Genomic DNA, 72,089 nt, shown 5'->3' with positions numbered 1-72,089 from the left:
TTTGGGTTCCAAACAGTGAGTTATAACATAACTGTTTCCTGACAGATTCTGACTCATCGCAGAAGTTTCTGAATCATCTTAACCGGTTCTATTGTCGTGAGTATCGGATCCGTACCAAATATTTGATTGTCTCCTGTAGCAGCCAGCATAAAGGGCCTGCATGATAATATCTGTAGACTTGACTAACGGTGGTTATGACGGAAATTTTTTGTTCACGACAGGCTATCCATGATGATTCATATAAGTGAGGACTCAGGCTTCCAGACTGTTATTCCTCATGCCGATTACTCATGCTGTAGGCATATCCATGTGGATCAATACTGACTTAGACTGTCCGGGGGATTTGCACCATGGGGGTCGTGTACAATTTTCATACCTGCATCACTGGTCTTGCTCCTTCACTATTGTTTTCTTGGTGTGGATCTTTGGCTGAAAGAGCTGGGCCATATTGCTTCTTCGTATGACCATAGGTACTCTCGGTGCAATTTTTCGGCAATTGTAGTTTATCCTCATTTTTCTGACAGGGTAATCCATTAAACGGCAGGTTCAACACCTCTCAAGTTCTGATCGTTGGAAAATGATCATCCGAAACCCTTGCAAGAAATCGACAAATAAATTAGTAGCCACCAGAATGGTCTTTACCACTCAGATCTGGGACATTACTGAAATAACTCAACCACGGCTCAGGACGGCCGAAAAGCAGCTCAGAGCATGAGACCGAGTCGATAAGAAGAAGGTGGCAACTCCTTAAAATAGCCAAAAAGCAGCTATAGGGCCATTGTCACAAAAAGAAACTCAACAACTGTACGAGACGACCGAAAAGCAGCTTCGACTCGTGACAGTCGTTGAAGAGAGAAACAAAAATCGGCATCCACCCCGGATAGCTAGAAACAGCTCAGATCACAGGCGTGGTGCCGTCATTGGAGAAAAAAAGGGACAAGGGCTCATCAGGATCATTTTCCAGGTTCACGGGTACTTGTACTGAGCTCATCGATGTCGTCAGTCCTTATAATCCTTTGTCACACTGTGATGTATACTGGCTTTCTTCTCTTAATCATCCTCACGTGGTTATTAGATCCTCATCCGAGTGACTTGGGAGATCTTGGTGGCATGCTCACCGCATATATATGAGGGCCTGATTCCGCAGACGTGTATTCTGACTGATTCTTGATTCTGACCAAAATGTTGCGGATCTGATTCTTGGGATTCACTGCCATATGCTGTCAATTCACAGCGTACTACCTTGTACCAATGTCTTACTGAGGAATATTTGCTGGCTTGTGCTCGAAACTTTCATCGGATAGCTTGCTGAAGAAGACTGGGTATTGTGCTTCAGAAGCTTACCCCCCTTAAAGACTTTGCTGGGGAAAGACTCAGTTCCTTATGCTGGAAGCTTTTGCGGTTGCTTACTAAAGAAGACAGGGTACCTTGCACGGGGAATCATCCATGTATCGTACTGAGGAAGATAGATGAATCTTGCCTTGGAAGCTTCTCGGGTATCTTGCGAGGGAAGATTGGGTTGCTTACACCAGAAGCTTCTTATTGTGATATGCGGAACGATTTCCACATATATATACCATCTTAATATTTCTGATGTTGATTTCTTGTATGAAACAGGGTTTTACTAGACTATCCTTGTAACGCCCCGAGACCGACGCTCCAGAAGACTTCCAGCTATTCCGAGTTTCGTCGTGTGATTTGTTTTATTTGTTGCATTCATCCTTGCATCATTTGCATTGCATCATGTCATCATCCAACCCTTTTTAAAAACTCATCTAATAAACCGTATGGATCTTCGGTCCATTTAAATCGAGGGATATTCACATGGTGATTTCTCTTTAAAAACATATTCAAAGTCTCCTACTATTGTTAGGGAGCTATATTAAATATTCCACTAATTCGGAATCACCCATAAACACACTTGCAAAATAATTTCGTTCCTTTTCTGCTTCAAGTTTGGTCTCCAAACCTTGCCCATATATTCTTTCTTGTTTTTCCGGAGCTTCCCCAAAAATCACAACATTTTTGGACCTTCCTTTTACCTAGTCCTAGTTCAAACCTATTGAATTAAATTCAAATGATTTTGAATCTAATCTTGCAATCCTGCTCATTGCCTACACCCTCTCTGTCATTTATCGGCTCATATAAATTTGATTTGGTTGGGTTCAAAAATTGCTCAAGTTCGAATTCAATTCAAACTTGAATTATTTTTCTTCCTCTTAAAATTGCCAAACCAATTTATTCAAATTGGGCATATTCCATGGACCCCAGCCATATTTTTTATCTCTCCCTAACTCCTCCCCTAGCTCTCTGTGCTTTTCTTGTTTTATTTTCTGTTCGAAGAAAAGAAAAGAAAAGCAGCAGTGGGCAGCCCAGCGCAGCTGCAGCGCAGCCCAACATCACCCGCAGCCCGGCTGGGCCTCCCCTCCTCTAGGCCTGACCTAGCCGGCCCGTGAGGCCTGCCCGATCTCCTCTTACCCCCAGCCGCGCCCTCGTCCCTCCCCTCTTCCTCCTCGCAGCGCCGCCATCTCTCCCTCCTGCTGCTTCGACCCGATCCCTTCGTCCTTCTCCTCCGTCGCGAGCCCCCTTGACCTGTTCCTCCTGATCCCGCGCAACCCCCCTTGTCGGCCAACCCCGGTGGCCCTCCCGTCGCCCTGCCTCGACGCCTGCACCTCCGCCGGCCTCGGCCTCCTGCGGCTGCCTCTGCCGAGCTCTCCGCCTCGCGCCTCCACCTCCACACCGGGGCTCCCTCCGCCGTCGAGCAGCCCAGCAGATGGGCCCCGCGCCATCCTTCCCCGCGGCCTCAAGCCCCTCGTCGGAGCTGCACCCAAGCCGCGCCGCCGGCCAAGCCCCATCGTCCCGCTGCTGCGCCGTCTCCTTCACCTCCTGCCCGCGTCCCTCTGCTGCCTTGTCGCCGTCGAGCTGCGCCGCAGCGCCGACCTCGCCCGCGCCACCACTTCTCCACCTCTCCTGGACCTCCGCCCGCCGGCCACAGGAGCCGCTGCTGGCTGCCGTCCCGAGCTCCTCGCTCCCCTTGCCAGCCAGGAGCTCGTCCCCGTGCTCGGACAACTCCGGCGGCCCCGGCGCCCGCGCCAAGCTTGCCGCCTCGCCATCTGGTTCCGCCTCAGCCATCCCCGAGCGCCACCGTCCGGCTCCCGTCGCCCCTTTGCAGGAGCAGCCCCATGCCCCGCCTCTGCCTTGTTCGAGCAGGGAGGAGGATGCACCTCCGCTCGCCCTCATCGACCAGGAACGCCAAGACCAAGACCAGCCCCGGGCAGGACCTCGTGTTCATCTACATCGCCAAAACCCTAGGCCTTTTGGTGTTGCTCTGTTTTGGAACGCCAAGTACCTCGACGCCGAAGACCCGTGTACAACTACTGTTTCCTGCCTAGAATGACTACCGTCGACGTGCATTTCGCCAAGTACCACTACCGACGAGCCCCGAAGGACTTGGTTGCGACAAGTTCCTCTCCAAACGTGAACGTCTACTTCCACGACTGCTGCAAGAACAACTACTTCCACGATGTCCGTGAACCACTACCGACGCCGTGTACGACTACATCCGAGGTGGATTTCGTCAAGTACCCCTTCAGATGCGCCGAGATCGACTACATGGTCCGCCAAGTACCTCTCCGAAAAACGTGTACCTCTACCGACGACCCTGGACATCTACGAAACGAACGTGTACAACTACCGTTGCCGTGTACAACGACTTCCACTACGACGTGTACGACTACTTCCACTACCGTCGCCACGTGAACAACTACTTCCGACGACGTCCCGTGAACGCCTACTTCCTCTACACCGCTCCGAATGCGAACCGTCTCGTTTGAACGCTTCGAAGGTATAACCACCGAAACGACCGCCGTGGACCGAATGCTTTGTTGTATGAGATGCTCGAGTTTTGCACCGTGATTGAATCGTCCTTGCGATGCCCCACTTTTGCCGTGCCACCGTCCCGTGGGAACCCGGAAGTCGGGATCACCCCACCATCTCTAGCATGTTGCGCACATCCGCACGCCTCCTTTTGCACCGGTATCTCCATGAGTTACCGGGACCGGTATGTTGCCGTGGCACCATTTTTGTTTCATCGCCGTGGCACCTTTTTTTTGTTCCGCCATGGTGACCAAATGCTTCTTATCATGCTCATGTCAACATTTTCATAAAATTGCATAAAACTTGTATATGTCATCCGCATCATGATAACAACATTTAAAATGTTTAAACTTGTTGTTGCATTAAATTGCTAAATGCATATGGGGATTTACCGGATTTGTTGTTTTTATATCCGGCCCCATTTAAATTGTTTAGATGGTATAGTTTATATTATGCTTCCCCTCTTGCCATGCTTAAACAACATTTAATATTGTTGAGTACCTAACGGGAGATAACTAAATAATTGATGTGGTGTTCCGTCAACATGCACCTCGTTGCATATTGAGCTCCACTTAACTTGTAGTATTGTTTGTTGCACTTTGCCATGCCATGCCTCATTAAACCGGACATGCATCATACTTGTTTGCGCATCATGCCATGTTTATGTGATGTTTGTTTACTATGTTGTTTGTTTCTTTCCGGGTTGCTTCTCTCGTTAGCTTCGGTTTCGTTCCGGAGTTGTGAGGATTCGTTCGTCTACGACCGTTTGTCTTCTTCATGGACTCGTTCTTCTTCCTTGCGGGATTTCAGGCAAGATGATCATACCCTCGAAATCACTACTATCTTTGCTATGCTAGTTTGCTCGCTCTTTTGCTATGCCAATGCTACGATGCCTACCATTTGCTTGTCAGCCTCCCAAATTGCCATGTCAAACCTCTAACCCACCATGTCCTAGCAAACCGTTGATTGGCTATGTTACCGCTTTGCTCAGCCCCTCTTATAGCATTGTTAGTTGCAGGTGAAGATTGAAGTTTGTTCCTTGTTGGAACATGGAGATGTTGTTCCTTGTTGGAACATGTTTACTTGTTGGGATATCACAATATATCTTACTTAATTAATGCATCTATATACTTGGTAAAGGGTGGAAGGCTCGGCCTTATGCCTGGTGTTTTGTTCCACTCTTGCCGCCCTAGTTTCCGTCATATCGGTGTTATGTTCCCGGATTTTGCGTCCCTTACGCGGTTGGGCTATTATGGGAACCCCTTGACAGTTCGTCTTAAGTAAAGCTCTTCCAGCAATGCCCAACATTGGTTTTACCATTTGCCACCTAGCCTTTTCTTTCCCTTGGGTTCTGCAGACTCAAGGGTCATCATTATTTTACCCCCCCGGGCCAGTGCTCCTCTGAGTGTTGGTCCGAACTAGAGCCCTGTGCAGCGCCCCCTCGGGGAAACTCGAGGTTTGGTTTTAGTTGTACGGATTGCTCATCTGAGTGTGCCCTGAGAAAGAGATATGTGCAGCTCCTATCGGGATTTGTCGGCACATTCGGGCGGTGTTGCTGGTTTAGTTTTACCCTGTCGAAATGTCTTGTTGTACCGGGATACCGAGTCTGATCGGAACGTCTCGGGTGGAGGTCTATTCCTTCGTTGACCGTGAGAGCTTATCATGGGCTAAGTTGGGACACCCCTGCAGGGTATTATCTTTCGAAAGCCGTGCCCGCGGTTATGTGGCAGATGGGAATTTGTTAACGTCCGGTTGTAGAAAACCCGAAGTTGACCTTAATTAAAATACATCAACCGTGTGTGTAACCGTGATGGTCTCTTTCCGGCGGAGTCCGGGAAGTGAACACGGTGTTGGAGTTATGCTTGACGTAGGTTGCTATAGGATCACTTCTTGATCATACTTTTATCGACCGTGCTTTGCCCTCTCTTCTCGCTCTCTTTTGCGATTGTAGCCACCATATATGCTAGTCGCTTGCTGCAGCTCCACCTCATTACTCCATCCTTCCTATAAGCTTAAATAGTCTTGATCTCGCGGGTGCGAGATTGCTGAGTCCCCGTGGCTCACAGATACTTCCAAAACCAGTTTGCAGGTGCCTATGTTACCGTGCAGATGACGCAACCAAGCTCAAGGAGGAGCTCGATGAAGATCTTGCCCTTTGTGTTGTTTCGTTCTAGTTGATCAGTAGTGGAGCCCAGTTGGGGTCGATCAGGGACCTTTGTCGCATTTGGGGTTCTTCTTTTATTTTGGTTCCGTAGTCGGACCTTGATTGTATCTGGATGATGTAATGCTTATTCATGTAATTGTGTGAAGTGGCGATTGTAAGCCAACTATGTATCTCTTTCCCTTATGTATTACATGGGTTGTGTGAAGATTACCTCACTTGCGACATTGCTTTCAATGCGGTTATGCCTCTAAGTCGTGCTTCGACACGTGGGAGATATAGCCGCATCGAGGGCGTTACAAGTTGGTAATCAGAGCCTTCCCCGACCTTAGGAGCCCCACTGCTTGATCGTTTTTAGCGGCCGAGTTGTGTCTAGAAAAATGTTTTGAGTCATTTAGGAATTATATATCGGAGAGTTTAGGAATTCTTTTTACTTCCCAGTCTCTTCATCGCTCTGGTAAGGCATCCTGACGTAGAGTTTTGACTCTTCTCTTCTCAAATTTCACTAAATTTTTTTTAGGATCACGCGGGTATCTTGGAATCGTTCCGATGGTTTTATGATGAGAACATTGTCTTGGTGCCTCCTGTCAGGGGTTTAGTGGAAGTGTCCCGGGGAGTTGAGCTCTGAGGTGTTGTCGTCATAATTTTATCGTTGCAGTTCTGGAATACCTGAGTTTAGTACGCCGACATCGAAAATCTCTTTTATGCAGTTGTTGGTGAGATAACCCCGATAACCCAGTACTGAGGTGAGTACGGGAGTATCGCCATAACTTGTATAACGGATGCTTTTCGAAGGTTGAGGTAGATGATTTCCGAAGGTTTCTTGGTTATGTGTTGAAGGATGGATACAGCTGGATGTAGGATTTGTTAGTTTGGGTGAGATATTATGCTTCCCCTGTATCCCCAACACCTGATTGCATAACCGGAAAATTTCGGGAGTTTCATAGGTGGGAATTCAAGTAGCTCTTAGGATATCTTTCCGACGGATGTATGATATGAATTTGGGGTTCAACGTTTAGTGGTCCGCCTATTCACGGTCGATTTTACAGTAGTCTCGTTGTGTCTTAAAGAGTCCTTGGCTATGCCGACTCGGGGACGCTTCGTATGTCATGTGCACTGCCTTGTACATGATGGTGCTGTACGATCGAGCCCGTGTAGGCCCCACCACGAAAACTTCGGACGAAATCTCTATCATATGTTTGTTCTGGCTTATTTTGCAAGCCAATCCTTTGTTTTGTTTTGAGTTGTGGTATTCGAGTTGCTTCGAAGTCAAATGTTGATTCCATACCTTTTCCAAATGGTGTTCTCATATTCCTATGTGAATACTAATCCTTCTTGATCATCGAGTCTGTCTTGTCAATCCTTTTTTTTAACCGGTGTGTCTCTCCTCAAGTGGATCCGTTCACGTCAACATTTGCAAGATCATTTATCACTTCTTCTCAACGGTGTTTGTTTCATCCGTCTCCAAGTTGTCTTTGTTTTTCCCACCCTCCCTCCCTTTTGTTTTCTTCAAGGACTAAGATTTCTTCTTCAAGTATCCATTTTATTGATGGGAAGTTTCTCCATTCTTTTCCGTCAATGTTCTTATCCGGTGATTCTCATGAAGATTCTAATGGAGCTTCAAGTTCGTCATTCCTCGTTCTTTTCTTCTCCGGTGGATTTAATTCAAGCTTTGGTATTAAGCATACTCCTTTTCTTTTTTTTCCAATGCTTTTCTTATGCCGGTGCACCTCTTAATCATCCATCTCTCGCTATTAAATTGTTCCGGAGTGCTCAAGATATCTCGAAGATTCGTGTTTCCACTCTGCATTCGTTCAAGCTCTTTCGAGATTGGTATCTCATTCAAGTCATTTAATTCAACCGGTGCAACATCTCTTTTAAATCTTTTCAACGGTGTTCTTTTGAGTGGGCCCTAACCACAGGTCTTTTCCCAGGATCTTACCTGACTCTTCTATTTTCCCAGAGCTATCCTAAATTCTTCTCCAAGTTTGACGTAAGAATGAGTTATCATTAGTCAAATGCTTTTCTCCAAGATCTTTCAAATTCTTTTCATAGTTGGCTCAACCTCTTCGCTTTTGATTCTTCCGGTGTGCCTCAATAATTCTTGGTGGTGTTTCTTGTTGTCATTCTCATCATTTGAAGACCGAAGAAGAGTTTCTCTTTAATCTTGCTCTATTCTCTTCAAGATTCATGGTGCTAGCTTGTTGCCATCCTCTCATAATTGTTTTCGATTGTGAGAATCTTTTTCACCCATCAGGAGATATTCAAGAGTCTTCTCAGTTTGTCATCCGGAGTCCATCAATTCAGGTTTATTCATTCTCAGCCGCCAGTTATCATTCTCCTATCTTGCCGGTGCATCTATCGAATATCCTCTAATCAGTTCTTGATCTCTTTGTTCTCATGTATCTAGTTTGTCTCAAGCACCTTCATTCATTTGCTAATTCTTACCGGTGATGCACCCCTACTTCGATCATTTTCAATTCTTACGGTGGTTCTTTCAAGATCTCTCTTCCTTGTTCATCATATCAATTCATTTGTTGTCCCAATCCTACCGGTGGTTCGTTGAAGACCTTCTCAAGTTTACGCTATATCTCTTTTAATCCTTTCTACGAGAATAAGTAGTATGCCAAATCCGTTGATTGTCGTCAATTTAATTGGTGAAGGATAAGCATAACATAATTCTTATTCTTGTTCATCCAAGTGATTAATTCTTTATTCCGGAGGCCCTTAAAATTCTCGGTTTCATTTGTTTCATCTTCTCTTTTTCCCGGAGTTCCAAGCTCTAATTATCACAGAGATCCATCTAAATCATTGCAAGGATTCACCTTGTGTTTTCAATTTCTCTTTCTTTTCATTCCTTTTGTTTACCGGAGTTCTTCATGGAGGTTCTACATGACGATTCATCAAGGATTTAATTCCTTCTCAAAGTTTTCATCAAGATTCATTGCTAGGGAGCTCAAGCTTTCTTCATATTGTAATCCGGAGTGCAATTCTTTCTACCATATTTTGGAGGTGGTATTATGTCATTCTTGATAATTTGAGTTCATGTTCCATGATTCACATGTTGTCAAGAATGAGTTATTTTTAAATCCATCAACCTCGTTGTTGGAGTTATCTTGTGTCATATTTCACCTAAAAGCCTTCCATTGGGAATGTTGCTATTTGTGGTGCTTGCCAATGATCCAAGTTATCTCTTTATCATCTTGGTGGAAGAAGTTTTCATCTCTCCGTTGATCTCAAGCAAGCAATTGTTTTCGTTAGTGGCCGGTTGTCACCTCATAATTTTGAGATGTTTTCCATAAGCCCACTACAAGCTTGTGCTTTTCGTTGTTAATTTTCCAACAACTCCGTTCAATTCTTCCTTGCAAGGATGCTTTCCAAACTCATTTGTGGCAGAAGTTGGCATTTTCTTCTCCATTCTATTATTCCAATGATATATCTTCTATTATTTCTTTCGGAGGCATTGTGACGTTGCTCTTTTCACTCACCATCTCGATTCGTGAGGATCGTGTTCTTTTCTTGCTTATCCATTTAACCGGAGTGTCGTGTTTTCATTCGAGTTCACTAATCTTATCAAGTTTTCCCTCCTTCCTCAACTGGAGAGCTGTCTGGAATCCTTCTTACCCATTGTGTCATTCTTTCAATAGTTCCGGAGGCAGTGTGTTGTTGATTTCATCAAGTAACATCCCATCTTCTCAAGTTCATGTTCTATTCCTTCCATGTTCAACCGGAGTACTGCCCGAATTCTTCCCCTCTCATCTTGTTTTAACCGGAGTGGTTTCGAATTCTATCTTGTCCATTAAACTCTTGATTCATGTCTTTGCAACCTTCAAGTTCTCGTAATGTTCCTTGTTCCTCTTTCTAACGGATTGTTTGCAATCTCGTTCATCTCCTTTGTATTCTTTCTTTCAATTTGTTCAACCTCTCAAGGTTCTTTGGTTTCACTCATTGGTCAAAGAAGCAACTTAGTTTTACCTCTTCTCTTCCTCTTCCGTTTCTCTCCGGTGCCATTCTAGATCTCGGGACGAGATCCTCTCATAGTGGTGGAGTATTGTAACGCCCCGAGACCGACGCTCAAGAAGACTTCCAGCTATTCCGAGTTTCGTCGTGTGATTTGTTTTATTTGTTGCATTCATCCTTGCATCATTTGCATTGCATCATGTCATCATCCAACCCTTTTTAAAAACTCATCTAATAAACCGTATGGATCTTCGGTCCATTTAAATCGAGGGATATTCACATGGTGATTTCTCTTTAAAAACATATTCAAAGTCTCCTACTATTGTTAGGGAGCTATATTAAATATTCCACTAATTCGGAATCACCCATAAACACACTTGCAAAATAATTTCGTTCCTTTTCTGCTTCAAGTTTGGTCTCCAAACCTTGCCCATATATTCTTTCTTGTTTTTCCGGAGCTTCCCCAAAAATCACAACATTTTTGGACCTTCCTTTTACCTAGTCCTAGTTCAAACCTATTGAATTAAATTCAAATGATTTTGAATCTAATCTTGCAATCCTGCTCATTGCCTACACCCTCTCTGTCATTTATCGGCTCATATAAATTTGATTTGGTTGGGTTCAAAAATTGCTCAAGTTCGAATTCAATTCAAACTTGAATTATTTTTCTTCCTCTTAAAATTGCCAAACCAATTTATTCAAATTGGGCATATTCCATGGACCCCAGCCATATTTTTTATCTCTCCCTAACTCCTCCCCTAGCTCTCTGTGCTTTTCTTGTTTTATTTTCTGTTCGAAGAAAAGAAAAGAAAAGCAGCAGTGGGCAGCCCAGCGCAGCTGCAGCGCAGCCCAACATCACCCGCAGCCCGACTAGGCCTCCCCTCCTCTAGGCCTGACCTAGCCGGCCCGTGAGGCCTGCCCGATCTCCTCTTACCCCCAGCCGCGCCCTCGTCCCGTCCCCTCTTCCTCCTCGCAGCGCCGCCATCTCTCCCTCCTGCTGCTTCGACCCGATCCCTTCGTCCTTCTCCTCCGTCGCGAGCCCCCTTGACCTGTTCCTCCTGATCCCGCGCAACCCCCCTTGTCGGCCAACCCCGGTGGCCCTCCCGTCGCCCTGCCTCGACGCCTGCACCTCCGCCGGCCTCGGCCTCCTGCGGCTGCCTCTGCCGAGCTCTCCGCCTCGCGCCTCCACCTCCACACCGGGGCTCCCTCCGCCGTCGAGCAGCCCAGCAGAAGGGCCCCGTGCCATCCTTCCCCGCGGCCTCAAGCCCCTCGTCGGAGCTGCACCCAAGCCGCGCCGCCGGCCAAGCCCCATCGTCCCGCTGCTGCGCCGTCTCCTTCACCTCCTGCCCGCGTCCCTCTGCTGCCTTGTCGCCGTCGAGCTGCGCCGCAGCGCCGACCTCGCCCGCGCCACCACTTCTCCACCTCTCCTGGACCTCCGCCCGCCGGCCACAGGAGCCGCTGCTGGCTGCCGTCCCGAGCTCCTCGCTCCCCTTGCCAGCCAGGAGCTCGTCCCCGTGCTCGGACAACTCCGGCGGCCCCGGCGCCCGCGCCAAGCTTGCCGCCTCGCCATCTGGTTCCGCCTCAGCCATCCCCGAGCGCCACCGTCCGGCTCCTGTCGCCCCTTTGCAGGAGCAGCCCCATGCCCCGCCTCTGCCTTGTTCCAGCAGGGAGGAGGATGCGCCTCTGCTCGCCCTCATCGACCAGGAACGCCAAGACCAAGACCAGCCCTGGGCAGGACCTCGTGTTCATCTACATCGCCAAAACCCTAGGCCTTTTGGTGTTGCTCTGTTTTGGAACGCCAAGTACCTCGACGCCGAAGACCCGTGTACAACTACTGTTTCCTGCCTAGAACGACTACCGTCGACGTGCATTTCGCCAAGTACCACTACCGACGAGCCCCGAAGGACTTGGTTGCGACAAGTTCCTCTCCAAACGTGAACGTCTACTTCCACGACTGCTGCAAGAACAACTACTTCCACGACGTCCGTGAACCACTACCGACGCCGTGTACGACTACATCCGAGGTGGATTTCGTCAAGTACCCCTTCAGATGCGCCGAGATCGACTACATGGTCCGCCAAGTACCTCTCCGAAAAACGTGTACCTCTACCGACGACCCTGGACATCTACGAAACGAACGTGTACAACTACCGTTGCCGTGTACAACGACTTCCACTACGACGTGTACGACTACTTCCACTACCGTCGCCACGTGAACAACTACTTCCGACGACGTCCCGTGAACGCCTACTTCCTCTACACCGCTCCGAATGCGAACCGTCTCGTTTGAACGCTTCGAAGGTATAACCACCGAAACGACCGCCGTGGACCGAATGCTTTGTTGTATGAGATGCTCGAGTTTTGCACCGTGATCGAATCGTCCTTGCGATGCCCCACTTTTGCCGTGCCACCGTCCCGTGGGAACCCGGAAGTCGGGATCACCCCACCATCTCTAGCATGTTGCGCACATCCGCACGCCTCCTTTTGCACCGGTATCTCCATGAGTTACCGGGACCGGTATGTTGCCGTGGCACCATTTTTGTTTCATCGCCGTGGCACCTTTTTTTTGTTCCGCCATGGTGACCAAATGCTTCTTATCATGCTCATGTCAACATTTTCATAAAATTGCATAAAACTTGTATATGTCATCCGCATCATGATAACAACATTTAAAATGTTTAAACTTGTTGTTGCATTAAATTGCTAAATGCATATGGGGATTTACCGGATTTGTTGTTTTTATATCCGGCCCCATTTAAATTGTTTAGATGGTATAGTTTATATTATGCTTCCCCTCTTGCCATGCTTAAACAACATTTAATATTGTTGAGTACCTAACGAGAGATAACTAAATAATTGATGTGGTGTTCCGTCAACATGCACCTCGTTGCATATTGAGCTCCACTTAACTTGTAGTATTGTTTGTTGCACTTTGCCATGCCATGCCTCATTAAACCGGACATGCATCATACTTGTTTGCGCATCATGCCATGTTTATGTGATGTTTGTTTACTATGTTGTTTGTTTCTTTCCGGGTTGCTTCTCTCGTTAGCTTCGGTTTCGTTCCGGAGTTGTGAGGATTCGTTCGTCTACGACCGTTTGTCTTCTTCATGGACTCGTTCTTCTTCCTTGCGGGATTTCAGGCAAGATGATCATACCCTCGAAATCACTACTATCTTTGCTATGCTAGTTTGCTCGCTCTTTTGCTATGCCAATGCTATGATGCCTACCATTTGCTTGTCAGCCTCCCAAATTTCCATGTCAAACCTCTAACCCACCATGTCCTAGCAAACCGTTGATTGGCTATGTTACCGCTTTGCTCAGCCCCTCTTATAGCATTGTTAGTTGCAGGTGAAGATTGAAGTTTGTTCCTTGTTGGAACATGGAGATGTTGTTCCTTGTTGGAACATGTTTACTTGTTGGGATATCACAATATATCTTACTTAATTAATGCATCTATATACTTGGTAAAGGGTGGAAGGCTCGGCCTTATGCCTGGTGTTTTGTTCCACTCTTGCCGCCCTAGTTTCCGTCATATCGGTGTTATGTTCCCGGATTTTGCGTCCCTTACGCGGTTGGGCTATTATGGGAACCCCTTGACAGTTCGTCTTAAGTAAAGCTCTTCCAGCAATGCCCAACATTGGTTTTACCATTTGCCACCTAGCCTTTTCTTTCCCTTGGGTTCTGCAGACTCAAGGGTCATCATTATTTTACCCCCCCGGGCCAGTGCTCCTCTGAGTGTTGGTCCGAACTAGAGCCCTGTGCAGCGCCCCCTCGGGGAAACTCGAGGTTTGGTTTTAGTTGTACGGATTGCTCATCTGAGTGTGCCCTGAGAAAGAGATATGTGCAGCTCCTATCGGGATTTGTCGGCACATTCGGGCGGTGTTGCTGGTTTAGTTTTACCCTGTCGAAATGTCTTGTTGTACCGGGATACCGAGTCTGATCGGAACGTCTCGGGTGGAGGTCTATTCCTTCGTTGACCGTGAGAGCTTATCATGGGCTAAGTTGGGACACCCCTGCAGGGTATTATCTTTCGAAAGCCGTGCCCGCGGTTATGTGGCAGATGGGAATTTGTTAACGTCCGGTTGTAGAAAACCCGAAGTTGACCTTAATTAAAATACATCAACCGTGTGTGTAACCGTGATGGTCTCTTTCCGGCGGAGTCCGGGAAGTGAACACGGTGTTGGAGTTATGCTTGACGTAGGTTGCTATAGGATCACTTCTTGATCATACTTTTATCGACCGTGCTTTGCCCTCTCTTCTCGCTCTCTTTTGCGATTGTAGCCACCATATATGCTAGTCGCTTGCTGCAGCTCCACCTCATTACTCCATCCTTCCTATAAGCTTAAATAGTCTTGATCTCGCGGGTGCGAGATTGCTGAGTCCCCGTGGCTCACAGATACTTCCAAAACCAGTTTGCAGGTGCCTATGTTACCGTGCAGATGACGCAACCAAGCTCAAGGAGGAGCTCGATGAAGATCTTGCCCTTTGTGTTGTTTCGTTCTAGTTGATCAGTAGTGGAGCCCAGTTGGGGTCGATCAGGGACCTTTGTCGCATTTGGGGTTCTTCTTTTATTTTGGTTCCGTAGTCGGACCTTGATTGTATCTGGATGATGTAATGCTTATTCATGTAATTGTGTGAAGTGGCGATTGTAAGCCAACTATGTATCTCTTTCCCTTATGTATTACATGGGTTGTGTGAAGATTACCTCACTTGCGACATTGCTTTCAATGCGGTTATGCCTCTAAGTCGTGCTTTGACACGTGGGAGATATAGCCGCATCGAGGGCGTTACAATCCTCCTTTCTGAGTATATGCCATATTTTTGCTTGCTTCCAGGTACATCGAGTTCCAAAATCATCCTCAACGAAAAATTAAACTTGTATCTGAGCCATACCTTTGATAATATTCTATCAACCTTGCACACAATTTATCTTCTTGTTGATTTAATCATTTTGTTGTGATGAGTGCATGCTAATGCAAACTTGATACTGACGGTCCATCCATGATTTCTTTTGCATCCAGACAAGATATTCCCACTTCCACTGCGGTCAGCTGGTAATTCCATTCTGTTTAGCTGAGTTTCCAAATATTTGCATTTCTTGCTGACTCTTCGGGTCCGGTGTCGGTTGACGAGCAACTTTAATAGGGGAAAAATTTGTAACACCGAAGGCCCAAAGAAAGGAACAACAGAAACGACTAAAACAAAAGCACACAAGCATTCTACTAATATAGTAAATCAAGCAATCATCACATATTACTGCTACTCACACAATAATATGCATGCACACCTAAGCACACAAATCTCGCGGAAACTCCGATATTGCGGTCTAATATGCTGTGACGATGTGCATGAGGACAGATAAATGTGTGGAAGAATTGGTGTAAAGAGCGCTACACCAAGTGCTAGCTTAGCCAGGTGGCAACCTGAACTAGCTCGGAGGTAAGGACGTACTCGGTAATCATGCAGTAGGACACGAAGGTCGCAACCACATCATTATCAAGCGGACGGAAAAAAAATCCGTACTCGTCCAAGGAATAGGATAGCGGGGAAAAGCTGAGGCTGCTGAAATTGCCCTTCCTTGATAACTAAGATCATTAAGGGTTGCCAACACGACAAAATAAAAGAACGATCTGGGATAGAAGCATGTCCATCACTGGAACGATAGACGGGACTGAAAGAAAGACATTGTCGCGATGCCTGAGCACCATTTTTGCAAACAGTGCCGGGATCACTTGGCATCACTCTGCTGGGACAGAAATGACACCAAACACCGAAAGAAAAGGAACTGGAGAAATGCAATGGTTGAGCTGTAGTGGATCCAAACCGATGTCAGCTACACTCACCAGATAAATCGTTATCACAACTAAAGCTATATGCATGCTATGCGACAAACAAATGCAATAAACAAGCCAGACTCTATACTAGCGATTTCTAACGTTCGCGCGGTCTAGGGCGCCCTACAGCCAGACCTGCTCTGATACCAAGCCTGTGGCACCCCGGCTCAGAGAAAACCGGAACGCCCCGTATTCCAGCCCAGAGATCGAGATGAAGTCTTCTGGAATACGACACTGCTTAGCATAGAAGAAACCATCCTTCTATTATTACACGAATATGAATACAAGGTCTCCGATATTACAATGAATAACATTGATACGGCGACACTATGCCATCCTCAGTTTCTCTATGCAAGCAGCAGAACAACTCGAACCAGCGGAATAACTCTAGCAGCAGAACAACTATGATGGTGGTGAACTCCACTCCACAGGGACTCTAGCTGGAACGCTTATCCTAGCTCGCACGAACGGAAACCACGACAAGCAAGCAATCAAATCCGGCATGACCTGCAAACTGGCATGACATGCCAGGTCAGTACATTGAATGTACTTGCAAGCTCACAATAACCAGAAGCATTCAAGACAGACAACATCATGGCAATTACAGGTGAAACGGGAATTATCATGAGACTATCAAAATAACATGGCATGACCAACATAAACATGATACAGCTATCACAACATGAACATATTAATCCGACAATACTAGCATGCAACAAGATAACACTATATGCACCACTTGTTCTGCTCGGGTTACATCATAACCAACACATGCATCACTTACCAACCTCGGACATCACACGATCATCTCAGGATAAAATCAAGCTTGGTATAAACAATACCGTAGCGATCAGCAAATGACCACAAGGAGCTTAATCTTTACCCACGACTCTCGCACAACATCACGAATATACACAACTCGGTATCCTCGATACCACGGTGATCCTTACGGCGATCACAACCACAACCAACACTTGGTCCCAAACCGTGATCCTTACGGCAATCACAACCACGACCAACACTTGGTCTCAAACCGTGATCCTTACAGCGATCACAACCAACTTATCTCATTGTTATTAAGCACATTATTTTTATTACTGTTGACTCATGGTGTACCCTACATTCGAACTGGGCCCTTATCCGTGGGTGCGGCTATCGATAGATTTAATATACACTCTGTAGAGGTTAGTACACCGTACCCACACTACGGAACCCATGGCCTCGCACTCCCATTCGGGTGGACCAATAGTGTTCCGACAAAACCGATCTACTGCCATGACACTCTCACGGCCACTCCGACTCACTCTCCTCTAGGCTAAGTCATGGGTGGCCCTGTGTCTACCTCAAGACACCTCAAACCACAGTCGTGGCCCAAAACAATAAACTGTCCCAAACAGGGGCATGTGCACATAACAACAACAATGGGCACACAAGGCTTATTTCCGCCTACCTAATCAGGGTAGTGCGCGCCCATAACCTTCCCTTGTTGGAGGCACCGGCGAGAGGCACAACAGTAGACCCAGTTAGGACCGTCCCATACGGTAAGCGTGGTTGCACTGGTCAGCATCATTTCAGGGGCATCATGACTTAGCCAACAGTTGTTCAAGTTCAATAATCTGGTTAACTTGAATGCAAATATGCTGAGCCATGATAAAATGCATGAACATGATATCAACATAATCATGAGGGTATCACATAACTATCCACCATATCAACAATAAATCATATCCACTGAGCATGGCATACTGACTAGCATGACCATCACCAACATCAACATGTACTACTAGCAAGAAAAAACATATGAAAGGAAATACTAGCAGGTAGAACATGATAACAGAGTACAAAACAACATAGCACTAAGGTGAACATGCAAATCTAAACATCACCGGAACAACGATAACTATCTTTTCAACAAGCAAACATTTAATAAAGATTCAAGTTGAAAACCATGGCTATTGCATGACTATCATGCAAGTTGGTATTGTGGCTTGCCTGGTGTGGAAGAAGGCACCAGGGAGAAGTGCGGTGAAGTCGCGGAAAGATTTGCCGGAAACAGTTCTCTCTTGGAGGGGCTGTTTACGCGCAAGGGAAAAAAGGTCATTTTCACAGTGTCAAACCATAGTGAAAATGAAACCAATAGAACGGGCTTGACGAAACGAAGAAGTAGGCTTTGGAATCACCTCATTTGGAGGTACGGTTGAAAAGTTATGGAGGGTTGAAGTTCAGGGACTTTTTTGTAAAAATTTCATCACAAACAAGTGCATGAGGGGATAAGGCAGAAATGGGTTTTTCAGAAATACGCTTTCGGAAAGCAAAGACGTAATTAGTGGATTACGCCTCCACTTATCTACGTCAGCGTACCTGGGTCAACGCGGGGCCAACGGCTGGGAGGCTGACGGGCGGGTCCCACGGGCTGTGGGGCTAGTCACTTATCCACGTGGGCAGCCCGGGTCAACGCCCGCTCGCCGATGGTGGGGCTGCATGGATATGGGGCCCGCCTGGCCCGAGGTCGTCGTCCACCTCGCGCCTGCCCGTGAGGCAGAGGAGGACCGGCGTGCTCCGGCGACGAGCTCCGGCGCCACAGACCGCCTCCGGCGAGGCTACGAGCACCGGAGATCGGGGAGAGGCGCTGCATCCATCCCGCCTGGGCACGGACGCCGAGGAGGACCGGAGCGACGAGGGAGCGGACTCCGGCGGAGATGGCTTAGGGTGGGATTTGGCTGCGGCTTCGGGTGGGGGCAGAATGGAGGGGAAGGGCTCGGCTTGCCTGAATCGAAGAGGCGCAGAGGCGGCGGCCATGGCGGCAAGGGAGGGCTCAGGACCTCTTGGAGCTCGAGCGAGTGGACGAGGAGGGAGCTGGGAGAGAGGCGAGGCCAGAGGTGAGCTCGGGAGGCTCGGGGGATGGCTATTTATAGCCGCGGGGCGAGGTGGCCGAGCTGGCACCGCCGTGGACGCGTGGACAGCGCCACGGACGCGTGTGCTTGCGCATAGGCTCGGGGGAAGGCGACGGTGACGCACAGGGAGGAGCTCATGGGGTAGAAGAGGTCAAGGGATGCAGGGAGGAAGACGATGGCGACAAACCGAGCCAAAACGCCACTGTGCTCTCGTGGGCGTTCGGTGGCGAGCGTCGGTGAGGAAGAGGACGGAGGGGGAGAGGGGTCCAGGGAACGACGATGACGAGAGGAAGACAATGTACATCTTCACAAGCGCGAAGCCGACGAGAGGGGGAGGGGCCCGGGCAAGAAGATGCTCTGGGCACGGCCATTGCACGCCAAAGCGGTGGTCACCGCGTGCACTGGTGCACACAGTGCCACAAGTGATGCCAAACCATGTCTGTGGGTTAGTCCTTCCTGGGTAGGTTGTAACTATGGTGGTAACTTGGTGAAAACGGCTACGGTTAAAAGGTTAGTGAGCTCTGAAGTTTACTGCAGTAAACTTTATCAGCTCAATGTGATCAACAGGGAATTGCTTGAAGCCAGATAAGTTGTCTGGGGTGTTTAGGCTAGGAAGGACTACATTCCTGGGGAGTTTGAGGAGAAATGGACCAAGATAAATCATAGTTGCTTCACAACTGCTTATTTGGTCCAGAAATGAAGATCAACAAGGTACACTCTCATGGAGTGTCAACTTGAGCTCAAATTGGGCAAGGCAGAGTCATTTGGACATATTAAGATGTTGTAAAAAGCTCATGCCAAATGGACAAGCCAAAATGGCACTTGCTTCACAAACATCATTTTTGTCTAGAAACTTGGAATAATTATGGTGATCAAATGGATTAATGATATGATGCCAAATTGGGTGGATAGATGTTTTATGGGTAGAATAATGATCTGGTAATTTATCAGGATTTTTGAAGCAATATAAAATACACTTGCTTCACAACCTGAAAATATTGCCAGAATCTAAGATTTGTTCCTGTGCTCACATAGATAATTGGATGGGGCTGCAAATGGGTGGAAGGGGTTAATATGAGCACATTAAGGAATGTGCAAAAGTTCATCTTGTTTGGATACTCCTAGCTAGTACTTCCTTCACAAAGTCTTATGTCTGACAGAAACTTTGAAAATTCACCGAGGAAGATTTGCTAGGCAAATACAGTTGAAATTGTGCATGAGGCAATTGTTTGGACATATAAACATACCCAAAAAGGTTGGGAGCCACTAGGAAAAATAGAAATAACACTTCCTTCACAAAGTGCCATTCAGGGCAGAATAGAAAAAGGAATATTGGGGAATTATTTTTGAACCCGGCAATGAAACGTTTTGCCATATTTGATCAAGATATGACCCAAACAATTTATGAGAATTATTTGGGAATTTTAGGAGTGAGAGAAATATAGGTTGCTTCACAACCTAGGGCAATTTGAGTTATTCCTTTAATCGAAAAGGAATATTCCCAATAAAAAGAATATTGGGGTTTGGGCTAGGATGGAAATGACAGGGTCTAGGGAAAGATTTGGGAATGACAAGCCACTCTGGAAGCTAAGAAGAGGGCATCTTCTTCAGTTCCCAGACCACAAAGCCACGAAAAAGAAAAACTCAGGCAAAAACCTCAGAAAAACAAAAGAAAAAGAGAGGGCCAAAAATCAGGCTATCACACACCAGATAAGAATGGCTGAGGAGGATATCCCTAAAACTGCATTTGCTACTCACATGGGATTGTTTGAATTCCTAGTAATGTCCTTTGGACTTACTAATGGATCTCCTACATTCCAAGCTTTGATGATTTTTCTCTTTGGTCTCCTTAAGTTTGTGGTGGTCTTCTTTGATGACATTTTAGTCTTCAATTTTTCCATGGAGGATCATCTGGATCATCTCAAACAGGTGTTTGATATTCTACAAGCAAATAAACTATATGGTAAGCTGGAAAAATGTTCTTTTGGCCAGAAGGAAATTGAATATTTGGGTCATGTCATTAATTCTGAGGGAGTTTCTACTGACCCTTCCAAGATTGAAGCGATTAAAGCATGGCCTGCTCCCACTACTGTCACAGAGTTGAGAAGCTTTCTTGGACTCAGTGGATATTACTGAAGATTCATCCAAGGGTATGGAGTAATTTGTAGGCCTCTCTTTGACTGTTTAAAGAAAGATGCTTTTGCTTGGACACAGGACCAACAACAAGCATTTGAAACATTAAAGCAAAAACTCACTCATACCCCTGTGTTGGCCCTGCTTGATTTCACTAAACCATTCGTTTTGGAAGCTGATGCTTGTGGCTATGGTTTGGGAGCGGTGTGAATGCTAGAGGGCAGACACTTGCTTATTTCAGCAAGAGTATTGGCCCTAAGGCAGATGCAATGAGCACATATGACAAGGAGGCCCTTGTCAGTGTCAAAACCGACGGATCTCGGGTAGGGGGTCCCAATCTGTGCGTCAAGGCTGATGGTAACAAGAAGTAAGGGACACAGGTGTTTACCCAGGTTCGGGCCCTCTCGATGGAGGTAAAACCCTACTCCCTGCTTGATTAATATTGATGATATGGGTAGTACAAGAGTACATCTACCACAAGATCGTAGAGGCTAAATCCTAGGAGCTAGCCTATGATGGTATGAATGTAATTGTGATCGGCCTTCTAAGGACCAACCTCTCTGGTTTATATAGACACCGGAGGGGGCTAGGGTTTACATGGAGTCGGTTACAAGGAAGGAAATATAATATCCGGATCGCCAAGCTTGCCTTCCACGCCAAGGAAAGTCCCATCCGGACACGGGCCAAAGTCTCGAGTCTTGTATCTTCACGCTTCAATAGTCCGGATGTTGTACACAGTCCGGCTGTCCGGATACCCCCTTATCCAGGACTCCCTCAGTAGCCCCTGAACCAGGCTTCAATGACGATGAGTCCAGCGCGCAGTATTGTCTTCGGCATTGCAAGGCGGGTTCGTCCTCCGAATACTCCAAAGCGGTTATCGAATACGTAGACCGTGTCCGGATCCGCAAGATGATCTTCGTATGGTATAGATCTGATTTTGGCAATCTTCGTGCGTCATGCCCTTGTGTCGTGGCTCAGTCCAATGTGAACTGACGTTTCCTACCCCACAACGACTCGCGTTACGAGGCAATTTTATTGGCACGTCCCGTCGAGGCAGAGATCGTGTCCCTCTTATTACGGGATTTTCCATCAATATGAGCGTGTGTGACCCCACGATGGCCGTTGGTATTACGCCGTGTGTTTTTATATAAGCCTCAAACGGTCACACCGGGGACTCTTGATATTCACCCTCTTTATAAAGGGGTCGAGGCTTACGCCTCTTTCTTCACCTTCATCGCGCCTTCCCGCACCTCGAGTTCGAGCACCCAAAACCTAAGCTCCACCCCTCCGGAATCTGCCAGTATGTCCGGATCTGATCCTCAAGGCCGGTGGGTCGCCTCCTCAATCGAGGAGAAGGACATTGCGAATCTTAGGGAGGTCGGATACCTAACCGTAGATATCCAGCACAGGCTTCCCGCCCCGGGGCAAGTTATCCCCACGGCGGAGCCCCATGAGTGTGTTGTTTTTGTCCCACACTTCCTCCGTGGTTTGGGTTTCGCCCTCCATCCTTTCGTGAGGGGGCTCATGTTCTATTATGGGCTGGATTTTCATGATGTGGCTCGAGATGCCATCCTCCATATCTCGTCATTCATTATTGTGTGCGAGGCTTTTCTCCATGTCATGCCACACTTCGGCTTATGGCTCAAGACCTTCAATGTGAAGCCGAAGATGATCGAGGGGTGACACGTGGAGTGTGGAGGTGCCGTAATAAGCAGAAACACCGATGCCCCATGGCCAGAGGGTTCTTTCTCGGAAGTATCTGACGTCTGGCAGTGGAGGTGGTTTTATGCCAAGGCCCCAAGGGGCACAAACTGGGTAGCTGTCCCTGAGTTCCGCTCGGGCCCTCCGTCACAGTTGGCGTCCTGGACAAACATAGGATGTAATTGGGGGCCCGCAGGCGACGTACCAATACTGCAGAACCGTATCCGGGAGCTTCTCAAGAGGAATATCAACCTTGTCAGCGTAATGCAAGTGATGTTAATCCGGCGGATGTTGCCGTGCCAGCGCCGGCCTCTTCGGATGTGGGAATTCAATCCGGAGGGTCCGCGGACTGTGAAGCACTTCTTCGGTTTAAAGCTCGAAGAGATGTGCAAATTATTCTTCGGACGGAAGGTAACGTGTCCGGATACCACCGAGGATGCGGGCCTAAGCTGCAACCGCCGAGATACTCAAGTAAGTGGCCTTGATACTTGACACCCTATTTTGTATTTGTCATACTTGTTTATTCTGAACATCATCCGCGTCCAGGAGTGGCTCAGCAAGGCGGAGAGAATCGGGTGTCCGGCACCACTTCCCGAAGGCTCGCCCGCCCCAACCGTGGCCAAGATGCTCGACCGGGTACTCAGCCGAATGCCCTCGGGGAAGGACGAGAAATCCGAACCCCACATACTACGCATCCGAACCGGGGATAGTCGGGGAGGAGAGGTCGAGGCCGCCTCCCCACGTGGGAAAAAGAGGGTCGCCTCCGAAGATTTGGAGGCAGAGATGCCCAAATTAGGGAAAAAGGGATCCCTAGGGGTCCTTGCCCCGACAGGCACCCTCACCGCGTCATGCCCTCGAACGGGCCAACCCTCCAACGAGTCGTAAGTCAATCATTAACTTAAAGGTACTGTATTTCTCCTGGATCAATGACCAGGACTCAAATTTTTGCAGTCCGGAAGCAGCTCTACTCAACAGGGATCGTCTTTGGGCGACCTTCCTCCGGAGATGATGGAGAGCGAGACCCCACCGGCCTCTCCGGTTCTTGACGTGGGCGACACCGAGGTGTCTTCACGGAGGAGCCCGGATCCGCCAGGGCCGGAAGCCAACGCGTCAGCCGCCCTAAGTCTGGACATACTGACGGGCTTACTGGAGCGAGCTGCGCTCTCGGAGGAGCACCGCTCATTAATGAGCGCGGTGCTCAAGAAGATTTCATCCGCTACAAGCGGTTTGAATGAAGCATTGACAAGCCTGCTCAGAGGCTTCGAGGTATGTAGTGGAAAACTCACTATTTATTTGGTTGTAAGGCACACGCTAGGTGTGCTCCATATAGATAGCAGCCCCTGAGACTCTGGTTGCCCGCCCTAGGCGGCAAACAGGGGATCATAAACTAATGATAGCGCTGTAAACGTGTGCAGGTACCTGTGGGTTCGGTCGCCGGCCCGTCCGTTGAAGTTGCCGAACTATCGAGGCAAATTGGGTCGATTGATGCCGATATTACTCTGATGAATGAGCGGCTGGATACCTCACAAGGTATGTGCCCTATCTCCCATTTCATAGGAAAACATTAAGGTGGTATGTATTAATATGTTTTGTTCGGACTGTAGATGGTGCTGCTGCCGTGGAGGCCCTGAGGGCTGAACTTGCTCTAACCAAGGAACAAGCTCGGGTGAGCAATGTGGCTGCCCTAAGGGCGGGCGAGGAATTGAGAGCCAAACAGGCTGCTCATCGCCGAAGCGAGGAAAAGATAGCCGAAATTTCTATTGAGTTAAAACATGCCGCTGACCGGTATGAGCTCCTGAAGAAGGAGCATGAAGATAAATCGACTGACCTGAGCAAGGCACTGAATGCCACCAAGGAAATACGGACCGAGCTCAGGGGTGCGCGGTAGGAGCTTCGAGAGGCCGGTGAAATCACGACTGGGGGATCCTATTTACTGCGGAGAAAATTTTTCGATCCGAAGTACGCTCCCCTGGATGGACACTGGAGTCCGGTGGACGCATATGCGAATTTGGCGAAGAGTATGGCTGATGCTGCCGACTTCTTCAAAGGTCAAGGTGACAAGGAAGTGGAGAAGCTTTTTTGGTCGCAATTCCATGCCCCCCCTCGCCCGCTGCCGCTGAGTGACAAGATGGCTGCTGTAGCGGAGCTTCACAGGCTGTCCAGGCTTGCAATGCGGTGTGTAACAGACCATCTTTGGCTGAAGGAGCCCAAGCCGGACAACTACTTTGGTTTAGTGCAACAGTTACTTGGGGCCATGCCCCGGATCGATGCCATGAGGAGGTCAACATGCATAGAGGGTGCGCGGATGGCCCTTGCACGCGTTAAAGCGTATTGTACGGATATGGATGCCACTATGATAGCGTCTCAGGATCCGGTAGGGGGTCAACATCCGGCCGGGCACTACTTGGCGCAGGTCACGGAGGGTGCCCGTCTGATAGAGGCGCAGTGCCCGAAGGATCTCCTCTTCGAGTGATGATTCGAATTATTGTAAAAACATTTTGATTAGAAGGTTATATGTATAATTTGTGTCTGAAAATATGAATGTGTCCCCTGTGCTGCCATATATATATATATATATATATATATATATTATATATATATATATATATATATGTGTGTGTGTGTGTGTGTGTGTGTGTGTGTGTGTGTGTGTGTAATACGAAAGATAGCAGTCATTGGCTTCAGCCCCCACGCATACAATGCGGGGGTGTTCGCGAAAAAATGTGCCTGATCACTCTTTATCCAACGTCTTGGTCCGGCAAGGAGGTGATCGCACGTCGAACTAGGCAACCAGACTATATAGCTATAACACTTTCGCTTAGCCACGGGATTCTAATATTGGGGCTACTATGTAGCCCCTGGTATCATCGCATGCATCCGAATACGGGCGCGTATGTACCTGGCCGGGAAATGGGCCTTTGTTAAGGCGGAGGAATCCTAGAGATTCCGGTGAGTTGTCGAGTGGTTGATCAGTCTCTCGCTGTATCATGACGACCAGTTTTCGGCTTTCTCTACTGAGGTGCTCATCTAGAATAACTAGGGCACAATCGCAGTAGTTCTCCTTTGGCCACCTTAGCAGATTATAAGGGAACGTAAGGCGGCAAACCCAGGAGCCGGGCAATCCCAACATTTGACCAAAGACATGATTCGGAGCTGATGCATATAAGGCCAAACTCGTGACGCCAAACACTCCCGAAGGTATTAGGACTTTCTAACAGATGATGGGCTCAAGAATGCCCATTCATTATAAACCCTGTATGTCCAGGTGCGTGCATTAATCTGTCGTGGCGTAATGCCAAAAAACGACAGTATCCTCTGTGGGTATGGAACCCGTGGGATGATGAAACACCAAGAGGCAATAGAAAAGGTTTACACAGGGGCTTAATCTAAAAAGTAACCCATCGGACGGGGCCCTGCTCCACGTCTGCGCCTTTGTCTCGTTGTGCCGCATCCTGGAAGGGTATCGCGCAAACGTTGTCTGCCGAAAAAGGGGATCTCATAGAAGAGTGCAACATAAGTGTGCCATGGATAGTAGAAAATGTAAAATGCTGGCCTGCCAATGAGGTTGAGCCGAGAGTGTGGGGCTATATTATTAGCCCCTGGTGTCCGCTATAGGATCACATATACAATTGCCCTGGTTTAATGTGGGCCGCCGGACTCGTCTAACCATGTCCGTGGTCTTAACGACCTGGTATAATTTTGTTTAGAGGCCGCTTATAGTACGACCGCTAGGGCCGCCGCGTACTCCTCTGTGCGTGAAAAGCGCTCCGTTGTTCCTCTAACGGTGATGACGCCGCGTGGACCGGGCATCTTGAGTGTAAGGTAGCCATAGTGCGGCAATGCGTTGAAGCGGGTGAAGGCTGTTCTTCCAAGCAATGCTTGATAGCTGCTTTGGAAGGGTGCGATGATGAAGACTAGATCTTCGCTTCTGGAGTTGCCTGGAGAACCGAATGTTACCTCCAGTATAATGGAGCCCTTGTTGTAGGCTTCAACGCCTGGTATCACCCCTTCAAAGGCGGTATGAATTTTGCTAATTCTGGATGAGTCTATCCCCATCCCGCGGACAGTGTCTTCATATATTAAATTGAGACTGCTGCCACCGTCCATGAGGACATGAGTGAGATGGTATCCGTCGATTGTTGGGTCAAGCACCAAGGCATTTGATCCTTCATGCCGAATGCTAGTTCAGCCGTCTAGGTGATCGAAGGTGACCGAACGAGACATCCAGGGTGTGGGTACGATAGGCTCTATATCACGTGCGTCCTTATGGGCGCGTTCGTGCCTTCCCAAGGATGTACGAGTCACGTGGATCATGTTCACTGTTTTAACCTCTGGCAGGAATGTTTTCTGTCCCCCAGTGTTCGTTGGCGCGGTTCATCCTCGTCTTCACTTGGTGTTTCCCTTCCCTTGTGTTCAACGTTTAGTTTGCCGGCCTGCTTGAACACCCAGTACTCTCTGTGTGTGTGGTTCACAGGTTTGTCGGGGGTGCCATGAATTTGGCATAGTCTGTCCAGAACTCTGTTCAGACCGGACGGTCCCTCTTTACTGCCTTTAGGTTGCTTATTTTGCTGGTTAGGTCGAGAGCCTTGGAATCTGGCATTAACCATTATGTTGTCGGGGCTCTCTTCCTTATTTTGGCGTTTGGTTTTATTACGCCGTGGTTTCCCGTTGCCATCCCTAATTTCGGATGTGCTGGGGTCGCTGGTGCCTTTACGGGCGAGCCAGCTATCTTCTCCTGCACAAAAGCGGGTCATGAGACTTGTTAGGGCTGCCATTGTCCTTGGCTTTTCTTGGCCGAGGTGTCTGGCGAGCCACTCGTCCCGGATGCTGTGCTTGAATGCTGCTAAGGCTTCGGCATCCGGACAGTCAACGATTTGATTCTTCTTAGTGAGGAATCTGTTCCAAAGCTTGCGGGCAGACTCTCCGGGTTGTTGGATTATGTGACTTAAATCGTCAGCATCCGGAGGCCGGACATAAGTCCCTTGAAAATTGGCCCTGAAAGCGTCCTCTAGTTCTTCCCATCTCCCAATTGAATTTTCGGGAAGGCTTTTCAGCCAGTGCCAGGCCGGTCCCTTTAGTTTGAGGGGAAGGTATTTGATGGCATGGAGGTCATCTCCACGAGCCATATGTATGTGGAGGATAAAGTCCTCGATCTAGACCCCTGGGTCTGTTGTTCCGTCGTATGCCTCTATGTTTATAGGTTTAAAGCCCTGTGGGAATTCATGGTCCAGTACTTCATCAGTAAAGCACAGGGGTGAGCAGCCCCTCTGTATGTGGACGTGCTGTGGCATGCCATCGGCTGTTGTTGTGTTCGGTGTTTGTTCCGAACTGGCGTTTGGTTGTCATAATTGTTTTGACGACCATAGTCCTTCGCCGGGGTGTCTCTTTTAGATCCGTAGATGGACCTAGCTGCGCCAGCTTTCTTCTCCAGGTGCTCACACAAATCATGGGCGTCTTTGGCAGCTGATTTGTTGCGATTATGAAGTGGGTGGTGGGTGGGCAACGAATGTCTTCGTCGCCTACTTCCCACTCGAGCCGGATATAATTCGGCCCGAGATCCTCTGTCAAAGAGAGGGTTTTGAAAGATGTCCGCCGCGGTGAACTCCATCACCGGAGCCCAACCAAGATAGGCGGGCCCGGGGATGCACAGACTGCAGCCTACAACCGGACAGGAGTCCAGGGGCCCGGGGTCACAGGCTTACTCAAAAGTGAAGCCTGTGTTTGGCTCCATCGCCAAAGAGGGTACGGCCTGTGTGGCAAGGTCCAGCCCTCCGTCTTTAGGCAACGCAACCTGTCCTGGATTTAGGTCCAGGGCTTCTGTCGGGATGATATCCCAAGCAATGTCTGACAGCAGGTCCAAACCGTGCTCATCGTGGCTGTTCGGTGCTTCTGGAGCTGGACCGAATCCTCCAAAGATCAAGTCTCCTCGGGTATCTGCCGGGTGGTTCAGGTTTCCGAACCCGATTTGAGGGCTAGGGGCATAGCTATCGATCTGCTCCAAGTGGCCAAGCGAATTGGCCCGCAGCGCGAAACTGCCGAACACGAAGATCTGTCCCGGGAGGAAAGTCTCACCCTGGGCAGCGTTGTCAATGACGATCGAAAGAGCCATCAAGCCTGGCGGTGACGTCACAGAGGAACTCTCAATGAAAGCACCAATGTCGGTGTCAAAACCGGCGGATCTCGGGTAGGGGGTCCCGATCTGTGCGTCAAGGCTGATGGTAATAAGAAGTAAGGGACACAGGTGTTTACCCTGGTTCGGGCCCTCTCGATGGAGGTAAAACCCTACTTCATTCTTGATTATTATTGATGATATGGGTAGTACAAGAGTAGATACCACGAGATCGTAGAGGCTAAACCCTAGGAGCTAGCCTATGATGGTATGAATGTAATTGTGATCGGCCTTCTAAGGACCAACCTCTCCGGTTTATATGGACACCAGAGGGGGCTAGGGTTTACATGGAGTCGGTTACAAGGAAGGAAATATAATATCCGGATCGCCAAGCTTGCCTTCCACGCCAAGGAAAGTCCCATCCGGACACGGGCCGAAGTCTCGAGTCTTGTATCTTCACGCTTCAATAGTCCGGACATTGTACACAGTCCGACTGTCTGGATACCCCCTTATCCAGGACTCCCTTAGCCCTAGCTATCATTGAAGCTATGCAAAAGTGGAGACATTACCTCTCTGCCACTTCTTTGATTATCAGAATAGATCAAGAAAGTTTAAAGTACATTCAAGAGCAGAAGATCACTGAGGGCATACAACACAAGTTGTTGTTAAAATTGCTGGGCTACAACTTTACAACTGAGTGAAAAAGGGCAAGGAAAATAGGGTTGTTCGTGCATTGTCCAAAGTGAAACATGCAGTACTGGCACTTACTACGACTTCTGCTTCTCCTACTTGGGTCAAAGAGGTGATCAATAGTTATCATCAAGATGAAAAAGTCAAGGAACTGGTTGCTGAATGTTTTATGGATAAGACCAGCAATAATGCTTACTCCTTCAAAAATGGCATACTAAGATTTCACAACAAGATTGTAGTGGGAAAAAGTACTAATCTGAGACAAGAAATCCTTTCAACATTTCACAATTCTAAGCTAGGAGGGCACTCTGGAGAAAGAGCCACTTATCATAGAGTGAAGTTAGTATTCCATTGGCAAGGCATGAAACAAGATGTGATCTCATTTGTGAAAAATTGTCCAGCGTGCCAACTGAACAAAGCTGAACATACACCTTATCCTGGTCTGTTAGTGCCACCTCCTATGCCTGATTTTGCATGGTCTCATATCAACATGGATTTTGTGGAAGGATTTCCTACTTCAGAAAAGAAGAACTTGATCCTAATAGTAGTTGACAAATTCACTAAATACTCTCACTTCATTGCCATGAAACATCCCATAACAATGCAATCTGTAGGAAGAGCCTTCTCTGACAATGTGTTCAAATTGCATGGAATGCCACTAGTAATTGTCACTGACAGAGATAAAATTTTCACCAACAATCTCTGGCAAAAGTTGTTCAAAACATTGAAAATCAAACTGCACATGAGCACTAGTTACCACCCACAGTCAGATGGGCAAATTGAAAGAGTAAAGCAGTGTTTGGAAAATTATTTGAGATGCATGTGCTTTCAGCAACCAAGAAAATGGCATGGATGGCTAGCTCTAGGTGAGTGGTGATATAACACCTCATTCCATACATCACTGCAAATGACTCCTTTCCAAGCTCTTTATGGATTTCCTCCTCCTATGATAGCTGAATCAGGTCTGCCAGACACTATCTATTAAGATAATGAAGATTTTTTGCAAAACAGGGAGTTAGCAGTGGAAGTGATAAAGCAAAACCTCTTAAAAGCCCAAGCTAGAATGAAATTCTTTGCTGACAGAAATAGGAAGGAAAGAGAATTCGTGGTGGGATACATGTTTTATCTAAAAATATAGCCTCACAGGCATACATCTCTCAGCTTACACATGCACATGAAACTTCACTCCAAGTTTCATGGACCATTTAGAGTTATGGATAAGATTGGGAATCATGCCTACAAATTGCTCCTGCCTGAAAACTGCCAGTTACATGACACCTTCCATGTCAGCCAGCTCAAGAAGCATATTGGCCCAAAGGTGGTGCCCTCCTCAACACTTCCTCCGGTAGGAACTGATGGCACAATCAGAATGGAGCTTGAGGCAATTTTGGAAAGAAAGCTCATTCCGAGGAAGCAAGGTAATATCATTATTCCAGCGGTCAGATGGTTGGTGAAATGGGTTAATCTACCTCAAGAAGAAGCAACATGGGAAGATTCAACTTTCATTCAGAAAGTTTTTCTAGCATTTAGAGCTTGAGGACAAGCTCCAGCTCAATTGGGGGGGGGGTATTGTCAAGCCCAAGTCTGAACCTCCCCTGTTCCTGCGTGCCTGGTGATCCTACAACTGTCCATCTCGAATCGTGTGGTCATTAGTACAAGATAACGGTTCACTGATGATCAGCTGCTCTCATCCCTTGATGGATCATCCAACGGCTCTGGTCGTGCCTGATGAGCTATTCATCGTCCGATAAGACCATGTGCTCTGCTTTTCTTCTTTTCACTTTCTAGCTACTGTAATGGCTATATAAGCCAGCTCTCTCTCTCTCTCTCTCATTTTGGGCATGTAAAATATTATTGGGTGTAAACCCTAGCCGTCGGTGGCGTGCTAAACTACATTTCCCCTCTCGTGCAAGAGAAACCCTAGTTCACTTCCTTCAAAATTCGTCTGAATTCAACTCTGTTCTTGGTTAAAACCTGTTGATTGGGGACTCTGGTCCCGACACACTTAGCCCGCGGGTGACTGCGCTCCAGCTCGCAGGTGCTGCACATCGATCATGGCGGCTGGCCCTGCAACGGTGAATGATGGTTCTCTCTGTACGGCCTTCACATTCACTGCCTCCGCTTCAGCTGCCATCGCCGACCTTGTCGCCCTCACTCTTAACTCCGGCGAAGTGGATGAACGCTAGCGTGACACACAAATAAGAAGGGGGGGGTGACGGGAAAAAATTTAAACCAAAAGCAAAATGTCCGTGAAAACTGGTCTGACTCATAGAAAATTACATGTCATCGGATATATGTTGCTCCTTGCACTCTGGCAGTTTGGATCATTTGCGATCATTGGCTGGTCACTTTGGCGGTGACGCGAGGCAAAACAAGATTTTTCGTGTGCAGATGCAGCTGCTGGCACGGCGAACGGGAAAACAGAATTGGGAATTTGGAGGATGATCTATAATAGGAAAAAGAACCGATCTAGAGTAAAGCTTCATATACGAGGAGCTACAGGTACAAATATCAACCAAGATACTTTTTGTTTAGAAAAATCAATCAAGCTGTTTGTTTAACATGATACACACGCAAACATTTATATATACGAGCATACACTCATTCATATGAACGCACACACGCACACCCTATCCCTATGAGCACCTCCGAGAGACTGAACCGGCATATCAACTTCAATCTGCTTTGGGTAGCTAGCTTTGCACGTATAATATCCTCCCGATAAATCGATTTGGTTCTCTAAACTCAAATACTTCATTGATGGAATGTACCAAAATGCTTAATATACGTAGTCAAAAATTATTTGCACTTTTGGAAGGAGGGCCACGACCCCCTTGGTCTCCAAGAGGCCCCGCCAATGCACAAGAGGAAGATAGAGATTTTGCGTAGTGTAAATGTGATTTTGCCTTTTTTGTTTGTTTCTTTATATTTTTATTCTAAAGGAAACACAAACGTGTCCTGATGCTTGCTCCATCTATTGAATCGTGCCATCCCACGACAGAGAGCACGCTGCACGGCGAGCCTACAATTGCGCCATGGATCACACAGACCGCGTCCTATGATGAGCTCCAATAAGAAACCTGGGAAAACTCTACCAGGCAGACACACTGCCATGGCGGCGGTTTTGGGCCTAAAACTGTTGCCATGGCATGAAAACAGGAATTGCGCCTAATGTGCTTTTTAATTACTTGTCATGGCTAGATTATTCCAACAAACTCACAGGAAGTACCACTTATTTGACTTCAACCATACCGATGCGCGATGGATGCCCTTGCGGCTTTTAGTGCAAACGTGGTCATCGAACCCCGCGCCATATGGCTGGGGGGAGTTCCTACCTTTATTCGAGACTTGGTTACCGGAGATCTTGTTCGACACGTGGAGCTAAATGAAAAGTATGTTCTATATAAAAAACATACCGATGTGTACACGCAGCTCCTAGAACCTTGTGCGCCTGTGGTATTTGGTGATGATGTTCACGATCGCCGGTGTAGATGTAGCCGACGTTGATCTTCCCACCTTTGATGCATTCCTGGATGAAGTGGAACCACACTTCAGTGTGATTGCTCCGATCATGAAACATCGAAATTTCGATGAGGATGGTGGCGGCGCTGGTGTCCTCCTCGAGCATGTTGCTGAGAAGACTGCTCGGCCACAATGCCTGACACATCGCTTTGGTTGCAGCGAAGTACTCGGCCTTCCAGGAGGACAAAGCCACAATCTGCTACTTCTGGTATTGCCAAGTGATCAGGCTGCCATCAAGGACAAACAGGCTACTTGGACATGCTCTTCCGGTCATCTATATCTCATACCATGTCCGAGTCACCGTGCCAAACAAGCTTTCATGGATATAAATGTTGGGAAATGTTGCATGGAAAACAAAACAAAAATTCTATGCACACGCAAGATCTGTTCACGGAGATGCCTAGCAACGAGAGGGAAGAGTGTGTCTATGTACCCTCGTAGACCATAAATGGAAGCATTTAGTAACGCGGTTGATGTAGTCGAACTCCTTCGTGATCCAATGATCGAGTACCGAACATACGGCACCTCCGCGTTCAACACACGTTCAGCTCGATGACATCCTCGCCTTCTTGATCCAGCAAGACAGCGAAGTAGTGGATGAGTTCTGGCAGCACGATGGCATGGTAACGGTGGTGGTGATGCCATCTCCATAGAGCTTCACCTAAGCACTATGAAAATATGACCGAGGGACAAAACTATGGAGGGGGTGCCGCACACGGCTAAGCAATTGTCGTGGTTATGTGTGGCACCCCCTTCCCACATATATATGGGTGGGGGGAGGGAGGAGGCTGCCTAGAGGCACCCCAAGTGGGGCCGAATCCCACTTGGGGTCTTGCCCCAAGCCGTGCCGCTCCTGCCATGTATAGGTGCGGAAGGAAGGCAGGGGAGGGTGGCGCCCCCTTCCTTTCTCACATGAGGAGGGAAAGGCAGTAGGGGCCAACCCTCCCCTGTCCTTCCCCTAGGGCCGGCCGGCCAGGGAAGGGGCACCAGCCCCTTGTGGGCTGGTCTGTCCCTCCTTTGGCCCATTAGGCCCATACACCTACCGGGGGTGTCCGGAATCACTTCCGGTGACTCAATGACTACCCGGTGCACTCCGAACCCCTTCCGGCGACCTTACCCGATGACTACCCGGAGACCATTCCAGAGCTCCTTGTCATGTCCGTGATCTCATCCGGGCCTTCGAACGACATTCAGTCACCAAATCATATAACCAATATAACACTATATCGTCACCGAACGTTAAGTGTGCGGACCCTACGGGTTCAAGAACTATGTAGATATGACCGAGACACCTCTCCAATCAATAACCAATAGCAGAGCCTGGATTCCCATATTGACTCCTACATATTCTACGAAGATCTTTATCGGTCGAACCTTATGACAACATACATAATTCCCCTTGTCCATCGGTACGTTACTTGCCCGAGATTCGATCGTCGGTATCTTCATACCTATTTCAACCTCATTACTGGCAAGTCTCTTTACTCATTCCATAATACATCATCTTGCAACTAACTCATTAGTCACTTTGCTTGCGAGGCTTCTTATGATGTGTATTATCGAGAGGGCCCAGAGATACCTCTCTGATACACGGAGTGACAAATCCTATCTTGATCCATGCCAACTCAACAGACACCTTCGGAGATACCTGCAGAGCATCTTTATGATCATCCAGTTATGTTGTGACATTTGATAGCAGACAAGGTATTCCTCTGGTATCAGGGAGTTGCATAATCTCATGGTCGAAGGAACATGTATTTGACATTCAAGAAAGCAGTAACAATAAACCAAATGATCATAAGCTAAGCTAACGGATGGGTCTTGTCCATCACATCATTCTCCTAATGATGTGACCCTGTTATCAAATGACAACACATGTCTATGTTTAGAAAACCTTAACCATCTTTGATCAACGAGCTAGTCTAGTAGAAGCTTACTAGGGACACATTATTTGTTTATGTATCCACGCATGTATTTAAGTTTCTGGTCAATACAATTCTAGCATGAATAATAAACCTTTATCCTGATTAATGAAATATAATAATAACCATTTTATTATTGCCTCTAGGGCATATTTCGATCAGTCTCCCACTTGCACCAGGGTCAATAATCTAGTTCACATCGCCATGTGATTAATACCCATAGTTCACATCGCCATGTGACTAATACCCAAAGAGTTTACTAGAGTCAATAATCTAGTTCACATCTCCATGTGATAAATACTCAAAGAGTACTAAGGTGTGATCATGTTTTGCTTGTGAGAGAGGTTTAGTCAACGGGACTATCACATTCAGATCCGTATGAATTTTGCAAATTTCTATGTCTACAATGCTCTGCATGGAGCTACTCTAGCTAATAGCTCCCACATTCAATACATATCCAGATTGAGACTCAGAGTCATCCGAATTGGTGTTAAAGCTTGCATCGATGTAACCCTTTACGACGAACTCTTTATCACCTCCATAATCGAGAAACATTTCCTTAGTCCTCTTTAGGTACCTAAGGATAATTTTGACTGTTGTCCAGTGGTCTCCTGGATCACTATTGTACCCCCTTGCCAAACTCATGGCAAGCCACACAATAGGTCTGGTACACAACGTGGCATATGATGACTGACGGTGTCCTGGACTTGGGGGTACTCACCACGTCGTCTCCCGATCAGTTGGATTGGGCCGAGGACCCCCATGGCCGTATACTCATGGGCCAGTCCGGACAGTCGCCGCATACAAGGAAGATTCCACGAGACTTGGCGATCAAGACAAGGACTCCTCCCCCACCGGCGTATTCGGCTAGGACTCCTCCCCCACCGGCGTATTTGGCTAGGACTCTTGTTATCCTAGGCCTCTAGTGCATTATATAAACCAGGGTCAGGCTAGTCGATAGAGGGACAATACAACAACAATCATACCATAGGCTAGCTTCTAGGGTTTAGCCTCCTTGATCTCGTGGTAGATCTACTCTTGTAATACCCACATCATCAATATCAATCAAGCAGGACGTAGGGTTTTACCTCCATCAAGAGGGCCCGACCTGGGTAAAACATCGTATCCCTTGCCTCCTGTTACCATTGATCCTCAGACGCACTTCTTGGGACCCCCTACCCGAGATCCGCCGGTTTTGACACGGACATTGGTGCTTTCATTGAGAGTTCCGCTGTGTGATCGATGAAAGGATCAATGGCTCGACTGCAGGTCAACTGCGACGTCAGCTTCTTCCACCAGCTCGACTGGTCACCTTGGCTTGACCGAGGACTGCGCCCTACCTCTGACCGTCATGTTTGGATGAAGGCTTTCATCAACACCAACTCCGATCTCTGTCAAGATCATGGAGGAGTCATCCATGGAGCTCGGGGGCTCAACGTCAACATTGCCCTCAGGCGACCATGCTGTTTTTCTGGACAACAAACTTGTATCCGCCGCCACCGCCTCCTCGGGTGTTGCTTAAACGATTACTTCGGTGGAATTATGCGGAATTAAGTCTAGAACAACCCTGCAAAAATTTCGTCGAGTTCCGATGGAGGAATCTCCGGCAATCTCCGATATACCGGAGCCCTGTTGAATCTGGACGAGAATCTGGACGAGTTTAGGGCGTGGTATTCAGCATCTAGATCGGATGTCCTTTGGATGATCCAACCGTTGATTTGCTACGGAATTCCCATATCTACCACCTGCCAAAAAATCAGCTCGATCCGACTGTCCAAACTCCGGGAAACTTCCGATTAGTGCATCACTTTCTAGATCTGTTTTCTGTGCGAGAACGAATCCGACCCGAATTCATCTTCTTTATGAACGGGATCTCGGACATCCTTTTTGAAGGAAGTTTTGTATGGGGTATTGTGTTTTGTTCCCGAACACAGTCCACTAACTTTAAAATCTTTCGAACATGATCTTCAATATCATGCTGGTGTCAAACCAGTCCGGCAATATTGCTCCACGGCTGTCGACATGCGCTAGACACGTCGTCACTTTGTTGAGCCGCACTCAATTTCTTTGGATCATCATCTCGACAAGCCGAACAAGAGTCCGGCATCGCGAAGGATAAATCATTACCAACATCACCGCCCCACGGGCACACCTGCATCGCTGCATGGTCGCTTCATCAAGCCGGCATCGACCACGTCACGACCTGCATCAGCAGGGCCGCACTATTGCTTCTTCAAGCTGGTGTCCATCACGCCGACCTACCTCGACTCATCGGCTGACACTAAGGCTTCACCACGTTAGCTGGACCGGGGGCTTCATCATCTCTTCATCAACCTACTCTGGACACTTCGGCGTCACTAGCCGACCAGCTCCGTCATGTTAGCTGGGCCGAGGGCTTTGCCTCGGCGAGCCAACCTTTGCCAGCATCGCCATGCCATTGCTTTATCGCCCATCAGGAGATAGGTGTGCGGATCGAGTCCCAATTTTGGGAATCACCTTTCTTCGAATTGCTACAACAAATAAGCCAGGTCTATCAAATGGTGACCGCATCACGCCGCCGCCCTGCATCGACATTGACTTCGGCGCCAGGCCATATTTCTTTTATTACTCACTTTGCATAAATTATTTGTTATGCAACGATTTTTTTATTATTATTGCTATTATCTCCGGTTTGCACTATTTTTTGTGCACAGGAAAACGATCCAGTCGGACTATATCCTTTGGCGTCACCTCAGCTAGACGGGGGGCTTCGTCAACACTTCATTACCCCATGCCGGGGACTTCGGCATCACCCTGCCATCCTGCATTGCCCGTGCTATGTCACCACTTCGGCGTGCCACGCTCTTTGCTCCGCCACCTCGGGACCGGCTCTGGGATGGAACCTTGTCCCGCTTCAAGCTCGGACTGCGTCATCAATACCGAACACATTAACCAGCTAAGTTGTCTTCATGCTCAAAGTTTTAAATTTTTAACTTGTGTTCGGCTCGGCCAAGCATTATACCTTTTTGGAAAAAAGTTGCTTGTAAAAATTTTCCTTGTCCAAACTTTGTTTGCACATACTTGACGCGCTACCCGCGCTCATTATACCTGGGGGCTTCTTTAACAGAAGCTTATTAATACGGGCTTTATGCCCAACACATGTGTCACACTTCCGCATGTACCTTTTATTCACCATTATATGCATCGATATGACTTAAGTTTTGGCCAAGCTGGGTTGCCTGGCTCTTGTGCTTACCCCTACGTTCCCGATTGTTCGGCTAGGTGGTAAAGGGAGCACCTCTGCGATTGTTACTGCCGGGTCAGCCGGATGTGTACCTCAGACTGGGTGAAGACGAAAGCTAGCGTTCTTAAGGGAATCCTCGGTCGGTGAACTGAAAAATGATTTCTTACCTATTTATTTACCTGCCCCCAGATGTTTTTCTGCTCTTTTCGCAGTACGGACATGCACTTTAGGGCATGCCTCCCAGGGAAAGGAACCCCTAACGGAACTATTCTCCCTGGAAGATGTTTCTTACTAACCATGTAATATAACATAACTAGTTGGGCACTTGTCTGATAAAGCACTAATGACCCCTACGCCTGGTCTCCATGCATGCCCCGGTTTTTATAACCGCGAGGGTATTCGGACACACTCCGGACTATTGGGTCCAGAGGTTGAAGCGAAAAGGTCCGCTACGACAAACGATCTACAATCCAGCTAGAAGGCATTCTACATGTCACCTTACATTATATAGTCAACTTCTACCCAAGTCACTTGGGGGCTCTCATGTTTATTTGAGCCGTTTTATAATAAGTGTTTTTCTTCTTAGTCGTTGCAGAGTTTTTTTTTCTAAAGTCCAATTTTTGGATTGGCACCGAACACTTGATCTAGTTCGGACATTCACCTTTTGAATAAGTTTTTTGGCTTTTCGAGCCCATGGCACTTTTAAACTATTTGTGTGTTTTCAGCACAAGTCTCGCAGTGCAACGCCGGACACCTTTAGAGATTCGGCAAAAACATTCTCGGATACTGCTATATATGCATCAGTTTCGAATTGTGTCTTCGGTCAATAGTTGGGTTGCCCGGCTCCTGCGCTTGCCTCCTATGTTCCGCTTTGTTCGGCTAGGTGTGCAAAGGGAGAACCACTGCGATTGTGCTTCCAGCTCACATGGTTAAGCACCTCAGTGGAGAAAGCCGAAAGCTGACTGTCACAATAAGCGTACACTGGTCGGCGATCCGATGACGGCGTTAAACGACGGGCCATTCATAGCAATGGCCGAAGTGTTTACGGATTGACCTCTATTATCGCCGAACACTACCGGGGGCTATTAACAGGCCTCCCAAACTAAATCCTCGATATTTTTCTCTTACATTGGAGCCGAGGTTTCATGATCATGCTTAGCATGACAACCCAAAGAAAGGAACCGATAGTGGGACTATTTTCTTTGGAAGATATTTCTTCTGTTAAACAGTAATATAACATATCTCTCTGCATACCTTTGTTTATAAAACCGTATTGCCAGATTGCCTTGTTTGTCGTAAATCTTTGCCCTCATAAAGGCTTTATAAAGTAGGACAAACACTCCTCGGCTACTGGCCGAGGAGGTTGAAGCCGATGGTCGGTCAACAAAGTTTTGTACAATGCGGATTCGAGCATTAATGACGTAAAGTACTTGGATACATAGAGTCATTACACATAATTTGTGATTTTACTATGGATATCAATCCTTAATTCGGCCACCCGTGCCCGCATTAAGGCTTGAGGGCTACTGGGCTTTGGGCTTATTATTTACAAATATTAAAGGGGCACATTGATCCCATGATCCGGTGTTGCCACCCGACCAGTGTCTCGGGGGCTACTACATTGCTTGTTCTATGTAGAAAATCTTAAGTGCAATATAGTTTCCGAGGAGATTGTGATCCTCAGGTTGGTCAGCCGCACCCAACCTGAGTCTCGAGGTCTAAGCACGCCGCTTTTTGCGTCCCGAAGTATTCTGCCGATCTAGGACTTGATCCTCAGGCCAATTTTGCAAATCAACATGAGTCTCAGCGGTTACTGGGATCAGCGGTCTTATGTCATCCTTCAGGTGCATCTCGGGTTTTAGACCGATACACATCCTGAGGGCTACTGGCTATATATCTCGTCAGAGAATAAATTGCATCAATAAAAATATTGACCAAAAATCAGCCCACATTCGGGGTGGTGCACCACCTCGGAAGCAGTCCGGCATAAAGCTCGGGCGCTAGTGGCTGGCTCCATAGAGGGCATTTCCGGCATTAAGCTCGGCTAAACTCCTTCAAACCTCTTTGAACCAAGGTAATTTACGACACCTCGGATACAGTTCGGCGTTGGAGCTCGGATACATAGTCCGGCGTTGGAGCTCGGATACAGTCCGGCATTGGAGCTCGGATACATAGTCCGGCGTTAGAACTGGGAAGCAGTCCGGCATTGGTGCTCGACTACGAAAGATACCTCGAATGCAGTCCGGTGTTGGAGCTCGGACGCAAGAGGATGTTGCCGCCCGGGAACAACTTCAAACCCGAGGTGTGGCATAAAAATAACAAGGCATTGATAAAGGCCGGAAACTTAAAGGGGCTCCTCGGATACCCGACGTATAAACTCGCCGAATGCCTTTCGGCGATCCTCAAGATCGAAGATGAGAAGATTTGTTGAACCAGTTTTCAAGACCGACGACCAAAGATGAAGAACAGTTCGGAAGAATCGAGGAGCGTCCTTAACTTGAAGACCGGTTCAGGGGGCTACTGACGGTGTCCTAGACTAGGGGGTACTCACCACGTCGTCTCCCGATCAGTTGGATTGGGCCGAGGACCCCCATGGCTGTATACTCATGGGCCAGTCCGGACAGTCGCCGCATACAAGGAAGATTCCACGAGACTTGGCGATCAAGACAAGGACTCCTCCCCCACCGGCATATTCGGCTAGGACTCCTCCCCCACCGGCGTATTCGGCTAGGACTCTTGTTATCCTAGGCCTCTGGTGCATTATATAAACCAGGGCCAGGCTAGTCGATAGAGGGACAATACAACAACAATCATACCATAGGCTAGCTTTTAGGGTTTAGCCTCCTTGATCTCGTGGTAGATCTACTCTTGTAATACCCACATCATCAATATCAATCAAGCAGGACGTAGGGTTTTACCTCCATCAAGAGGGCCCGAACCTAGGTAAAACATCGTGTCCCTTGCCTCCTGTTACCATTGATCCTAAGACGCACTGCTTGGGACCCCCTACCCGAGATCCGCCGGTTTTGACACCGACAATGACCCACAAGTATAGGGTATCTATCACAGTCCTTTCAATAAGTAAGAGTGTCGAACCCAACGAGGAGCAGAAGGAAATGACAAACGGTTTTCAGCAAGGTATTCTCTCCAAGCACTGAAATTATCGGTAACAGATAGTTGTGTGATAAGGTAATTCGTAACGAGTAACAAAAGTAACTAAGGTGCAGAAAGATGGCCCAATCCTTTTTGTAGCAAAGGACAAGCCTGGACAAACTCTTATATAAAGCAAAGCGCTCCCAAGGACACATGTGAATTACTGTCAAGCTAGTTTTCATCATGCTCATATGATTCACGTTTGTTACTTTGATAATTTGATATGTGGGTGGATCGGTGCTTGGGTGCTGTCCTTCCTTGGACAAGCCTCCCACTTATGATTAACCCCTTTTGCAAGCATCTGCCACTACGAAAGAAGAATTAAGATAAATCTAACCATAACATGAAACATATGGATCCAAATCAGCCCCTTACGAAGCAACGCATAAACTAGGGTTTAAGCTTCTATCACTCTAGCAACCCATCATCTACTTATTACTTCCCAATGCCTTCCCCTAGGCCCAAATCATGGTGAAGTGTCATGTAGTCGACATTCACATAACACCACTATTGTAAAGACAACATACATCTCATCAAAATATCGAACGAATACCAAATTCACATGATTACTTATAACAAGACTTCTCCCATGTCCTCAGGAACAAACGTAACTACTAACAAAGCATATTCATGTTCATAATCAGAGGAGTATTAATTATCATTAAGGACCTGAACATATGATCTTCCACCGTATAAACCAACTAGCATCAACTACAAGGAGTAATCAACACTACTAGCAACCCATAGGTACCAATCTATGGTTCTGAGACAAAGGTTGGATACAAGAGATGAACTAGGGTTTGAGAGGAGATGGTGCTGGTGAAGATGTTGATGGAGATTGGGCCCCTATCCATGAGAGGATCATTGGTGATGATGATGGCTTTGATTTCCCCCTCCCGAAGGGAAGTTTCCCCGGCAGAACAGCTCCACCGGAGCCCTAGATTGGTTCTTCTGAAGTTCCGCCTCGAGACGGCGGCGCTTCACCCCGAAAGCTTCCTTCTGATTTTTCCAGGTCCAAACACACCATATAGCATAATATGGGCATCAGGGGCCTGCCAGGTGGCCCTCAAGGCAGGGGCGCGCCCAGAATAGGTCTGCAATATTTGCTCCTTTTCTAGTCCACAATTCCAGCTGCCGGCATACTCCCCCTTCATGTAAACCTTGTGAAATAAGAGAGAAAAGGCATAAGTATTGTAATATAATGTGTTATAGCATCCCATAATGCAATAAATATCAATATGAAAGCATGATGCAAAATTGATGTATTAACTCCCCCAAGCTTAGACCTCACTTGTCCTCAAGCGAAACCTGAAATCAAAAAATATGTCCACATGTTTAGAGATAGAGGTGTCGATATTAAACTACGAACATGAGGGCATCATGATCATCTTTAGAACAACAATATTTATTGTCATATAATTTCTTATGCTAAAGTAACAATTCGTTCACAAGGTAAAGTATGAATCAGAAACTTTATTGAAAACTAATAAACTATGATCTCAGTCATCGAAGCAATTGAAATTTATCATAACATCAGAAAGAGTCAATATAAGAGCTTTTCAGCAAGTCCACATACTCAACTATCATTTAGTCTTTCACAATTTCTAACACTCACGCGATACTTATGGGTTCAAAGCTTCATTCGGACACATAGAAAGATAGAGGCTTACAGTTTTCCCAACCTTTTACCTCAAGGGTAATGTCAACAATAATACTTTATGATAACCTACATCCGAGTGGATATATATATGGATCTCTCCAACACATAGTGCTTGTCAAAAGAAAAAGTGTAAAAAAGGGAAGGTGAAGATCACCATGACTCTTGTACGAGGGTAGAAGATAAAATTAAAAGACAGGCCCTTCATAGAGGGAAGCAGAGGTTGTCATGCGCTTTTATGGTTGGATGCACAAAATCGTAATGCAAAAGAATGTCACTTTATATTGCCGCTTGTGATAAAGAACTTTATTATGCAGTCCGTCACTTTTATTTCTTCCATATCACAAGTTCATATAAAGCTTATTTTCTTCACACATAGATCATACATATTTAGAGAACAATTTTTATTGCTTGCACCAATGACAACTTACTTGAAGGATCTTACTCAATCCATAGGTAGGTATGGTGGACTCTCATGGCAAAACTGGTTTAAAGGATGTTTGGAAGCACAAGTAGTATGTCTACCTGGTGCATAGGATTTGGCTAGCATAATAGAGAAAAGCAAGATCAACATGTTGGAGGATCCATGACAATATAACTTCTATTCGGATATAAGCAAACATAACTCATTATGTTGTCTTCCTTGTCCAACATCAACTTTTTAGCATGTCATATTTTAATGAGTGCTCACAATTATAAAAGATGTCCAAGATAGTATATTTATATGTGAAATCTCTCTTTCTTTATTACTTCCTATTAATTGCAACAGTGACCAAAACTATGTTTGTCAACTCTCCACAACTTTTATTCATCATACTCTTTAAATGTGAAGTCATTACTCTCCATAAGATCAACATATGAACTTTTTATTTCTTTTTATTATTTTCTTTTATTTAATTCCCTCAAGGTCATAGCAAGATATCAAAGCCCTCAACTCAAGACTACTCTTTATTATATAACTCACAGACTCGATTACATAGATAGATCTCAAAAGTCAAAACAAAACTCAAAGCTAGATCATACTAAAACTTTATTCTACTAGATCAAGATATAACCAAAAGGATCGAACTAAGTAAAACGATAAAGGTAAAGGTGTGATGGTGATACGATACCAGGGCACCGGCAGTTGCCAAGGGGAGTGCCGATACCCATGTATTTATGTCTCTTTCTTCGGATGTGGTGATGATGGAGTTGCCGCATTCTTCTTCTCCAACTTGTGTCTGAGGCTAAAATTTTCCTCCCTCAGATCCTCATTCTCGAGCTCGAGTTTCATTACCTTTTTGCATAATGCCGCCTTGTTGTCCTGCAAAAACGTGGTGGGATAGAGTGGACCTTAGGAAGGCTTGACTTCTTGAACTCTACATGCATGTCGCTAGGTAGAGGTAGTGGATCGTCCTCTTCATCAGAACTATCTTCCCTTGTCCTTTCCATGTCGGAGTCCTCCTCCTCCTCCGTGATCCAGCTATAATGTTCCACCTCCCAATAGACCTTGGGATTAGCGATAAAATCAATGTAGCTTTCTCCCTCCGAATCTTGAGACGACATATTTTCAGATTCACCAGGAAAACAACACGAAACAAGAATAGATGATTTTGCCGTGGTACGATGGTCCTCCGGGAGATTATATAATGAATTTTCACCGACCAAAAGAAGTATTGTACAAGAAAACAGAGTCCGAAGGGCACACGAGGTGGCCACAAGGCAGGGGGTGCGCCCAGGGGGGCAGGGTGCGCCCTCCACCCTTGTTGTCTCCTCATGCATCTTTCGGACTACTTTTAATTTTCCTAATTTTTTAAATATTCCAAAATGGAGAAAAATTGCCATTGGAAACGTTTTGGAGTCGGTTTACTTACTGTAACACATACCTATTCCTTTTCGGAGTCTGAAACATTCTGGAAAGTATCCCTTATGTACTCCTCCGGTGTTATGGTATTAATTATATCGGTCTCAACATTTATGGGAGTACCTGAGATATAATGTTTGATTCTTTGACCGTTTACCACCTTCGGGTTAGTGCATGTTGATTTTGATGGCACCAAAATGATAGACCTCCTCGATAATGTAAGGACCTTCCCATTTAGAGAGAAGCTTTCCTGCAAAAAAATATTAAAAGAGAGTTGTATAACAAAACATGATCACCTACATTAAACTCACGCTTTTGTATCTTTTGTCATGCCATCTTTTAACCTTTTATTTAAACAACTTGGCATTCTCATAGGCTTGGGCTCTCCATTCATCAAGTGAGCTAATGTCAAATAACCTCTTCTCACTGGCAAGTTTGAAGTCATAGTTGAGCTCTTTGATTGCCCAATAAGCTTTATATTCTAGTTCAAGAGGTAAGTGACATGCTTTTCCATAAACTATTTGATATGGAGACATACCCATATGGTTTTATAAGCCATTCTATAAGCCCATAATGCATCATGAAGTTTCTTAGACCAATTCTTTCTAGATCTATTAACAGTCTTTTGCAGAATCAATTTAATCTCTCTATTGCTCAATTCTACTTGACCACTAGACTGAGGATGATTGGAGATGCAATTCTATGGTTGACATCATATTTAGCAAACATTTTACGGAAAGCACCATGAATAAAATGTGAACCACCATCAGTCATTAAATATCTAGGGACTCCAAACCTCGGAAGAATAACTTCTTTAAGCATCTTAATAGAAGTGTTATGATCAGCACTACTAGTTGGAATAGCTTCCACCCACTTAGTAACGTAATAAATAGCAACTAAAATATGTGTATACCCATTAGAGGAAGGAAAAGGTCCCATATAAAGAAATGGTTTAATAACAAGTGAATAATTCATAGGCATTTCCTGACGTCTACTAATATTGCCAATTCTCTGGCATTCATCACAAGACAAGACAACTTACGAGCATCCTTGAAGAGAGTAGGCCAATAAAAACCAGATTGTAATACCTTGTGTGCGGTTCTATCTCCAGCATGGTGTCCTCCGTAGGCCTAGAAGTGGCACTTGCGTAGGATCTATTCCTGTTCATGCTCAGGTACACAACGTCTAATAACACCATCTACACCTTCTTTATAAAGGTGTGGGTCATCCCAAAAGTAATGTCTTAAATCATAGAAAAACCTTTTCTTTTGCTAGTATGTGAAACTAGGTGGTATAAATTTAGCAACAATGTAATTAGCATAATCGGCATACCATGGAGTATTACTAGAAGTATTTTATGACAACTAATTGCTCATCAGGAAAACTATCATCAATATGCAGTGGGTCATCAAGAACATTTTCTAACCTAGAAAGTTGTCCGCAACAGGGTTCTTAGCTCCTTTTCTATCAATAATATGCGAATCAAATTCTTGCAGCAAGAGAACCCATCTAATATGTCTAGGTTTAGCATCTTTCTTTTCCATGAGATATTTAAGAGCAACATGATCAATGTGAACAGTTACTTTGGAATCAACAATATAAGATCTAAACTTATCAAAAGAAAAAACAACTGCTAGAAATTCTTTTTCAGTAGTAGAATAATTTCTCTGGGCACTCTCTAGAGTTTTACTAGCATAATGAATAACATTCAATTTCTTATCAACTCTTTTCCCTAGAACAACTCCAATAGCATAATCACTAGCATCACACATAATTTCGAAGGGTAAATTCCAATCAGGTGGTTGAACAATAGGTGCAGAAATCAAGGCTTTCTTAAGTAATTCAAATCCTTCTACACAATCATCATCAAAAACAAAAGGAACATCTTTTTGCAAGAGATTAGTGAGAGGCCTAGAAATTTTAGAGAAGTCTTTAATAAACCTCTTATAGGAACCAGCATGACCAAGGAAACTTCTTATACCTTTAATATCTTTAGGACACGACACCTTTTCAATAGCATCAACTTTAGCTTTATCAACTTCAATACCTCTTTTAGAAATTTTATGCCCCAAGACAATATCTTCATTAACCATAAAGTGGCACTTCTCCCAATTGAAGACAAGATTAGTTTCTTCACATCTCTGCAAAACTTGATCAAGGTTGCTTAAGCAATCATCAAAAGAAGTTTTGTAAACGGACCTCAACAATCTTTTCATAAAAGTCGGAGAATATAGCAGTCATACATCTTTGAAAGGTAGCAGGTGCATTGCATAAACCAAAAGGCAGACGTCTATAAGAAAAAGTACCTAAAGGGCAAGTAAAAGTGGTCTTTTCTTGGTCCTCTTTTGACATAGGTATTTGATGGAAACCAGAACAACCATCTAGAAAGCAAAAGTGTATGTTTGGATAGTCTTTCTAGAATTTGATCAATACAAGATAGAGGGTAATGATCTTTTCTAGTAGTTTTGTTTAATTTTCAAAAATCAATTACCATTCTATAACCTGTAACAATTCTTTGTGGAATGAATTCATTCTTATCATTAGGAACAACAGTAATACCTCCCTTCTTAGAGATACAATGAACGAGACTTACCCATCTACTATCAACAATAGGATAAATTATACCTGGCTCCAGAAGCTTTAGTATTTCATTTCTTACCACTTCTTTCATCTTAGGACTTAACCGTCGTTGATGATCAACAATTGGTTTAGCATTAGGCTCCAAATTAATTTTGTGCTGATGTAGAGTGGGAGAAATGCCCTTAAGATCATCAAGAGTATATCCAATAGCGGCACAATGCTTCTTCAGAGTTTTCAATAATTTATTTTCTTCATGCTCTAAAAGGTTAGCACTAATAATAACAAGATATATCTTCTTTTCATCAAGATAAGCATACTTCAAAGTATCAGGTAATTGTTTAAGATCAAACACGGGATCACCCTTGGGTGGAGGAGGATCCCCAAGGACTTCAACAGGAAAGTTGTGTTTCAAAATGGGCCCTTGATTAAAGAATATTTCACCTAATTCCGTCCTTTCATTCATAAACATATCATTCTCATGGTCTAGCAAATATTGTTCTAAAAGATCAGTAGGAGGCACGGTAATAGAAGCAAGACCAATAATTTCATCCTTACTAGGAAATTCTTTATCATGGGGTTTTCTACGAAATTTACAGAAATTAAAATGGTGAGGCATATCCCCAAAACTTACAGTAACAATTTCCTTCTCACAGTCTATCTTAGCATTAATAGTATTCAAGAAAGGTCTACCAAATATAATGGGACAAAAATCATCTTGTGGGGAAGCAAGAGCAAGAAAATCAGTAGGGTATTTTATTTTCCCACGTAATACTTCAACATCTCTAACAATCCCAATTGGTGATATAGTATCTCTATTGGCAAGATTAATAATAACATCAATATCTTCTATCTCAGCAGGTGCAATATCATTCATAATTTCATGATATAAAGTAAAAGGAATTGCACTCACTGATACGTCCATTTTGCATCATGCTTTTATATCTATATTTATTGCATTATGGGATGTTATTACACATTATATCTCAATACTTATGGCTATTCTCTCTTATTTTACAAGGTTTACCATGAAGAGGGGGAATGCCGGCAGCTGGAATTCTGGCTAGAAAAGGAGCAAATATTGGAAACCTATTCTGCACAGCTCCAAAAATCCTGAAACTCCACGGAAGTCAGTTTTGGAATTAATAAGAATTATTGAACGAAGAAAACACCAGAGGGGGCCCACACCCTGGCCAGGAGGGTGGGGGGCGTGCCCACCCCTACTGGGCGCGCCCCCTGTCTCCTGGGCCCCCTGGTGTCCCTCCGGTGCCCATCTTCTTCTATATGAAGGCTTTTACCCTGGAAAAAATCATAGGCAAGCTTACAGGACGAAACTCTGGTGCCACGAGGCGGAACCTTGGAGGAACGAATCTAGGGCTCCGCCAGAGCTGTTCTGCCGGGGAAACTTCCCTTTGAGAGGGGGAAATCATCACCATCGTCATCACCAAAGATCCTCTCATCGGGAGGGGGTCAATCTCCATCAACATCTTCACCAGCACCATCTCCTCTCAAAACCCTAGTTCATCTCTTGTATCCAATCTTGTATCAAAACCACAAATTGGTACCCGTGGGTTGCTAGTAGTGTTGATTACTCCTTGTAGTTGATGCTAATTGGTTTACTTGGTGGAAGATCATATGTTCAGATCCTTAATGCATATTATTACTCCTTTGATTATGAACATGAATATGCTTTGTGAGTAGTTACGTTTGTTCCTGAGGACATGGGTGAAGTCTTGCTATTAGTAGTCATGTGAATTTGGTATTCGTTCGATATTTTGATGAGATGTATGTTGTCTTTCCTCTAGTGGTGTTATGTGAACGTCGACTACATGACACTTCACCATTATTTGGGCCTAGAGGAAGGCATTAGGAAGTAATAAGTAGATGATGGGTTGCTAGAGTGACAGAAGCTTAAAACCCTAGTTTATGCGTTGCTTCGTAAGGGGCTGATTTGGATCCATATGTCTAATGCTGTGGTTAGGTTTACTTTAATACTTCTTTTGTAGATGCGGATGCTTGCAATAGGGGTTCATCATAAGTGGGATGCTTTTCCAAGTAAGGGCAGTACCCAACCACCGGTCCACCCACATATCAAATTATCAAAGTACCGAACGCGAATCGTATGAGCGTGATGAAAACTAGCTTGACGATAATTCCCATGTGTCCCCGGGAGCTCTTTTCTCATTATAAGAAATTGTCCAGGCTTGTCCTTTGCTACAAAGAGGATTGGGCCACCTTGCTGCACTTTATTTACTTTCATTGCTTGTTACTCGTTACAATTTAGCTTATCACAAAACTATCTGTTACCTACAATTTCAGTGCTTGTAGAGAAAACCTTACTGAAAACCGCTTGTCATTTCCTTCTGCTCCTCGTTGGGTTCGACACTCTTAGTTATCGAAAGGACTAAGATATATCCCCTACACTTGTGGGTCATCAAGACTCTTTTCTGGTGCCGTTGCCGGGGAGTGAAGCGCTTTTGGTGAGTGGAACTTGGTAAGGAAACATTTATATAGTGTGCTGAAATTTTCTGTCACTTGTTAGTATGGAAACTAATCCTTTGAGGGGCTTGTTCGGGGTATCTTCACCCCGACCAGAAGAGAAAAGAGTTGCTCCTCAACCTACTGAACCTACTGAAAATATTTACTTTGAGATTCCTTCGGGTATGATAGAGAAACTGCTAGCTAATCCCTTTGCAGATGGAACATTGCATCCCGATTTACACCTTATCTTTGTGGATGAAGTTTGTGGATTATTTAAGCTTGCAGGTATTGCCGATGATGTTGTTAAAAGGAAGGTCTTCCCTTTATCTTTGAAGGGAGATACATTGACATGGTATAGGCTATGTGATGATACGGGATCTTGGAATTATAAACGATTGAAGTTGGAATTTCACTAGAAGTTCTATCCTATGCATCTTGTTCATCGTGATCGTAATTACATATATAATTTCTGGCCTCACGAAGGATAAAGCATCGCTCAAGCTTGGGGGAGGCTTAAGTCAATGTTATATTCATGCCCCAATCATGAGCTCTCCAAAGAAATGATTATTCAAAAATTTTATGCTCGGCTTTCTCCCAATGATCGCAACATGCTCGATACTTCCTGTGCTGGTTCTTATATGCTGAAGACTATTGAATTCAAATGGGACTTATTCGAAAGAATTAAATACAACTCTGAAGATTGGGTTTCCGACGATGGTAAGGAGTCAGGTATAACACCTAAGTTTGATTGTGTTAAATCTTTTATGGATACCGATGCTTTTCGTGTATTTAGCGCTAAATATGGACTTGACTCTGAGATAGAAGCTTCTTTCTGTGAATCTTTTGCTACTCACGTTGATCTCCCTAAGGAGAAGTGGTTTAAATATAATCCTCCCATTGAAGTAAAAGTAGTTGCACCTATTATAGTTGAAGAAAAGACTGTCACTTATAGTGATCCTATTGTTCCTACTACTTATGTTGAGAAACCTCCTTTTCCTGTTAGGATAAAGGATCATGCTAAAACTTCAACTGTTGTTCGTAAGAGTAATACTAGGACTTATACACCTCCTGAGCAAATCAAAGTTGAACCTAGTATTTCTATGGTTAAAGATCTCTTGGATGATGATTTAGATGGGCATGTTATTTATTTCTGTGGTGAGACTGCTAATATTGTTAGACCAGATGCTGAGATACATAGACCTGTTGTAGGCATGCCTGTTATTTCTGTTAAAATAGGAGATCATTGTTAGCATGGCTTATGTGATATGGGTGCTAGTGCTAGTGCAATACCCTATGACTTATATAAATAAATTAAGCATGATATTGCACCCGCTGAATTGGAAGGTATTGATGTTACTATCAAGGTTTCCAATAGAGATACTATTTCACCAATTGGGATTGTTAGAGATGTGAAGTCTTGTGTGGGAAGGTTAAATATCATGCTGATTTTTCTTGTTCTTAGTTCCCCACAGGATGACTTTTGTCCCATTATTTTTGGTAGACCCTTCTTGAATACTGTTAATGCTAGGATTGATTGTGAAAAGGATACTGTTACAATTGGCTTAGAGGATGTGTCTCATGAGTTTAATTTTGCTAAGTTTCGTAGACAACCTCGTGATAGAGAATCACCTAGTAAGGATGAGATTATTGGTCTTGCTTCTATTGCTGTGCCTCCTACTGATCCGTTAGAACAATATTTGCTAGACCATGAAAATGATATGTTTATGAATGAAAGAAGGGAAATAGATGAAGTGTTCCTTCAACAGGAACCTATTCTGAAACACAACCAACTCGTTGAAATTCTAGGGGATCCCCCTCCACCCAAGGGTGATCCCGTGTTTGAACTCAAACCATTACCTGATAATCTTAAGTATGCTTATCTTGATGAAAAGAAAATATATCCTGTTATTATTAGTGCTAACCTTTCAGAGCAAGAAGAAGAAAGATTATTGAAAACTCTGAAGAAGCACCGTGCTGCTATCGGATATACTCTGGATGATCTCAAGGGCATTAGTCCCACATTATGCCAACACAAAATTAAATTGGAGGAAGGTGCCAAACCAGTTAGAGATCCTCAACGACGATTAAATCCTAAGATGAAAGAAGTGGTAAGAAAGGAGATACTAAACCTCCTTGAGGCATGTATAATTTATCCCGTTGCTGATAGTGATTGGGTAACCCCTGTCCATTATGTTCCTAAAAAGGGAGGTATTACTGTCGTTCCTAATGACAAAGATGAATTGACCCCGCAAAGAATTATTACAGGTTAATAGGATGGTAATTGATTTCCATAAATTAAATAAAGTGACTAAGAAAGATCATTACCCTTTATATTTTATTGATCAAATGCTAGAAAGATTATCCAAACACACACATTTCTGCTTTCTAGATGGTTATTCTGGTTTCTCTCAAATACCTGTGTTAGCGGGGGATCAATCAAAAACTACTTTTACTTGCCCTTTCGGTACTTTTTCTTATAGACGTATGCCTTTTGCTTTATGCAATGCACCTGCTACCTTTCAAAGGTGCATGATGGCTATATTCTCTGACTTTTGTGAAAAGATTTGTGAGGTATTCATGGATGATTTCTCCGTTTATGGATCCTCTTTTGATGATTGCTTGAGCAACCTTGAACGAGTTTTGCAGAGATGTGAAGACACTAGTCTCGTCTTGAATTGGGGAAAGTGCCACTTTATGGTTAATGAAGGCATTGTCTTGGGGCATAAGATTTCTGAGAGAGGTATTGAAGTTGATAAAGCTAAAGTTGATGCTATTGAAAAGATGCCATGTCCCAAGTACATAAAAGGTATAAGAAGTTTCCTTGGTCATGCCGGTTTTTATAGGAGGTTCATTAAGGACTTTTCTAAAATCTCTAGGCCTCTGACTAATTTATTGCAAAAAGATATTCCTTTTGTCTTTGATGATGATTGTGTAGAAGCATTTGAAATACTTAAGAAAGCTTTGATCACTGCACCTATTGTTCAGCCACCTGATTGGAATTTACCCTTTGAAATTATGTGTGATGCTAGTGATTATGTTGTAGGTATTGTTCTAGGGCAAAGAGTTGATAAGAAATTGAATGTTATCGTATGCTAGTAAGACTCTTGATACTGCCCAGAGAAATTATGCTACTACTGAAAAAGAGTTTTTAGCAGTTGTGTTTGCATGTGATAAGTTTAGACCTTATATTGTTGACTCCAAAGTTACTATTCACACTGATCATGCTGCTATTAAATATCTTATGGAAAAGAAAGATGCTAAGCCTAGACTTATTAGATAGGTTCTATTGCTCCAAGAATTTGATTTGCATATTATTGATAGAAAGGGAGCTGAGAACCCCGTTGCAGACAACTTGTCTAGGTTAGAGAATGTTCTTGATGACCCACTACCTATTGATGATAGCTTTCCTGATGAACAATTAGCGGTCGTTAATGCTTCTCGTACTGCTCCTTGGTATGCTGATTATGCTAATTACATTGTTGCTAAATTTATACCACCTAGTTTCACATACCAGTAAAAGAAAAAGTTCTTTTATGATTTAAGACATTACTTCTGGGATGACCCACACCTTTATAAAGAATGAGTAGATGGTGTTATTAGATGTTGTGTACCTGAGCATGAACAGGAACAGATCCTACGCAAGTGTCACTCTGAATCATATGGAGGACACCACGCTGGAGATAGAACTGCACATAAGGTATTGCAATCTGTTTTTTATTGGCCTATTCTCTCCAAAGATGCTTGTAAGTTTGTCTTATCTTGTGATGAATGTCAAAGAATTGGTAATATTAGTAGACGTCAAGAAATGCCTATGAATTATTCTCTTGTTATTGAACTGTTTTACGTTTGGGGCTTTGATTATATGGGACCTTTTCCTGCCTCTAATGGTTACACACATATTTTAGTTGCTGTTGATTACGTTACTAAGTGGGTAGAAGCTATTCCAACTAGTAGTGCCGATCATAACACCTCTATTAAGATGCTTAAAGAAGTTATTTTTCTGAGGTTTGGAGTCCCTAGATATCTTATGACTGATGGTGGTTCACATTTTATTCATGGTGCTTTCCGTAAGATGCTTGCTAAGTATGATGTTCATCATAGAATCGCATGTTCTTATCACCCGCAGTCTAGTGGTCAAGTAGAGTTGAGCAATAGAGAGCTCAAATTAATTTTGCAAAAGACTATGGATAGATATAGAAAGAATTGGTCCAAAAAACTTGATGATGCATTATGGGCCTATAGAACTGCATATAAAAATCCTATGGGTATTTCTCCATATAAGATGGTTTATGGAAAATCATGTCACTTACCTCTTGAACTTGAACATAAAGCATATTGGGCTATTAAAGAGCTCAACTATGACTTCAAACTTGCCGGTGAGAAGAGGCTATTTGATATTAGCTCACTTGATGAATGGAGAACCCAATCCTATGAGAATGCCAAGCTATTCAAATAAAAAGTCAAACGCTGGCATGACAAAAGGATACAAAATCGTGAGTTTAACGTAGGTGATTATGTGTTATTATTCAACTCTCGTTTAAGATTTTTTGCAGGAAAACTTCTCTCTAAATGGGAAGGTCCTTATGTTATCGAGGAGGTTTATCGTTCCGGTGCCATAAAAATCAACAACTTCGAAGGCACAAGTCCGAGGGTGGTGAACGGTCAAAGAATTAAGCATTATATCTCACGCAATCCTATCAATGTTGAAACTAATATTGTTGAGACCGTAACCCCGGAGGAATACATAAGGGACACTTTCCAGAATGTTCCAGACTCCAAAAAGGAATAGGTATGTGGTACGGTAAGTAAACCGACTCCAAAACAATTCTAATGGCAATTTTTATCAGTTTTGGAATATTTAAGAAGTTTGGAAAGAAAGAAGTAGTCCGGGAAGGACACGAGGCCTCCACGAGGGTGGAGGGCGCCCCCACCCTTCCTAGGCGCGCCCTCCTATCTCGTGGCCACCTCGTGTGCCTCCCGGACTCCGTTTTCTTGCACGTTACATATTTTGGTCGGTAAAAATTCATTATATAATCTCCCGAAGGCTATGACCACCGTATCACGCAAATATCCACTATTTTTGTTTCGAGCTGTTCCTATTGCAGATTAAGAGCAAGATGTCTTATCAAGAGTCAGTCGGGGAGAGTCGGGTGTCTCACCCGACACCAGGTCCAGGAGCAAATAGCGATGCTTATCACTTTGGACCATCAACGGAGGATGAGATGGAGGCTGACTTGAAAAGGATAGATGCCATGGAGGAAGATCAAGAAGTTACTTCTCGCTTCCAAGCAGGATTCATGATGGGGGAACTACATAGCTCGGTCCTCCCAAATTCGGTCATCCCTTCTGATGTTAAATTTCTTTCTTATGAAAATATGAAAAAGAGCGTCACTTGTTCTCCAGAAGCTATGCAGCATCCTTGGGTAAAGGGAGCTTTAGCCGTTACGAGCAAGCTCCACAAAGAAATCATGGACCTCAAACAACAAGTCAACAAGCTCGAGGAGGAGAAACGTATCCTGAGGGGCATCATCGCCAAGAAGATCACAACACCAACTATGAAGAAGGAGACATAATCACATGGGTATGGGCACTCCCCTTGGCAACTGCCAAGCTTGGGGGAGGTGCCCCCGTATCGTAGCACCATCACACTCCTATCTTTACCGTTTTACTTAGTTCGATCCTTTTAGTAGTATCTTGATCTAGTAGATTGAAGTTTTAGTATCAATTAGTTTTGAGTTTTGCTTTGTGATCTCTTTATGTAATCGAGTCCGTGAGCTATCTATAATAAAGATTAGTGTTGAGGCAAGGGCTTTGCTATCTTGCCGTGATCTTGAGAAAGTAGAAAGAACAAAAAGAATAAAAGAGTTCATATTGATCTTATGGATAGTAATGACTTCACACATAAAAAATATGAGGCATAAAAGTTGTTGAGAGTTGACAAACGTAGTTGTGGTCATTGTTGCAATTAATACGAAGTAATAAGGAAAGAGAGGTTTTCACATATAAATATACTATCTTGGACATCTTTTATGATTGTGAAGCACTCATTAAGTATGACATGCTAAAAGAGTTGATGTTGGACAAGGAAGACAACGTAATGGTTTATGTTTTCTCACATCTCAGTTAAAGTATATTGTCATTGATCTTCCCAACATGTTGAGCTTGCCTTTCCCCCTCATGCTAGCCAAATTCCTTGCACCAAGTAGAGATACTACTTGTGCTTCCAAATATCCTTAAAACCGGTTTTGCCATGAGAGTCCACCATACCTACCTATGGATTGAGTAAGATCCTTCAAGTAAGTTGTCATGTTGCAGGCAATAAAAATTTCTCTCTAAATATGTATGACTTATTAGTGCAGAGAAAATAAGCTTTATACGATCTTGTTATGGAAGTAATAAAAGCGACAGACTCCATAATAAAGGTCCATATACAAGTGGCAATATAAAGTGACGTTCTTTTGCATTAAGATTTTGTGCATCAAACCCTAAAAGCACATGACAAACCTCTGCTTCCCTCTACGAAGGGCCTATCTTTTACTTTATGTTTTTACTTTATGCTTGAGTCAAGGTGATCTTCACCTCTCCCTTTTTCATTTTATCCTTTGGCAAGCTCCTTGTGTTTGAAAGATCTTGATATATATATCCAATTGGATGTAAGTTAGCATGCATTATTATTGTTGACATCACCCAAAGGTGAATACGTTGGGAGGCAACACAATAAGCCCCTATCTTTCTCCGTGTCCGGTTGAAACTCCATAACCACAAGTATTGCATGAGTGTTAGCAATTGTAGAAGACTATATGATAGTTGAGTATGTGGACTTGCTGAAAAGCTCTATTCTTGACTCTTTCTGATGTTATGATAAATTGCAATTGCTTCAGTGACTGAGATTATAGTTTGTTAGTTCCCAATGAAGTTTCTGAACCATACTTGACATTGTGAATTGACTGTTACTTGAGCATAGGAAATCATATGATAAAATATATATATGTTGCTTTTATAAGAATGATCATGATACCCTCATGTCTATATTTTAATTTTTATCGACACCTCTATCTCTAAACATGTGGACATATTTTTCGATTTCGGCTTCCGCTTGAGGACAAGCGAGGTCTAAGCTTGGGGGAGTTGATACGTCCATTTTGCATCATGCTTTTATATCAATATTTATTGCATTATGGGCTGTTATTACACATTATATCTCAATACTTATGGCTATTCTCTCTTATTTTACAAGGTTTACCATGAAGAGGGGGAATGCCGACAGCTGGAATTCTGGCTGGAAAAGGAGTAAATATTGGAAACCTATTCTGCACAGCTCCAAAAATCCTGAAACTCCACGGAAGTCAGTTTTGGAATTAATAAGAATTATTGAGCAAAGAAAACACCAGAGGGGCCCACACCCTGGCCAGGAGGGTGGGGGGCGCGCCCACCCCTACTAGGTGCTCCCCCTGTCTCCTGGGCCCCCTGGTGGCCCTTCGGTGCCCATATTCTGCTATATGAAGGCTTTTACCCTGGAAAAAAAAATCAGAGGCAAGCTTACGGGACGAAACTCCGCCGCCACGAGGCGGAACCTTGGCGGAACCAATCTAGGGCTCCGGCAGAGCTGTTCTGCCGGGGAAACTTCCCTCCGGAAGGGGGAAATCATCACCATCGTCATCACCAATGATCCTCTCATCGGGAGGGGGTCAATCTCCATCAACATCTTCACCAGCACCATCTCCTCTCAAAACCCTAGTTCATCTCTTGTATCCAATCTTGTATCAAAACCATAAATTGGTACCTGTGGGTTGCTAGTAGTGTTGATTACTCCTTGTAGTTGATGCTAATTGGTTTACTTGGTGGAAGATCATATGTTCAGATCCTTAATGCATATTATTACTCCTCTGATTATGAAAATGAATATGCTTTGTGAGTAGTTACGTTTGTTCCTGAGAACATGGGTGAAGTCTTGCTATTAGTAGTCATGTGAATTTGGTATTTGTTCGATATTTTGATGAGATGTATGTTGTCTTTCCTCTAGTGGTGTTATGTGAACATCGACTACATGACACTTCACCATTATTTGGGCCTAGAGGAAGGCATCAGTAAGTAATAAGTAGATGATGGGCTGCTAGAGTGATAAAAGCTTAAACCCTAGTTTATGCGTTGCTTCGTAAGGGGCTGATTTGGATCCATATGTCTAATGTTGTGGTTAGGTTTACCTTAATACTTCTTTTGTAGTTGCGGATGCTTGCAATAGGGGTTAATCATAAGTGGGATGTTTGTCCAAGTAAGGGCAGTACCCAAGCACCAGTCCACCCACATATCAAATTATCAAAGTACCGAACGCAAATCATATGAGCGTGATGAAAACTAGCTTGACGATATTTCCCATGTGTCCTCGGGAGCTCTTTTCTCATTATAAGAAATTGTCCAGGCTTGTCCTTTGCTACAAAGGATTGGGCCACCTTGCTGCACTTTATTTACTTTCATTGCTTGTTACTTGTTACAATTTATCTTATCACAAAACTATCTGTTACCTACAATTTCAGTGCTTGTAGAGAAAACCATACTGAAAACCGCTTGTCATTTCCTTCTGCTCCTCGTTGGGTTCGACACTCTTACTTATCAAAAGGACTACGATAGATCCCCTAAACTTGTGGGTCATCACTCACAATAGAACCCACATCACATAAGCCATGATAACAATTATCTCCTATTTTAGCAGAAGCAACATGCAAGCCAATAACAGGTCTATGTTTATCTTTAATATCGGGTTTAGCAATTCTAGCAGCTTCATCACAGAAATAAATAACATGCCCATCAATATTATCAACCAAGAGATCTTTAATCAAAGAAATACTAGGTTCAACTTTAATTTGTTCAGGGGGTGTAGGTGTTCTACTATAACTCTTACGAACCAGAGTTGAAGCTTTAGCATGATCCTTTATTCTAACAGGAAAAGGTGGTTTCTCAATATAAGCAGTAGGAACAATAGGATCAACATTATAAATTATAGATTCTTCTTCGACTTTAATAGGTTCTACTACTTTCACTTCAATGGGAGGATGATATTTAAACCACTTCTCCTTAGGTAGATCAACATGATTAGCAAAAGATTCACAGAAAGAAGCTACTATCTCAGAGTCAAGTCCATATTTAGTGCTAAAATCATGAAAAGCATCGGTGTCCATGAAAGATTTAACACAATCAAACTTAAGGTTTATACCTGACTCCTTACCTTCGTTGAGTTCCCAATCTTTAGAGTTGCATTTAATTATTTACAATAAATCCCATGTGAATTCAATAGTCACCTTCATAAAAGAACCAGTACAAGAAGTATCGAGAATGGATTGATCATTACGAGAAAGCCGAGCATAAAATTTCTGAATAATAATATCTCTTGAGAGCTCATGATTGGGGCATGAATATAACATTGACTTAAGCCTCCCCCAAGCTAGGGTGATATTTTATCCTTCACGAGGCCAAAAATTATATATATAATTCCGATCATGATGAACCAGATGCATAGGATAAAGCTTCTGATGAAATTCCAATTTCAATCAGTTGTAGTTCCATGATCCGATATCATCACATAGCCTGTACCATGTCAAAGCCTTTCCCTTCAAAGATAAAGGGGATACCTTCTTCTTGACATCATCCTCGGGAAAACTTGCAAGCTTAAATAATCCACAAACTTCATCCACATAGATTAGATGCATATCAGGATGTAATGTTCCATCTCCTGCATAAGGATTAGCTAGCAGTTTCTCTATCATACCCAAAGTAATTTCATAATAAATATTTTCAGTAGGTGCAGTAGGTTGAGGATCAACTCTTTGCTCTACCATTCGAGGTGAAGATACCCCGAACAAGCCCTTCAAAGGATTATTTTCATAGTGAAAAGTGACAGTAAATTTCAGCACGTAATATAAATGTTTCCTTACCAAATTCCACTCACCAGAGGCGCTTCACTCCCCGGCAACAGTGCCAGAAAAGAGTCTTGATGACCCACAAATATAGGGGATCTATCATAGTCCTTTCAATAACTAAGATTGTCGAACCAAGCAAGGAGCAGAAGGAAATGACAAGCGGTTTTCAGCAAGGTATTCTCTGCAAGCACTAATATTATCGGTAACAGATAGTTGTGTGATAAGGTAATTCGTAACGAGTAACAAAAGTAACTAAGGTGCAGAAAGATGGCCCAATCCTTTTTGTAGAAAAGGACAAGCCTGAACAAACTCTTACCGTGAAGTTTCAGAATCTATCAAGGCAACAGATGGCTCTCCCACCCACCCGCCCACTGCCACCCTAAACCCTAGCCCACCCACCGTCGATGATCTCCACGTCTAACCGTGGAAAATCGTTTTGCATACAACCATCTTTCTCGGCGTCATCTGCTCTCTCTTCTGGTTGGCATCTCAATGGCGGTACATGCCTCCATCTCCCTTGGTTTGGATTTCTCTGCAGGGATGAGCATGGCGCATGAGATCGGTCGCTTGTTTCATTGTTTGGTCCACCCTACGGATCGATCTGGCCACTTTGTCATGGTGGCCTCTTTTGCACGGCACTCTTTCCGTCTAGATGAAGATAATGTTGTCTTGGCCCTTGAATCAGCCATTGGTGGATATTGCTCTCCGCTCAAGGTATCTCAACTCCATGATCGTGTTTTCTCCTTCAATGTTTCTTGCAAGGAAGTGAGTTTTTTCATCCTGCATCAAAGGAGTTTTGTTTGCCCGCAATTTAAATGTTACGTTCATCTCTGGGGTCATGGCGGCCCCGATTGGGAGAAAGAGTTTCGTCTTTGGCAAAAGGAATCGTGTGAGGAGTGGACCTTAGTTAGTCTATATAAACGCCGTGCTGCCCTAGGTCTCCTAGCCATGAAAAAACAGCCACCGAAACCGGCTCTTAAATCATCTACTTCGCTTAGATCTGCCAAGAGCTTACGTTTCGCCATGTTTCTTGATTATGAGGCATGCAAGGGTTATTGTTATCCGACCACGTCTGAGGATTTGCATACTGTCTCCAAAGTGGGATATACTGTTGATTCTCATGAAGGCTTGCCGGCCTCACCACCAGCGGCAGCATCTCCGGTGACGGATCCCATCCCTAATATTCAGTTTGGATCTCTGTCGCTATCTCCAGAAAGTTCATTCTCGCCTGGCGGCAACTCCGGATCTCCTGGGACATTAAATCTTTTGTTGGGTCGGCCTTTTCTCAGGGTGTTCTGTCAGATGGCTGCTCTAGCCCACCGACTTCTTTGGGCTCGGTTACACAACCCATTATCTTATCTGATGATGATGAGGGCAGCCCGCTGGCCACTCAATTAGCCAACCCGACACCCTCATCCGCCACGGCTCCTCAGATTCCATCCCTGAGAAAATTGTCGAAGATTTGTAGAGTTTTGATGATTTGGTGGAGAACTGGGCTGCTACCTATTGGGACTGCCATAAGTGTCCTGGGATGGGCCACCAGCCAGAGACTTGTACAAGGGTGAGATGCCGTAATTGATTTCGTCTGTGTCACATTAAAAAGAATTGTACTAGGCAACCTCCCGTCGCATCCGTCCGGGTACCTAAAGTCTCGTCGCCTGTCTTTGGGACATGCGCCAAGCCAGAGTCCCCCCTTGCCTCTCCGGCTTCTCATCAATTTGAGCAAGCCCCAAAACCCCAATCTCCTCGGCTTCGTCTTGCTCCACCTCCAAACCAATCTACTCCACCACCATCTCCGACTAGTTCTAGCCCCTCCACAAGCTCGACATTGACCGCTACGCCTTCTCCGAGCTCTCCGTCTGCTTCAGCAATGGCAGCCTACGCCATTGATCCACACCGCTTCCTTCCTGAGGGATACAACATTGTGGATGGTGGTGCAGATCGTCTTCCCCTGACCTTCTACACACCGGCCGTCCCACCACCTCGTACGCACGAGCAGTTCATGGTTGCCATTGTTGAGCCACTCCCACCGGCTCACCTTGTGGGGATTTGTCGCGAGCAGGTTCTTCAATTTCTAATCCAAACCCTGCATGTTCCTGTGATTTCTGCTCAAACTTGGTTTCAAGGCGTGGGTTTATTTGAGATGGAAGATTCAGTTGTCAGAGGTTCCTTTACTCAGCATCCACCTTTCCCCCTTGGATTAGATGAAGATGGCAATGAGTTCTTTGTTAGGTTCTTCCCCGACAATGAAGGTGAAGGCTTCCGTGCTATTCATGGCCATCGCACTGGTTGGTTAATGTTCATTGGCGTGCTGTTGGATTATCGCAACACTCAATGTCTGTCAGATATAGTTGGCACTTTTGGTTAGTTCCACTATTGGAACAGTACTAATCAACGCAGAGTTCGATCTCTGGTGCGGGCCTCTTTCCCTGATAATGCCTTGGTTCCGCGTAGCATGGTCTTCCGAGAATTTGCTAATTAGGGAGGAACTGTCGTCTCCTGGACAGTTGGATGTTACATCCTAACTGTTGAATTTGCTGAAGCGATGATACCTGCTGACGAAGATCCCATGCCACTGGATGGAAATCCTCACCCCATGCCTGGCTTTAACCCACCACAACCATTTTGGGTGATGCTGCCATATCCTACCCTCGGGTGGAATGCTGTCCACCGAACCACCAGGTGAACAATGATGCTGTCAATGGCAATGCGTGGGGTAATGACATGCAAGATGGAGCGGGATGGGAGCCATGGATTGAACCAGAGTAGCCTGAGCAGCAGGCCGAGCCAGCTTTGCCGGCCCAAGACCAAAACTCAATGGTTCTCAACCCATTGCTGGATTCCAGTCAGGACATGGACCTCGACCAGGAGGTCAATCAGCCTATGATCAACAATCTTGCTGCACCTTTGGATCCCATTCAATTGGGCATTGTCAGAGTGGTCTATGGGCTAATGCTGCCTCAGGAGATGATCTGGGAAAGATCCTTTAAATCTCTGATGCTGGACATTCTGTCAGCTTGCATCCCTGCTTATATGCCCACACCAGTGCTCCCACCATCTGTTTTCCCAATCAGGTTCTGGCCATATACTTTTGAAAGCAAGTTCATCGCTCTGCTCTACAGTTCTGGGGTTATTGCATGTCAAGTTAAAAATTCCTTGGTGGTTATTGAGGAGCCGCCCTCTGAGATGTCCTCATAGCCACATATGCTTCTGAAGGACAACAAGTCTTTCTCAGGCAAAGCTTCAGAGTCTCACTCCTTTGAGTTTACTGCCACACCACCTCCTATTCTGGGCAAGAGAACTCGTGGGCGTGGTCGTTCGATCTCTGTGCTGATTGAACCCATGCCAGACTTCAGTAATAGGAGGGTGACTAGGAGCTGTGCCAAGGCAAATGGTTTCAAACCTATCTCTGTTGTGCCTGTCAAGCCATCAAGACTTCGTCGTCCACATGCTAAGAAGAGCAAGATTGTTTCTGTTGTGGATGCCATGATGGAGGAGACCCAAGTTCCCCAGGTGCCACCACCCACACCCATCAGGGTCATGCAAGATCTTGGTGCGTCCTTGGGCATTGCTCCAAAAAAGTTAATGGTGGAGAAGCTTATGGCATCTCCAAGCACTTCTGCGTCGGCTGATTCATCTAAATGATGTTGTTGATCTTTATGCTTCTGTTATTGTGCCTGTGTTGTGCTTGTGTTCTTTCTTTTTACTGTCATTTATCCTCTAAACTTGGGCCGGTTATGTCCTGGTTGGCCGTGAACTTGGCAGCTTTTGGGTGCCTGAACTGTTATGCAGTTTGGTCGGTTTATCTTTTGTGCTTGTTGTCTCATGAATAGCTCATATTACTGTAATTGGAAAGTGATGTGCTGGAATGTGCGGGGCCTTAATTCAGAAGCGAGACAACATGATGTACGGGGCAAGATCAAAGAAAGTCAGTGTTCTATTATCTGTCTCCAGGAAACTAAATTTTCTGATTTTGACATCCGCGCCATTCGTAAATTCTGCCCACATAGGTTTGACAGTTTTGCTTTTGCGCCCTCTGCTGGGGCCTTGGGAGGTATCTTAGTGATCTAGAATTCTTCAATCTTCAGTGTCCAGCTGATTCAAGTTGAGAGTTTTGGCATAATAATTTCATTTACCTCTGTTCATAATGCTGAGAAGTGGACTTTGGTCTTCGTTTATGGGCCATGCGATGGAGAACGCAGAGATAATTTTTTGCATTGGTTGTACCATCTTCAAATTCCCAATGATGAGCATTGGCTATTACTAGGGGATTTCAACTTTATTTGATCCTTAGATAACAGAAACTTGCCTGGTGGGGATGTTAATGACATCTTTCTTTTCAATGAGATCATTGGACATTTAGGGGTTTTGGAATTACCTTTGAAGGGTTGGCGCTTCACTTGGTCTAACATGCAGGAAAACCCACTGTTGGAACAGTTCGATTGGTTCTTCACAACTTCAGACTGGATCTCTTATTATCCAAATACAGTGGTTCTACCTTTGGCCAAAACCTCTTCTGACCATGTCCCCTGTGTCACCTCAATTGACACTAACATATCGGCTGCGCGAGTGTTTCATTTTGAAAACTTTTGGGTTGATATGCCTAGTTTCTTTGAGTGTGTCATGCAATCCTGGAATGCACCAGTTTTTGCGGACTTGACAGCAACTATGATCATTTCTAGGAAATTCAAGCGTCTCAGGCAGGATCTTAAGAGATGGAGCAAAAACCTGTCATATATATCCCCTACCACCTTTAGATTTCAGTTTGTCTTTGTGAAGTCGTTGCTTGCTTGCCTGATCTGTTTGTCACTGTGTGAAGACTATTACATGTTGGCTTCATACTGTCTTCCCATTCTGATCTGTTCTACCTAGCAGCTATTTGTCTTCGTGCCTTCATTGTGTTGCTTACTTGAACATGGCCTGTCTAGTGTAGTTTATGTTCCGCTGCATATCATATAGGTTCAATTTGGTTGGATGTCTTAAAAGACCTCATGTTTTGAAGACATTCATAAAAATTGCCTATTCACCCCCCACTAGTCGATAACTAGCACTTTCAATATGTATTATTTCCAATAAGTCATTAGCTCGCTCCATTGTTCCGGAGAATGGAGTTTTAGTTATCTTGCCCATGAGGCATGGTTCATGAGTATGAAATGATTCATAATCAAGTGATTCCAAAAGTCTATACGCATGGAGTTTCTTCATGCGCTTTACACTAATATGACCTAAATGGCAGTGCCACAAGTATGTTGCACTATCATTATCAACTTTGTATCTTTTCGCATCAATATTATGAATATGTGTATCACTATGATCGAGATTCAGTAAACCATCCATATTCGGTGTATGACCATAAAAGGTTTTATTCATGTAAATAGAACAACTATTATTCTCCGACTTAAATGAATAACCGTATCACAATAAACATGATCCAGTAATATTCATGCTCAATGCAAACACCAAATAACATTTATTTAGGTTCAACACTAATCGTGAAAGTAGAGGGAGTGTGCGATGGTGATCGTATCAACCTTGGAATCACTTCCAACACACATCGTCACCTCGTCCTTAACTAGTCTCTGGTTATTCTGCAACTCCTATTTCGAGTTACTAATCTTAGCAACTGAACCGGTATCAAATACCCAGGGGTTACTACGAACACTAGTAAAGTACGCATCAATAATATGTATATCAAATATACCTTTGTTCACTTTGCCATCCTTCTGATCCACCAAGTATCTAGAGCAGTTCCGCTTCCAGTGACCATTCCCTTTGCAGTAGAAGCACTTGGTTTCAGCCTTAGGTCCAACTTTGGGCTTCTTCACGGGAGTGGCAACTTGCTTGCCATTCTTCTTGAAGTTCCCTTTCTTTCCCTTGCCCTTTCTCTTGAAACTAGTGGTCTTGTTAACCATCAACACTTGATGTTCTTTCTTGATTTCTACCTCCACGGCCTTAAGCATTACGAAGATCTCGGGAATCGTTTTCATCATCCCTTGCACTACAAAAAAAGACACATCCATGACATTTTGGGCCGAACAATTTTTTTCTGTCATGCTTATGACACTTCTATGATGATAATTGTGAAAAAAACCCGGTATCATCATAGATGTGGTGGGCTCCTACTTCTATGAAAAAAAATCATGACAGAAAATGGGCTTTTCGTCCTGGGCAGGCCGGAGACGCGGCTGCATGACATTCTTTGGGCCGTCCATGACGGAAAAAACCGTGGTAGAAGTGAGGGCGAGGAAAATATCGGGGAGTTTCCAGTTATGATGGGTGGTCAGGGCCGAGCGACGCATGAAGGTTTGCGCGTTTCTCTCATACACGTATGCACATGTGTGCAAGGCGTTGGGCTCTAATTGAACCCGAGCGAGGCGTTCGCTTACTCAACCCGAGCGATTGCACTAGCTATGTTACCGAACCCAAGCGATCGATCCCTTGGCTGTTAACTGAACTCGAGCGATTCCTTCTCTATTGCTTCTAACTGAAGCCGATCGAACCTGCTGCCTGTTGATGAACAGTGAATGTTGTTGGGGGTTGGATGAACAGATCCTGGTGGGGTTTGGATGAACATGACCCTGTGGTAGGAGAGGTCGTTGCCGTTGGATGAACAGGACCCCGATCAAGCCGGTTGGGGGTGGATGAACAGGACCCCATGGAGGGCTGGTTGAATAGTAGTCGATGGAGGCTGGATGAACAGGACACCGTGGAGGGCTGGTTGAATAGTAGCCGGTGGAGGCTGGATGAATAGGAGCCCGTGGATGAACAGTAGCTGGTGGAGGCAGGATGGAGACGTCGTTGATGAACAGTCACAGGTGGAGGATGGAGGAGGTCGACGGTGGATGAACAGTAGCCCGTGGAGTCCCATTTTGTGGTACTCCACACCCCTCTCAATGAATAGGACCCCCCTTTCGACCATAGGAGGTCGAAGAGAAGTCCGTTTCCTCAGTTTTGCGGTACGCCACACCCCTCTCGATGAACAGGACCCCCGTTTTGACCGTAGGAGGTCAAAGAGAAGTCCGTTTCCTCCGTTTTGCGGTATTCCACACCCCTTCCGATCATCAGGATCCCATTTCGACCATATGAGGTCGAAGAGAAGTCTGTTTCTTTTGTTTTGCGGTACACCAGACCCCTCCCGATGAACAGGATCCCGTTTTGTCCGTAGGCGGTCGAACAGAAGGCCGTTTCCTCCATTCTGCAGTACGTCAGGCCACGTTTTTGGCTGTTCTGTCCAAGCCGGTTGGCTCCCGATGAATAGGACGCATTCCGTTGCCTCCTGATGAACACGACGCAGTTTCTCCGTTCTGACCCAGTCGGTTGGCTGCCGAAGAACAAGACGTCATTGCTGCCCTCCGCTGCCTCTCCATGTACACGAGCCCTGGCTGTACGTATGCACGAGTAGGTGTTGAAGACCCTACCCATATGTACGTATGTATGTGTACACGATATAGACGAGACTCCCTGAACATCTACTGATCCTTACTGGGCCACAGTTCATCGTGGCAGAAAGACCGATGGACCAGTATGTACATACACGTTTGCGACCAGAATGACAACACTACGTACGCTTTGACTAGGTGGGTCCCGGTTGTCAGGGAGGATAAGGAGGCACTTCCTTGCGTGTGAAGATGTAGATGGTGGGTCTGAGCTGACAGGGGGAGAATCTTGTCTTTGCGCGTAATAAGGAGGCACTTCCTTGTGTGCGAAGATATAGCTGGTGGGTCCATATGTCAGCCTCACCACGTATAGTCTTCTTCTGATGGTTGTTGTTCATTGACCACGTCGACCATGCCGCACGTACAACACTAGGTGGTGGACGACGGTGAGGTAGGGAACGACGCGGAGCCTGGGAACGTGCGAAGGGTAGTAAGAGGGTTGACTGGTTCCGCTGTGGTGTGAGGCTGCCGTTGCCACAGAATAACGGGGGGTGTGGGTGAGTAGAGGGATGGCCTAGGCAGTGGTGGGAGTAGTAGGGGGCGGTGAGGCCTCTGCGGTAGCACAGTCGACCACGGGAGGCAGGAGCACGCGATGGTTTGGACGGCTGGAGCAAGAAAATCATAGGTTGAAGAAGTAGGATGACCGTTGGATGTTAACAATCCAACGGTCACTGGTGATAGAATCTTTTGTTGACGAAGTTGACAAAGCCCTGCGTAAGCGTCAACTTAGTAGGGACACAAGTCATCCTCCAAATCTGGTGGGCCCCAGCTATCATGGGGAGCACTCGTTATTTTTTGCTTAATAAGGAGGCACTTCCTTCCATGCCAAGATATAGTTGGTGGGTCCTAGCTGTCATTGGGAGGATTCATTCTTTTTGGCGTAATAAGGAGGTAATTGCTTGCGTGCAGCCATGGACCATGTGGGTCCGAACTATCAGCCTCTCCATGTACATCCCTCTTCCGATGTTGTCATTTGTTGACAATGTTGACCATGCCGTGCCAAGAACACCAGTGCGATGGACGACGGTTAGAACCAGGAAGGGAATGACCCGAAGGCGGGGAAGCCACAATAGTGGAGGGATGTAGGTGAGTAGGGGGATGGCCTGGCCAGCGGTGGGAGTAGTAGGGGGTGGTGAGGCCTGCACGGCAGCATAGTCGGCCACGGGAGGCCGGAGCAGGCGGTCCTGCCGACGCTGGATTTGGCGGCTGGAGCAAGAAGATCAGAGATTGAAGAAGCATGACAGCCGTTGGATTGACATCCAACGGTTATGTCTGCTAGAATCATTTGTTGATGTATATAATAAGTATAAAATCTTACATACGCGTCAACTTAATAGGCCCACAAGTCAGACCATTCCCTATTTTTTTAATAATTTACATCTCATTGCAACTTCTTATGCAATTTATTGTAGTCCGTTGTTTTGTTGGCCAGGGCCAAGGTTAAAAATTTAAACAAAATTTCACATATTTCGGTGGGGTCCAAACTATTTTTATTACCAAAATGTCGAGCTGGATTTAAAGCACTTTGAAGATATATTTAAATTAGGTTAAAGCCAAGTGAAATTGGAATCTAAAAATGTGAAAAAATTCAGAAATTATAAAGTAGTTGCCAATTTGTCATCTGTTTTTTATATTTATAGCGCATTTCATATTACTTTCAAGATTTGCAGCCATCTTGAAAGAGTTGCAGCCCATCGTGGCATAGAAAAATAAGTAGGCCTGGATTGGGTATTCTTCAGAAAAATAAACTGGGCTCATTTTCACAAAGAAAAAATAGTTGGGCTGGTCATGTGGTGAACGTAAAATATAAGCCTGGGCTAGATGGGCCACAACCCAGTTGAAACCCTGCTCCATCTCAACAATAACAAAAAAAACTGCTCGAGCAGCTATGTCCCAGGTGTCAGCCGATCTTGTGCTGTTCTCTTGTCTATTGACTATATACGCTGACAATGTCGTGAGTCCCAGATGCCAGGAAACCACTAGGAGGAAGCATTTTCTTTTTGTATACGCTGACAATGGAGTATATAACAAAAAAGAGGAACTTCCTTGCGTACGGCCATGGACATGGTGGGCCCCTACTGTCATCCTCTCTAGGTACTGTCCTCTCCCGATTCCTTTTGTTTGTTAACCATGTTGACAATGCGAGAGGGCGGCGCCGTGACGAGCGCACCAAAGCGCGCGGAGGACCACGACGAGGCCTCGGACATCGGCATTAATGATTTAGGAGATGGTGGGGCGGCAATGCATGCGCCGAGGCGCCGCCTGTAGTGGGAGGCGGAAGCACGCGACCCCGTTGGCGCTAGTTTGGTTTTGGCGGCTGGAGGAAGACATGACTGAAGAAACACGATAGACTGTAAAAGCAGCAGGAGTACTTAACAACCTTAACTCAAACCAGTAGGGGCACTTAACAACCATAGCTGAAAGTAGTATGAGTACTTATACAGGTTCAACCGTACAAAGCACGCCTCGAACAGTGCTACTTTGCCTACAATTAACCAAGGGTGAGGCCACCAAGCCCCGGGATAAGGCCCAAGCGCCACCCCACGCATCCACAACCTTCTGAAAGCGGCTTCATCTTGCAATGTGGTTAATAAACAGGATATTCGCTTTAGAGCCATGGAAAAGCATGAGCATAACCTTCTGTCCTATTCTCCAAGATGGACGGGCCTTCATTATTTGAGACCACCCGTGAATAAGTATATTTTCACCTCCAAGGGGAATGGAGTAGGTCGACGTAAACATCATGTTGTGACCAAGTGCAAGTCTGAACCGACCATGGTCAGGCATCATCATAAGAACCATAGAACTGGGCATTTTCTGTTTCAAGAAGATCACAGCTGTTAAACTGTATATAAGCAAGAATTTATGAACAACATATATAACAGAAAATAGCTAGTACCATAAGTTTCCTGACATAGTTGGACATGTTCAACGTGTGCAGCAGTGGCACACATATCCCACATGGCCTTCCACCATTGATACGCCCCACAAGGACCTCAAGATGATCAATAAAGTGTAGGAACTTGTGGATGTTATCCCAGTCAACTTCAGTGCCATCAATAACAATCGAGTTCTTATAGAATAACAAACAAGTAGCATGCTTAACTTTGAAATAACCTACACGTGCCACCAATTATAAGAAATATTAGTTAGAAGTAGCATCTTCGTGAGAGAAGGGAATCACAAATTGTTTCTATTTCTAAAGTTAAATTGTGATTAGTTAGACATAATAGGTGGATTAAGAAGTAATTGAGGCGACAAGCAAGAACCAGATACAAAATTAACATGGATGAACTACTGGAACAACGTCGGGGGTGGAAGATCACAGTGAAGATGAGACCAGGTTCTTCTATTTCCATCAACATTCATGCGCCAACTTCAGTCTATAACACTTGAAAAAGTTTACCCAAGTTCGGCCATAAAAAAGCAGCAATCTTCGTGGTCCATGAAGCCAACTCGGAACTTATATCCATGGCTCTTCTTCAATGTGACCATTGAGCTGGTGTATTCAGTTATGGCAAGGCCGACCATCTTGAGTACATGTGTTCTGGCAGAGCAAGGAATGCACTGCAGGAAAAATAATATGAGAACACAATGTATTCGCTATCCAAATCTAGAAATAATTTCCTCCTTCACGTCAGTGTTGACCATGGTACTAGTACCTTTTATCCAAGTATAGCAATCCAACTTTCCAAATTAGTCGACAACATTTTCAAAAAACCCCACCCTCCCGGATAGAAATGAGGATTCTAGGAACATACTATGGGCATTCTAAAATCCCGTGTTAGGATTAGAAGGAACAAAGTGTGGCGTCTCGCTGAGGGTGCAGAAACCTGCAGGGTCCTCGCACTTTGGGCACTGCAAATGAAACACACTAGATTCAGTAGGAAGAAAAACGCATCAACAGCAGCGGCTGCCGTCCTAGGATTACCCGCGACCAAGGGACTTGGATTTATTGGGGATGGATGAAGAATTCATACCTGGTTATCCATGAGAAAACCCTATGCAATCGCCAAGAGGGGGTTTTCTCTGAACAAGTAGACGAGGGAGAAGGGGATTCAGGCCTATTGAAATATTGCTGTTTCGTCCATCCATCTTACTGCTAAAGCTGGAAAGGTGATTTTTTTGGGATTTGACGGCTCATTGGGCATTACTGTGGCGCTACGACCAGGGTGAGTCTACCATGCACTTGTGCACTCTAATTTAGTGCATGGCACATGGACCCCATTGCTGGATGCCCCACGTATCAGCGAAAGGAAGTAGAAAGGCAGGAGTAAGTAGTTACACATAAATATATTTTTGATAGAGAGATACTCCCTCTGTAAAGAAATATAAAAACCTTTTATATCACAACTTTATACATAAGAAAAATCAAGGGGAATATATATAACATTATATGGGGGTTCAACTGAGAATATAATACTCAGACAAGCTCATAGTTCTGGACTTTGGGCCACATGCCGGTGGGCCTGCATGTTTGGGGGCCCAGGTGTTCTAACTTAGCACATTTCATATTGCAAGTGATTGGTACGGCGCTGGTTTTAGATGCTGTCGCAAGGCGAATACATAAAATTGAATAAAGCACGACATCTGTTAGAATGAAATCGAACGACAGTTCCTAACCAGCAATCAGAGTTGCAATTCTATCAACGATATCCTACGTGATAAATAATACTGTCATACTAGTTATACACACAAGACATTTGTTTCACCATGCCATATTATTACATCAAAATCTCCCGGAGGATAGATCAGTTCGGCAGTTGCGTGCTGCTACTGAAGAATTATAAAGTTGATTTGGACCAGCTCTCCTTGCCAAGAAAGTTCGATTTTGACATCATCCCCTACCATAAGATTAGATTTAGATTTGAACCTTGACCATCCTTTAGCATCAATCATCATGCAACCATCCTTTGTACTTACGGTATATTGAGCAGGTTCATTCACAACAAGGCTATGCATGGTAAGAAAAACTTGGCCACAGTCGCCCGGATTGTTGA

The sequence above is a fragment of the Triticum aestivum genome, chromosome 4B (genome assembly GCF_018294505.1).
Source record: "Triticum aestivum cultivar Chinese Spring chromosome 4B, IWGSC CS RefSeq v2.1, whole genome shotgun sequence".
In the NCBI taxonomy this organism is placed as follows: Eukaryota; Viridiplantae; Streptophyta; class Magnoliopsida; order Poales; family Poaceae; genus Triticum; species Triticum aestivum.
Note: the sequence above shows the minus strand (reverse complement) of the source record.